Genomic DNA, 72,089 nt, shown 5'->3' with positions numbered 1-72,089 from the left:
GAGAAAAAAAAATTATATTGCATCCAAGGTATATTGCATTGAAGAAACAATGGAAGGAAAATAACGGAACGTAAGTTCCAGTTTTTTAAAAAAAAAACAATGGAATAAATTATATTCCATCCAAGGTATATAACAACGGAACGTAAGTTCCAGTTTAAAAAAAAACAATGGAATAAATTATGTTTTTAAAAAAATAATTATTATCAGAACTTTCATTTATAAAAGAAACCTTCAGATATGCATATTTAAAACACATGTATCTTAATTTATAATATAATAAAAGATAAAGGGTGAAAATGGAATTTAGTTAGACTAATAAGGGTAAAATTGGAATTAAAAGTGAGACGCTATAAGCTATAAGCTCAAACACTACTCGGAATAGCTTCTGAAAAATAGCTTATAAGCTCGTGAAATAAGCTATAAGCTCGTGGCAAAAGACCATTACCAAACAGAGCTTTTTTTGTCAAAACGAGCTTATAAGCTATGAGCTATAAGCTCATTTTTGGTGTTACCAAACAGTGCCTATGTGTTTATATATTAACAATTTACTATCAATTTAATCTCTACGTTTAACCACTTATTATCAATTTAGTCCCTAACACACTTCTATAAGGATAAATATGAATACAATTTAACAGAGTAACGGACATTGTTGAAATATTCATAATTCATGGACTTATTTAAAAGCGTCCTCCAAAGTTGAATTTGTAGTTTACACATATCTTGCTTGTGCTCTTGTGATAATCATATTATGTATCTTATGTGGCTTGCAACCCACATGAAGTTCCCTCCGCACATGCCCTTGTGTTTGGCTCAAACTTGTCAATTGTTTATTATAGAGGGCGATTGTGGCCTATGGGTGTCGGGGGAACAAACAATCCATTGTTTGCAATTTGTGTTTTCTTTAATCTTTTGTTACTAGTTGACGTTCTAAGAATTGATATTAATTTTAGATGATGAATAACTATGGTGCAAAATTCGAGGTGACAAGGTTCGATGGGACGAGTAATTTGTTATTATGGCAAAGGTGGGTTAAAGATATGTTGGCTCGACAAAGTTTATAAAAGGCACTACGTGATATGAAACTGATAGACATGGATGACAATTATTTGGTTGAGATGTAGGAGAAGGCTGCAAGATTGATACGTCTATGTGTTTCAGACGAGATGATGTATCATATCTTGGACTTAATGACTCCGAAGGAGGTTTGGGATAAATTAGAAAATCAGTATATTTCCAAGACGATTATGAACAAATTCTTGACGAAGTAGTGACTATATAGTCTGAGGATGCAGGAAGGATCAGATTTTCCGCTGATGAACAAACTCTTCATGAAGACCCGACTATACAATCTGAGGATGCAGGAAGGATCTGATTTGCAACAACATGTCAACGTCTTCGATAACATAATCACCAAACTGGTGAAGCTTGGGGTGAAGATCGATGACGAAGACAAGGGAATTATTTTGTTGTGTTCATTATCAGGTTCAAATGACTACTTGGTGACTACACTAGAAAGACAATATCAACCTCAATATTATTACATTTAGTGATACACTCTAATCATCTTAGAGCGAAGAAAAGTGCACTCATAAAGAAAAGTGAAGAGAAATTGGAGAATAAAGTGAAACCTAGTTATTATTCAACATATACGAATTGGTTTACCGTTACATCATATATAGACAATCTTAACTTTACAATTTGCATAATCATAAGAAATGGAAGTAAGGAAATTGTAAATTTAGAAAAGGAAATAAATTAAACCATAAAATTAAAAAAGAGAAATAATTGAATGTAATCAACAAAATCCTTCATCTAACGAGTTCATATCATTATAGCGTGTGATACTGTATTCAACAACAGCAAAAATGAGAAAAATAATACTATAGAAAACTAAGTAGTAGGGTCAAATGCCTCGTATCCAGATAGAGCAGATAATTTATTTTTTTAAAGAAAAGCCCACATAATTAATGATCAGTCATGCTTGTTTTCTGCCAATTATTTGATAAATTATCACGGAAACAAGATATACATTATCTGTTAAGTGGAAGGGGGAGAAAATACAGTGGTCAATTTGTCTACCAACAACATCATCCTTCCTCACATCACATCCCTATAATTAAGTGACAAAAATAGCTTCAACTCACAAACAATATTTCTCTTTCTCTTCATACATATCCATTACACATATTAATCAACAACAAAAAATATCCATTACACCTTTCAAATTTCATTAATCAATGTTACAAAAAATTCACGAGCATTCTTGATTTCATTTTATTTTTATAAAAAAAATAAAATCAAAATTGGAAAAACGCCATCCACAAGCCTAATATATTATATACTATTCTTATATAGAAGTACCTTCCAAAAATTATAATATTATATAGTAGATGCATAGTGAGAGTGCAGAGCAAAACTCTGCAAGTAGCACACTTACAAACAAAAATCATAAGTTGTGGCTGAAAGAGATCCAAGCTAGTTTCTTCTTCCAAACACTCCCTTGCCGCTTCCTAAAAAGGCAACATTACCATTTTCAAAGTCCATTAAGGAGAGCACTAGTTCCATCTCTTTCACAAGAAAACTAAACCTTAATTGGGTGCAAAAAATCAAAAACATTCCTACCCTAGCTACTAGCTAGCATGTAAGTACTCTTTTATTATATGGTTTATGATAATTTATAACTATAGTTTCTTTATATATATATATATATATATATATATATATATATATATATATATATATATATATATATATATAATTCATCACTTTATTATTAATGTATTATTATAGTTAGAATTATATTGTAAGGTTGTTGATCTATTATTTTTTGTGTTTATAGTGTGTGGAAATTAATCAAGAAACTAGCCAAATAGGATTATCATGCTAGCAGTAGCACCATTGAGTAGCATAAGAGATGAAAGCCAAACAGAAATGGAGGAGAATTTATCAATTGAGACATGTGACTTTGCTGATCTTTCTGAAGGGAACTTATTGGAAAGCATCAATTTCGAATTCGATGATGATTTCTTCGTATGCTTCAACGACGGAGATGTGTTACCGGATCTTGAGATGGACCCAGAAATGCTTGCTGAATTCTCCCTCAGCAGCAGTGAGGAATCGGATATAAATTCATTAGGCGCAAATAGCAAATCTTGTAATGATGGGAATATGGTTAGTATTGAGAGAAAATTACAAGATGAAGAGAAAGTAGTTTCTTCTTCAGATTCTGGTTCGAGTCGTGTGGAAGAGATAATTAGCAAAAGAGATGAATCCGTTGTGCCGAATCCATTGCCTAAGGAAGGTGAGAAAGGAAGAAAATCATCATCTCAATCAAAGAATAATCCTCATGGGAAGAGAAAAGTGAAGGTGAGTTGCTATATATATAATTGCTATTTAATTTGGTATATGTTTGTTAATTAGTTACAAACCCTTAATTTTTTTTTCTTTTCAAAAGACCCTTTGTTGATTGTTTATTATAAGAAATTGAACTTCTTAACCGGAGTTTACAACACTTACACAATCTGCGCAATAACCACTTGCGCTAGGTTTTTTCTCCTTCTTTGAGCACATGGCAATACCTTATGATTTAGGTAATATGAAGTTCATGTGAAGCTGAGATAACCTTGAATGATCTGTCGCTATCTTTATATTTAGGGTGCGTTTGTTTCAACTTTTAAAAAAATAGATTTTAGGTTAAAAGAATCTAGAGATTTTTTTTTAGAGATTTTTAAAAAAATCTAAAGCTATTTTCGTTTGCCTACTACCCATAAAAATCTATTTTAAAAAAAAAAAAGAGTATTAACATGTACATGTATTACCTTCTTGTTGTTGAAAAAAATAGATTTTGAGAAAAGCTAATCCTAATAGCTTTTCATTTTAGGATCAAAATAGATTTTTTTGATAAAATGATTTTTCTAAAAATCCTAAACAAACACTTAAAAATGAAAAAGGTGATTTTTTTAAGGGAAAAAATAGATTTTTTTGAAAAAAAAGCTTAAACAAACGGAGCCTTAGTCTTATCAAGTTTTTGAATGCAAAAGAACTCACGGGTATACTGTAAGCAAGAGAGAGATATATCTCATAACCTTGTTGGAATAACTATTTTTGGTAGTGTTTTTTTTTTGTAAATTAAGCTATTTTTAGAATAACTTCTTACAATTTTAGAGAGTTAATCACTCTCAACATATATTATACAATTTTGAAAATAGATTTTGTTGTAATTGCATGATGCAATAAATCTCAGCCAGTCGATCTAAATTAACGGACATATCGTCTAACTTTGAAATTGATTGGTTAATCTAGACACTCTGATCTAGAATCAATGATCGAGATCTAAGAATTATTTCTTAGGAGTTGTTTTTTTTTTCCTCTTGTGTGTTTGTTTGTTCCATGCATAATAGGTTAGAGTACCCCTTAGATTCACCATTCAAAAAATAGTGATCAAGATCTATTACTGCATGAACCACCAATAGTAGAAAATCCAAGTCCTAAAATTCAAAGGAATTTCTGAGAACATACTTAAAAATCCTATTACATATCTAACTAATTAATGTCCCAGCACAAAATATATTCACACAATTTGACACTTTATTATTAAATTTGCCGGATTTGTACTTTATAGTATGATATAAATAATGATGTGTTTATGTTTGTTGTTGGGTTGTGTAAATTAGGTGGATTGGACCCCAGAATTGCACAGAAGATTCGTACAAGCAGTAGAGCAGCTAGGTGTGGATAAGGCTGTACCTTCAAGAATTTTGGAAATTATGGGAATTGACTGCCTCACCCGCCATAACATCGCCAGCCACCTTCAAGTATATATTCATTTTCATCCTCTCTTTAATTTCAAACCTCAATATACTGAAAAAAAAGTGTTATTTTAAATCTATTTCTCTAGTAAATGATCGAGCTTGTTTTGATTTTCTTTTGATATTATTATACAAATTCACGTAAATTTAAGCATCTAATGGGAAAAAAATCTACGTAAATTAAATTGTTGGTTAGAGTTTAGATTTAAAACATAGATACATGAAAGAAAAATTTAAGTAAATTATAGTTGATTTATTTTAGCGAGGGAAGATTAAATTCTAAAATTAAATATTGAATTTTGAACGTATATATGCAGAAATATAGATCGCATAGGAAACATTTGTTAGCACGTGAAGCTGAAGCAGCAAGCTGGAGTCAAAGGAGGCAATTGTTTGGAACAAATAGAGGAGTTGGAGGAAAAAGAGATATTGTGAATCATTGGGTTGCACCAACCATGGGTTTCCCTCCCATGCCACCAGTACACCATTTTAGACCTTTACATGTATGGGGGCACCATCCCGTGGATCAGTCGTTTATGCATATGTGGCCTAAATATTCGCCTCACCAGCCACCGGTTAACTGGGCACCTGCGCGGCCGGCTCCACCTCCTAACGCTTCGTATTGGCATCAACGGGTAAGTAAATTAAGTTTCAAATGCATATCTCGAGTTGTTGAGCTGTAACGCCCAAAAGAGATCCAAAATTTTGATGATATATTGACAATTAACATTTTTATATATAAAAGGAGAAAGACTTATGTGGACCAGGACCATACAATTGGGTTTGGTCACACACATAGTTTTTTCTTTCTTTCTTTACTTTTTCCATTTTCTCTCTCTTCTCTCTCATTTCTTTGGTTGTGACCACACAATGGGGTTTGGTCCCTGGTCCACACAAGTATTTTCCATATAAAAGTCATTTTATTTGAGCTAGCAAACCCTAAGTTAATTGGATAGTAAACAAAAACTTGGTTTTTCTTTGGACTCGAGACATAAAATTAGTTAGGTCATACTTAATAACGGAGTCAAATTATAATCAATTAATTAAGCTTACTATATATAATGAGTCTGTACTCAAAATGTGGAACCACATTTAAATCTCTTCATTGTCAACAGCATAGAAGTTGTAGAGAGGATAAAAAGTTTAAGCTAGAAAAGATTATGTTACAAACTTGCAAGGACTCTCAAACATGATTAACATACTTTATATGCTTAGACTTAGCTTCACCAAAAGCTTGGATTCATATTCTCTCTCCTTTTGTATCACTAATGATCAAAATATAGCAGTTTAGGGTAAAAAGTTAAACAGTTATTTTGAGATTTTTTTTCTTTCTTGAGCTGTTATATTTCATCAGCAGAAAAAACAAGTTATCTTAATTACTTTTTTTGACAAAAAGTTATCTTAGTTAAAACAGCATAGAAAATGACCAATCTCCTAATTCCCTATTTCATTTTATTTGTCTAAATAGTTTCTTTCTTTTTTTGTGTAGGCTCCAAATGCACCAACTGCAGGAACACCATGCTTTCCACAGCCTCTGACAACAACGGTAACTATTCACGTTACTCTTTTGTATTTACTAGAATTGTCTTCTACTTCCAAATTTGGATTCTTATGTGAATTTACTTACAATACAAACAATGTCATTTTTATTACTCACAAAAGTCATGCATTATTTAACTTATTCATTTTTTTTTGTTACAATTATTTAACTTATTCATATTATTGAGGAAATTAATTCATAAATACTATAAAATGCAGAGATTTGGCTCTCCAACCGTTCCGGGCATTCCACCACCCCATGCCATGTACCAATTAGATCCCGGTGTTGTCGTCCCCGCCGGTCAACCATCTCCTCAGCCTCTCTTAGACTTCCATCCGGTAATTTTTCTTTTCTTTTATCTTGTAAATTTTTTAGAAAAACTATTCTTTATAATCTATGAAAAAACTATTAAATTTTATTTTTGGCTTCTTATAATTGCTTTGAAGGGAAAAAAAAACTAATTTTTTTAATGGAAAACACTATTTTCAAATAATGTTTTAGGATCAGAATGACAATTTTTTTATTATGGTTTAGTCTAATTATTTCTTCCATCCCGTCATTTTCTTGCTTGTCTCTCTCCATCCTCCTCTCTCTTTCTCCAAAACACACAGCATGAATTCACAACGCATTATTGTTCGTCCGTGTCTATAAATACAACCTTTTATTTTGTTGTTTTTCGTATCTTTCTTACCAGCAGTTTATTTCACGTTTTGATATTGTAACTTAGTCAAAAAAATTTAAGAGAATAATATTAAAATATTGCATGCTTGATGTGTACGTTATATTTTTGTTTTAACAGTCAAAGGAGAGCATCGACGCAGCTATTAGTGATGTATTATCAAAACCATATTTACCATTGCCTCTTGGCCTTAAAGCTCCAGCACTTGAAGGTGTAATGGGTGAATTACAGAAACAAGGAATTCCAAATATTCCACCCTCTTGTGCTTGAACAGGAGAGGATGTTTTTGGTTCATTGCACAAGGTCACGAAACCCTAATTCGACGAATTTTCATATTCTCACTTCTTTTTGTTTGTTTGAACAAAAAGATAGACAATAATATTGAAGAACTTTCTTTGTTCATATGCCATACTGTCTAGTAGACCAACATGAAAAGTTTAACTCGAGCTTCTGCTATATATTATTATTAACATAATGTGATATATGTGGGATTATAAGGCTGTGATTTTTGTATTGGCCGAGGAAGATGATATTAATGAGACAAATAATGTGAGGAATATCAGTAACGTACTTTTAGTGAAATGTTTTTAATTATTTCATTGATATCTTAGTAATTGATTTACATTTTATTTGTATTTTTTGTTTTATAATACTGTGTGTATACTTTAGAAATTCCTATTAAATTTTCTTCAAACCTAAAATTTTCTTGGAAGTATAATTTCCGAATCTATTGATTATTTCTGGAAATTAGTTTTTCAAATACATACAAATGTGTTCAAAAAAATATTTATAGACTTATTTCCCAATAATTTATACGTATATTTCTCCAAATCAATCGGCTTTCATCAAAAGTAGAGAAGTAGCTATTGGATGATGTTGTCATAAATGAAATCATTGATCCAACAAGTATGGGAGTGAGTGACTTATTTTGAAAGTTGACTTCAAAAAGTTTACGATTTTGGTTTTTAGATTATACGATGAAGATGTTAGGTTTTGACGGTAAGTATAGATCTTGGATTTGGGCATGCACATGTTTTCTCATATGGATATCCAGTTAGTATGTTGGTTAACGATAACTTTACAATGAAGGTAAATATTCAAAGAGGGCTCAAGTAAGGTGACCATCTCATCATGCTCTTTCATGGTTTTACTACTGATGGATGGTTGAGTAGCTTTATATAAGGCAAAGGTCGAGAACCTAAATAGTTTACATGGATTTTCGTTGGGTAACTCGAGCCTGATGATCGTCCATTTACAATATGGAGATGATAATATGCTTAATGGGAAGCAAAGTTTGGAGAATATGGGGTCTTTGATGAAAATTATCTAGTGTTTCGAGCTCACTTTAGGCCTAAGAGTTAATTTCTCCAAGAACAAGTTAACTGGGGCATGTACATGTTGGAAAAATAGGACATAGAATTATTATAAACTAATAAATCAAAAGAAATAATAGCACAAACAAATTAACTTATAATAAAATAAAGTACAGAATAGAGGAACTTATCAAATTTTGGCTGAGGCGTGCAAATGCACTGGGCTTAAGAGCATTTCGCCACCACAGGTCAATCACCTGATGCAGTTGGTCCCAAAGCTAGTGCTCTCCAGGATACAACAGCCACTTCTCACTAACACTGCATATGAACTAGCGAGGGCACATGAACAACTCTTGGATGCTTAAGGGAACTTAGTTTGTTACAAAAAAATGTTTATACTTATATAGTTTCTTTCAATTGTATATAAGATGATAAACTGCAACCCCCTTCCCCATAGTGTTCTGCTACCAATTTATATGCCTCTCCTTGATACATGTTCACGTTACAATTAATTAATATAAGCATAACCGTAAGACTATTATTTAGGATTGAAGAAGGAAACTGTAACGTGTACATTGACTAGGCTATAAATGTGTAGGTAGTCAGTTATATGACTTAGTCCAAAGGAAACTAATTATACTAATTAATAAAAATATTACTGAAAATAGTAATAATACTTTAAAATAAATAATTAAACAATAAAATTCCTACAATCCCCCACAATTATTTATTTTAAAGTTTTACGTGTTCCCAAGAGCGTGAAAAATCAATGCATAAGCACTAGTGTCTTTTGGACTATGAACTAGCACATAGAGCAAATGAAATTTGATCCACTAGAATGTCGGTGAGATTATAACCTCTATGAACCTCATTCCGTATGTGAATCAGTGACCTCATCACTCACATTGATCTCTCGTCCAAAGTTTGTTCAACGCGGTGTGGTGCATTTTGGCCTTGCACCTGTGCCTGGATTTCATGAGTGGCTCTAGAAAGTCTGCCCAAGCTTTCATAGAGGCGGCCCCACCTCCAACACTCATATAGGTAAATCTATCAAGTGTACACCACAGTCAAGCACACCACTCAAATGCATGAGCTATAGATTTATTAAGAGCATGAACTCAACCTACAACGCTGTAGTATACACTATCCTACACCATAGGGATGAACTTTAAAAAATAAAATGGATAGTGTCTCATCAAATTGACAAGCAACTTGTTCTTACCCATATGAACATAGCCTTGCGAATTTTCACAATCTATGTTGGGTTACCATCACTCTCAATTTTTGTATTGGACATAATCCATCCCCCTTCGATGTATAAATATTTTTCAATATACTGATGCATCACAAATTATACATTAACTAAGACGTCTCTCAGTTAGTATCTCATATATATTACCATATCATCATCTATGATATATTATCATAGGTTTGCTTAATTAGATTCTAAGCAACAACACCCCCACATAGGAGAAAATTAAATCTACATTTAGATTTATTATACAGGTCTACTAGGAAATGCTTCCAAGCGACAACACCACCACATTAGGTAAATATAAATCCTTGTGTGGATTTTATTCAAGTCTGCTTGAATTATTTTTCAAGTGACGAGTCCCCCACATGGGAGAAAATAAATCCACACATAGATAAATCAAACATCATTGTATTATTCTAATACAATGGATAATATGTAACATGTCACCAATATTTTAAGGTGTATCTCAATATATATCTCATGAGTTTATCAAGAGTTCTAGAGTATATTCAGGTCTACTTAAATTAATTTTAAGCGACAACATAACACCTCTATTGCACTCATCATTTCACTCATGCATATCATATATCTTCACAAGTTTCTCAATAATATAATTAAATAATATTTCACAATCAAATAAATTTCTCAAATATATATTCTCATGGATACACAAATCAACTTGGTTTCACAAAAACCAAGTTTATACTAAGAGTATATATTGTCATGCATATCGCAAATATTTATACTGAGAATTTTCAATTTTTAAAAGTTTCTTCATGAAATATGTGCTAATATTTTGGCACAAAAATAAATACTTCATAACAATATAAAAATTCTATACATATATAGCATGCATATCAAGTATGGGTTGATCACACATTTTCCAAACTCATTTCTTGATTAATGTCACAAAACCTTTCATGTTTATATAATATTCCACAAAGGATAGTAATCATCAAAGTAGAGTTAGAATAATTAAGCATGTATAATGAGAATGAAAAATTATACCAAACGAAAAGCTTAAAATTATTTCCAAATAATTGTTCATATTCAACAATAGGAATTTTTCCAAAACAATAATCCAATCTCAAAAGCATTAAAACATGGCATGCTTTGTAGTAGTTGTTAATCACAAAGTTGAAGATACTGACCAATAGTGAGCATGGACAAATCAAGTAATGTCACTAAATACAAAACAACTTCACATAAAACCCCCACATTTTGAGAATTGCACATCGATCAAAAGTAAATTCTCTTATTGAGAATAAATGACACACACATGTAAAAAGGAGATTTCACTTATTCAAGCATGTAAGAAATTCACCACCGGGTGCATAACCAAAATTTAATTTAAAGAGAAAAATAATTTCAAGCTTAATTATTCTCGTGGAAGTTTTGGCTAAAGAAATTGTCCATGCTCACCTCTTAAAACCATGAACAAGCAATTTCAATATGATATTCACATAATGAACAAAATAGGTTATATGCAAGTGTTATTCAAATAAATCTCAAGATCAGAAACTTGGACTAGTATCATCTAGATTAATTAACCATCCAATAAGTGCACATGTTTCAGTTTCATTGTATAAATTATAAAAGCTGAAAAAACAATCAAGTCTCGTATAAATTCAATTATTATCAAATAAAGCATATACCATATTCACAGGTAAACCTAGCACTAGAATTGCACCAAGAATACACGTAGCCAATAATTCTTATCAGCTTAAATTTGAACACAATATCATATAGATATACATCATTTATAGCTAGCACAAAGTAAATCATATTTAATAATGATAAATGAAGCAAAATAGATAGAACCTGAGAGAAATATATGGCTCAGAATTTATTCTCCATTTTCTGCAAAATCAAGTTCACCAAACTCTCGATCAATCATAAGAACTAGAGGAACAAAACCCTGCCACTTTCAGTACCTGCTTACTGATGCAATAGTTATAGACTCATGCATCATAGGTTAGAATTACGATAATCATAATAATCAAAAACATTGCAACATGCCGCAGTCAACAAATTCTCATTCACAACATTAAACAAATAGAAAAGGATTTGTGACAATTAGGATTTACAATAATAATTCTATGCCAACAAAAAATGCTCTTAAGATTGTTGGAAAAATAGGACATAGAATTATTATAAACTAATAAATCAAAAGAAATAATAGCACAAACAAATTAACTTATAATAAAATAAAGTACAGAATAGAGGAACTTATCAAATTTTGGCTGAGGCGTGCAAATGCACTGGGCTTAAGAGCATTTCGCCACCACAGGTCAATCACCTGATGCAGTTGGTCCCAAAGCTAGTGCTCTCCAGGATACAACAGCCACTTCTCACTAACACTGCATATGAACTAGCGAGGGCACATGAACAACTCTTGGATGCTTAAGGGAACTTAGTTTGTTACAAAAAAATGTTTATACTTATATAGTTTCTTTCAATTGTATATAAGATGATAAACTGCAACCCCCTTCCCCATAGTGTTCTGCTACCAATTTATATGCCTCTCCTTGATACATGTTCACGTTACAATTAATTAATATAAGCATAACCGTAAGACTATTATTTAGGATTGAAGAAGGAAACTGTAACGTGTACATTGACTAGGCTATAAATGTGTAGGTAGTCAGTTATATGACTTAGTCCAAAGGAAACTAATTATACTAATTAATAAAAATATTACTGAAAATAGTAATAATACTTTAAAATAAATAATTAAACAATAAAATTCCTACAGTACATTATTGGTGAATGAGAACTCTATGGAAGATATAAATATTCATAGAGGGCTCAAATAAAATGACTCTCTCGCCTCTTTTCTATTTTTACTAATGGTGGAAGGTTGAGTCGTTTGATAAGGAAGGTTGAGGCCCTAAATAAATTAAAGAGATTTTTGTTGGGTAACTCGAACATGATGATCGGATCGCCCATTTACAATATGCAAATGATATTATGCTTATTGAGATACCAAGTGTGGACAAATTAAGGTCTTTGATGACAATCCTCTAGCGTTTCAAGCCCACTTTCGACTTGAGAGTTAATTTCTCCGAGAATAGTTTAATTGGGGTAAATGTGGAGGACTAATTAATGTCAACGGTGGTTCATTTCTTAAACTGTAAGGTTAGGGTAGTGCACTTTGGTTATATGGGCATCTCTATTAGGGCAAACCTACACATGGCAAGTACTTGGGATCCTCATAATAAAACCCTCTACATGAGGTTTATGAGTCTTGGAGGAAGACGTATGTTAGCCATGGGGAAAAAGATTATTTTAAGGCAATTTCTACGGCACACTCAAAAAAATTAAGTGTACTGGTACATTCATATATTATTTTTTTTTTTGGTAGAAAAAGAGGGCTTACGCCCAAAAGCAAAAAAACACTAAAGAGTTACACGAATTTTCCTAGGCATGCAAGCCCCAGAAATGTCATCACAAATGAGACTTAAGATCCCACTAGGAGGAGTCTCCATAACATGAATGTTAAAAGAGTCCAAAGAGAAGCTAAAATTAGCCATCCAATCAGCACTTTTATTTCCCTCCCGCCAGGTATGATTGAAATGCACCTGCCAGTTCAACTTTAAAAGGTCTTGTATGCGGCGAATCAAGGTGGGTGGGTTCCCATTAATTGTAACTTTCCTTGTGATCATGTCAACCAAAGTTTTTGAGTCACTTTCCACTTGAAGATTGTGGAAACCTTGTCTCCAAGCAAGCTGCATTCCCAAGTACATTCCCCACATTTCAGCACAGAGAGCATCACAGGTTCCAATTTTTTGTGAATAGCCTTTAATCCATCTGCCATCTGAGCTTCGAAAGAGTCCACCACAACCAGCAAGACCTGACGAATATTTGTATGCTCCATCACAATTGAGTTTAACCCACCCCTCCTGAGGTCTTTTCCAACCAACGAAAATAGTGTCACATTGGCGAACATTAAGAGGATGTTGCGTGTATTTGTCTATATTTTCAACCATCTTGAGAATCATGTAAGTGTGGTCAGTTGGACGTTGAAAATCATCCTCAAAAATAGCTTTGTTCCTCCATATCCATATCTGCCAACAAGCCACCATAAAAATTGTGCTCCATTTTTTATGCTGAATACCATGCAATTGATGATTGATATTCTTGAAGATCCAGTCCCTGCAATCAAAAGAAGAAAAAAAATTAGATATTTGATTCGAAGGGACTAAGCTTATCCATATTTGGGTTGCTAATGGGCAATCCCTTAACACATGAATAGTGGTTTCAACATCTTTGTCACATCCAGAGCATATGGGAGAAGCTCCAACACCCCATTTACTCCTACGGTAATTAGTGAGCAACCGCTCATGAGCCGCCATCCACATAAAAGTTTGAATTCTATGTGGTCCTTTCCAACTCCACAAGGCCTTCCAATCTCCCTGAATGGGTTGAGCTCTAGAATTTTGAGAATCATAGGCACTTTGAATTGTGAAATCCCTAGTGTTGGTTCCTCCCCAACCAATATTGTCAAGTCCATCAGTGTCTTTAGGTGCAGGGATAGCAAGAACCTGTAAAGCAAAGGTAGACGGTAAGTTAGAATTAAGGAAATTAAAATCCCACTCTCCTGAGGGGGTTACCACGTCCCTCACATGGAGAGTTGTGTCAATAAAAGTTTGATTAGTGATGGACATAAGAGAAGTTCCACTAGGAGTCCATTTATCCATCCAAAAATTAATGTTGTTACCATCGCCCAGCTGCCACACAATATTTTGCTGAAATTGTTCCCAAATACCTGTTAAAGCTTTCCACAAAGGAGAATCATAAGATTTAGAATCTATGGCTACCCTAAGATCTTTATTCCTTCCATACTTACTATAGAGAACCTTACACCATAGGTCATCAGGCTTGGTGATTAGATTCCAAAGCATCTTCATAAGAAAAGCGTCATTCATATGATGAGGTCTCTTAATGCCTAGGCCACCCTCATTCTTAGGAAGACAACAAATGTCCCATCCCACAAGATGGGGTTTGCGAGATTGGTCAGTGTCTCCCCATAAAAAGCTCCTTTGAATTTTTTCCATCTCGTTACAAAGGATTTTAGGGAGCTTAGCATACTGCATATGATAATAAGTTATTTTTTTTTTAGATAAAAATATAGTTTCTATCGGTTACAATTATAATAATTATATTTTTTTCCCAAAAGTGTCGGCGAATCAAAATTCAACTTTTTTAAATTTTTAATACTAATAATAGTGAATATTGATTATTTTTTCGATAAAATGTTAAAAAATTAGTATGATTCTTATAAAAAATGAAATGATGTTTTTTCTTATGAAATAATATTTTCTAAAATATAAAAGTCGACAAATATCTCTTTATTAGATAAAAATGATCGGTAACTTATTGATTTATGAAATAGGTGTACCAGTACACCTTAATTTAAGGGTGTACCGTAGAAATTCCCTTATTTTAAACATAATATCATTGTATTTAAGCAAATGAACCATTACACTTGTTGATAATCGGGCGTGGGTTCGATCCTCTGGTACCCTTTTTTATATATTTGCATTAATTAATAATATTTTACTCAAAACAATGTTCCTATGGGAACTTGAACTTCCAAACCCCATGTTGTATTCAAGCAAATGAATCACTACACCTATTCATAATTTTGCTAATTTTTTGAAACTGTTTAATATATATTCTACAAATATTTGGCACCCCCACCAAAAAAACTCAAGATCCACCAAACGATGTAATTTTCTTCGACGTTTTGTGTTTTTAGCAAGTAGTGGAGTAGAGTATGCTCTCCTTTCGATAGTGACTTATGAGCAAGACCTACATATCATCGTGTACCTTTTATTGTATGCATGTTATTTCACCGACGTTGTTGTATCTTGCAAGTGGTACGTACATCCATAGGGTGTGTGGCTGCAGGTGGAGAGAGGGATCAGCGTAGATGAGGAAGAACCGAAGGCAAAGGAATGAAGGTGGCAGGGGACACAAAAATGTGAGGGTGTGGGAGGCTGAAAGAAATGGGGTGGGGAGTTCGATGGATCTGAAAAAATGAAGGTTGTATATAGCAATTGGCAACATGTAATGGAGCACAAACTTTGGTCGTATTACAATTAGTAAATGATTTTTTTTTTTTTTGTCAAAACAATTAGCAAATGGATAGTTGAACAATACATTTGGAAATGGGAAATTTTACCCAACGTCCCAACATTTATACATTGACCCCAACATTTGATGCATACATTTATACCTTGACCCCAACATTTGATGCAAAATGTCAAATTGACCCATTGTATAAAACAAAACTTCACTCTCTCTTTCGCTTGTTCACCCCACTTTTTATGGAAAAGGAAAAAAGGGTGAGTGCATCACTAGAACCCTTCTTTGCCGGAAAACGTTTAGATTTTATTTTTCTTTCACCGAGATCAACTCTTGAATCATTATTGTTACCAGAATCGTTGTGAATGTCACGTTTCCGGTAGTTGTATTTGCTCTCTGAATTATTAATTGATGTTTTATAGGTTTTGACATGGTTATTTTGTTTCCTAGGAATCGTTTTCCAGATTCGTATTCATGATTTCATGGAATCATTTGCCACTGCTCTATTAAATCCAAATTAAAGGCATGCAAAGCGTTTCTAGAAATCTTAATATTTGTTTGTTTCCGGGATCATGGACTGCTCTCTCACTCTTTTGTGATGACAATATTGGGATATAATATATAGTGCTGGTGTTAGTGCATCAAAGCATGTGAATACTTTCATCACACTTGGCTTGATGCTTTCTTAACCACGAAACCAACATTAATATTATATATTTTCGGAAAGGATTTGCATAGCTTTCTAGTATGTATTCCGGATAAACCAGGGACAGGTCCAGAAATTTTAATATGTGGGGGCATGATAACTTATTTATTATGAATATTTATACAAAAAGAGAAATGTTGTGAACACTCTCTCAAACATTCACTCTTTTATGAGTTTCACCACTTTATATGGAATCTATTTCCAAAGTGTGAACTCGTATGAATTTTATAAAAATAAAAAAAAAGCGATTTAGAGAGCGGTCATAGCGGTTCTCATACAAAAATCATATAAATGTTTAAGCGGTAAATTGATGATATCATTCTCATTAAAAAAAACAATGGAGATAACAAAAATTATAGCATTATATATCAAAACAAAAATTTAAGATAGTTTTTTTTTCCAACACTATCAAATAAATTACTACTATAGACGATCATTCAAAAATCTATCTCCATGTAAACTATGAGAAGTTGATACTTCAAAAAATTTATTGCAATGAAACTCCTTTTTACTTTTATTAATAAGTTCATGAGATAAAAAATATGAGTAAAAAGCTTGCACTTTTCTTTGTAATTTGGGTGTGGTAGTAGTATGTGAAGAAGTAGTTATTTATTTATTTTATTAGTTGAAACCTTATGGTTTCTCTTTTGAAGGATCTCTGTTTTAACAAAAAATAATGGCTTATCTTAAATGTTGAAAATGTCTTGGTTGCCGAAGCAAGGTCGAAGTAAGTTTTCACAAGTTGTGAGCTGTGTGGGGGCAATACAATATTTGAAGTAGGGGCAAAACATCAAAATATTCAATTATTGGTTAAAAAGTAATTAAGCTTGTGGGGTCAGCTGCCCCCAATTTACATGGGGTGGATCCGTGCCTGGGATAAACATGAATGTTTTGGAAAATTTTCAAAAATGTTTCTCGTGAAGGAAAAATGGGAGACTCAAGAATATGATGTGGGGGTGAACTAATACTGAACTGGGAAATATTGAAGGTGACGGTAGAAAATTAATGTGTAAAAGGTTAAATAACAAAAAGGGTAAAATTGGAATTTTTGAATATTTGTAAGGGTGAAAGCACATGTATCAGGGTATAAGGTAAAATTTCCTTGGAAATGAGCTACACAAAACATATATGAATATGAATATCATGCGGAGGCTACTTTCTCACCTCCAATACAAGTTAGATGTATACACTTTGGAAATTTTCCTAAACTTTTACAGTTTTGAATGTATTTGCCATATATACCTTTTCTTTTCTGAATAATCAGAACATGGAGAATATTTCAGAACATGGAAAAATGATTAAACTTTTATCGTTTTGAATGTGCAATGGTGGAGGAAAGCAGCGCGTCCCGTTTTTAAAAACTTAGTTTAGGGAAGGATTCAAACCTCTAAGTATTTAACTAAGTAATTGGGCTCAATTGGTTAATAAGCTCAACTAAAGATAAATTGAGTATGAGAACTTGAGTTTGATTTTAGATGGAACAATTTTTTTACCAAACTTGACTTATATTCCCGCCAAACTTCAGATTAACTTATCTCTTTCCCCGAGTATCTTCTACGCATAAAAAAATCTCTTTTGTTTTATATAAATCGAATATCTTCTACGCACAATTGCATAAACTAATATCAATTTTTTTATGTAATTATTGACCTCTTATTATTTGTAAAGGTAACCTATTGTCCAAACAATTGTAAATATAATGGGTACAAGGCATACGTTTATAAATTTGTAGGCCGAAGACAAAGTGTATAGTTCTTTAGGCCACTAACAATTGTTCACAAACATCTAAGAAAACATTATATAACAGGCAAAATCTTGTATTATGTTGAGAGTCAAGTTAATAATAATTAGGATCTTGTTAACGAGTGTTGCCGGACACTCTTTAAGCTATTTCTTAAAAAAGCTAAATGTTACAAATTTTAATGCATTGATTACACTGATTTTCATAAAAACTTAAAAGACGCTTAAAAGTGCTCCGAGGGCACTCGTTAACATTTCTTTTTTAATTTATATTAAAAAAATGCATTCTTTTCGAATTGGACACATCATTTTGTACTAAATTTAATTATTTTATATGTTTGAGTTAAATATGTTTTTGGTTTCTATAAATATGTCGACTTTACGTTTTAGTCCCTTTACAAAATTCCTTCAATTTTTAGTCCCCAAAAGTTTTCCATCTTCACTTTTGGTTCATCCTTTAAAGTAAACTCATATGTAGAATTCATATTTATGAATGAAATTTCGTAGAAAAATTTATAATATTATATGAATCTCTACAAAAAAAATAGAATTTTTTAACAAAATATGAATTAAATATGAATTTTTATATTTTTGGCAGTTAAAAATTTATATTTAATTTATGTTTTGTTAAAAAATTCTTATTTTTTTGAAGATGTTTTTACAATATTCTACAAATTTCTGCACAATTTCATTAAAAAAAATACAAAAAATTGACTTAAAAATAGAGATCATAAGCAATGATTGAAAATTTTATAGGGACTAAAATTAAAGTTAAAGGAAAATTTTAGAGGGATTAAAACGAAAAATTTGTATATTTATATGTACCAAAAACATATTTAATAGTTAAATGACTTCAATCAAAGTCAAAATGTGCACCTACTCACCTCAAAAGGTATGTTCTTTAGGTACTTCTAAATGTCTCCATTCTGCCTTTGTTTTTCAGCTGTTCTCCCGCTAATCATGCCACAGTATCCAAAGCGAAAAACTATTCCTTCAATATCACTCCAAAACAAATCAAATATCAAAATTCAAAAGTGCAAACGTGCTTTTAACTAATCATGCCGTTCATTAAGCTAACTTATTATTTTCCTTATAAAAACATAGACAGCATTTTCTGTATGCAACTTTAATTGTTAATCTAAAAGCTAAGAAGACAATGTCATTGATTATATTTTAAGCAAAATGTCTTAATCCCCCTCACAGCAATTAAATTCCTTTAAGCATTGGTGGTTACTTACAAGCCCACATTGGTTAGTGAGTGTAACTAATTTGGTTCAAATAGACCACTCAATAAATAATTAATCTCACTAGAAATGACCACACCTTTTTCTTTTGGTTCCTGAATTTTTAACCTTGTAGTGCATCGCATGAACATTTATCATCATCAAAATAAACATGTTTGTTGCACAATACACAAACTCTAATTCACACTTGAACAAAATAAGTGCTAGAGTGACCACATAAGGGACTCAGATTTTCTGTAATAAGTGAATTATGTATTTGATAAAATTATCTAACTTGGATCAGATTAAGGTTGGGTATTCTATTTAGTTTTAATAAAGTAATGAATACAAAATACAATATATTTTATGAGCAAATGTTAATAATTAGTTTGTTAGTGGGAGGGGAAATGTTAGTACTAGTAGCCGATATTGAATTCTGAACGTCTTGTCTTGTGTATAACTCCTTCTACATTTCAACCTAAACCACTGACTACTCTTTTCGAGTCATACATAATACAACATTTGAAAAGTGAACTGTTCAATTTTAATCTGACAGTTCAGAGATTGGCCATTGCATGATTGTGTAATTGTACAATCTGATCTGATAGTTCACACTCCCACTTACAATTGTCTTCCATCTTTCCCCTCCCTTTTTTCCCAACAAGCATCTACATTATAGTTACCTAACAAACTATGAAGACAAAGAATTATGGTAGGCCCTCCAAACAATTTTAAATGCAGATAACAAAAGAGTAGCAAGTTAAAAGAAAAAGCATAAACTGTCATTTTTTGACTAAGACTATGTTTGCCCCTACACTACCTATCTTTATGTCTCCCATGCTAACCTTCCTTCAAAACCTTGCACATGCATATCATGACCTTATAAGTCATTAATTTTCTTATACTATACCCCACATTCACTTACCCTTCCACAATCCTCGCATTATTTACTGGTCTTTTCATCTATAAAATGACCCTAACAATTTGATTCTCTCAACAGTCATAACTCATTGTCTGTTCTTTTCCATTTCACACACACTATGGCTTCTCTTGCAAACCAAGTCTCTTTCTTTTTCTTGTTGGTACTTTTCCTCTCACCCCAAATTCAAGCTAGACAAAACAAGTTCTTTAGCTTCTTTACTCATTTCAAAACCACCCACAATGTTGAAGACCCTCAATTACCTCAATCTCCAGCACCGGCACCAGCACCGGCACAAGAACCTGCATCAGCTCCGGCACAAGAACCTGCAGCTGCACCAGAGATTGAATCAACTAATATACCATCAGGACCAGCACCAGAACCTCAATTTTTAGTTGAAACCGGAAATGGTTACGGCCTCTATGGTGTAGATTCTAGCCAATATTCTCCAACAAAGGAAACTCCAAAAACCACATTAACAGATTTTGAAGATGAGCTTCTCAATGAAGACTTCAATGATAACAAGCTTCTCAATGAAGATTTCAATGATAATAAAAGCTACAAAAAAGGATATCCTCAAACAAACTTCCGCAACAACAATGAAGTGTACACAAAAAACTACAACAATGAAGAGAACAAGAACAATTACAACAGCTACAATGGAAAGGAGTTTTACAACAACAATAACAACAATTATGAGAGGAAAGGAAAAGGAATGAGTGACACAAGATTTCTGGAGAATGGAAAGTACTATTACAATGTAAATAGTGAAAATGAGAAGTATAACAACGTTAATGGATATGAATCAGGGAGAGGAAGCACTGAAAATGAAGGTAACTATGAAAAAAATCAGTATCAAAATGAGTTTGAGACTATGGAAGAGTATGAGAAGCAGCAAGAAGCACAAGGTTACACTTACACATACACACCATGAAGAGGGTTCTTTTTTTTATATATATAATATATTTGGTTAAACAATTAGAGTGAGAGACACACGTTGCACACATCGGAAAGAAAATACCAAGTAATGAGATAATTGTGATGCTTTATTTTTAAGTTGTATGCATCCATGATCTTGCACAGTTTCATGTTTTGCAGTGTGAAGTTCTATTTTCTTCCAAAACTATTTAACATTTTGTGTTATTAATGTAACAATCAGAAAGCACAAGCATTATTATTGTTAATTAGTATGTCATCAAATTTTTGTTTAGGATTTTTTTGTTCTTATCAATGGCTTAGAATTAAGTGGAATTTATCAAACAAAAGCATCAGGGTGTTAGAAGGGGTCTTTGCATCTCTCTATGTCCCCAAAATATTTATTTACTTTTTTCTGTCCATATTATTTAAATACAGAAAATTAAACTACCATTATAAACTGTCGGCAAAAATTATGCAAAATAAGTTATGTTTCTTCCTTTTTAGTTGGATTTTTACTTACAACTTGTTGATCATATGAAGAGTGTAAAGTACCCGGATTGGACCATCGCATTTGGGTATGTCCCCCGGAAATGGAAGTTTATCGGTCCATATACACTTGTACAGTCGTTAGCTCATAGTATATATCAATGAGACACGTCGCTTGACCACCATTGTAAATAAGACTTTTGATACAAGGAGCCGCTCACCTTTTATAAAACCAATATTGGGTCATGAAAGAAGTATAAACACCGGTGATCATAACATTATGTTAAGAGCAACCACGCAGATGACTTGAACACGACATATTCATATAAAACCTAAGATATTAGGTTGTCTCTTTTTTCATTTAACTTGTCTCATTTTGTGAGCGAGACAGAAAATTTAAATACCTTTAGAAAATTGTTGATGTAGGAAAACATGATTATGTTTCTGGTAATTCCGTAAAAAATGTGTTTCCTGTAATTATTAGCAACAAGAACAATCAAATCTTGAACGCTTGTAAGTTACATTTGCGCAAAAGGCATAGAACTACTTCACTCATTACTCGAACAATTTGATGCAACCAAGTCAAGGTGGTCCCAAGTGCAATATTTAACATAGCTTTGTGGAATTTTTTGGTCAAAAAAAAACATAGCTTTGTGGAATATACAAATGTTATTAAATTGAAGATGCAATCTTACTACACTCTTTTTAGAAAAAAATAAACAATTCAAACTAGCGTGAGATCATCATATGGTGGGAATTCCCCAACCATGATTTGAACCACCAGATTTAGCTAATCCTACCAATCTATGGCAAAATTAAGGCAAGATGTGATTTTTCACGTACCCCTTTACTTTTCATGTACCAAACTAGTAAACTACCCATTAACTCCATTTGTCAAAAAAAAAAAAAAAAACTCCATTGTTTCTTTCATTGAACATTCACCTTGCTTTTCTAGTGGGATGTTCATGAAATTTATAGATCTTGGAGCTGCTACGAAATTGCTTCATGAATTGAAATTATTCCCTGCTATATGTCATTCAATTTTGTCTGAAACCACCATTTTGTATGGTTAATTAAGGAAGTTTTTGGTGCTTTTATCTAAGTGCTTATTGTTGGAACCAAAATCAATCATCTTAATCATCATAAAAACTATTTGGGAGCAACTTTAGATGACTGAAACGATCAAGTCAATTTGTATTTTATTTAACTATTCATATATCGACGTTGATGTCCTATATTTTTCAAATTAACAGTGTCGATGTGTCAGTGTCATTTTAGAATCAGATGTTCCTGTCAGAGTTCTTGTTTTATAGCTTATAAGAGTGGTGTTGTAGAAATATCATAGTTGTGTATAGATTTTTTTATAAGAGAAGCTTATGTGATCCAACATAACATACTCGATAGCCACCCAATATCTCCATTACTTCTTTGCTAATAATCAAGTTTGCCATCGATGAGAACAATGCTCGTTTACATCCTAGTGGAGCGTTACATATAACATATAGTGTATAACATACTTATGAATAATATATAATAAAGCTAGGGGAAATGTCCCCAATGTGAATGTTAACATATAGATCCATCCTGTTTGGCGGTCCATTTTTCTCTATTTTAGTGGTGAAGGTAATGGTGGGGGATCCTTACCATTCTTGTTGAGTTAAAGTGTAATAAACTCGTTATAGTCCTTCAGCACATAGTGCGAACTTTGGGGTACTTAACCAATATCAGAACTGAATGATATGAAGGGTATTCATATGCACAAATAACCTTGTTTCTCCTACGGGCCTTTTGGGTGGGGTAGGGATGGAAGTATGCATAGAAACATAAATAGATAGATAGATTCAATAAAATTGCATTTTATGTAATTTTAACATTGTGAAGGCCAGCAAAGCTATATATCACGCACACACACTGCCAGATTAATCAAACGGGATCAATGGCACATCATTTACCTAATAAGCCGATGCCTTGTGCATAAAGATCCGGAAAGTTAACTAATTCTAATTATGAGAAAAAACAAGGCATAAGAAAACTATTGCTACAAGACACGACTTAGCACTGCCATATGCAGCAGATGTAGCCAAGAATATCATAAGGTTAAGCTAATAGTAATTTTTTTGCAATTTGCAATGATGTACAACAATTTGCCACTTATCATCATGCCAGAAGAAAAACTTTCGATGCATATCAGCTTGATTGAGTGTAACATTCTGGTTAACCCCGTCTTTTACGATCATCTTCCTCCTCATCATCAGAATCCCCACTCTCCCGAAACCGTGGATTTTTTTCCTGGCAACCAGATCAAATTAAGACAAATAATACTTGGATCAACAAGAAGGAAAAATGACATTTTTGTAACAAGAATATGGACTAATATTAGCAGTGATAGAAGTTTTAGGCAAGACGAATACAAATAGAAGCATAAGCTTTCGGTTAACGAAAAAAGTTCCACACCACATGCTATGTCACACTATTTGGTATGGCAACTGGAACTATATATAATTGAACAATTAGACAAAAGCATCATCAAGATTTGTAGAGCTTACCGGTCTAGATTCATGGTCAGAGTTCGAGTTCTTATGGTCAGAGTTCCTTCGAGATTCATGATCTGATGTTCTTTTTGAGGGCTCGTGTGTGTAGCGGTCATCGTCTCTGTATCTCTTCCTTTGGTAATCTATAATGCCAAAGAGACAAATTTAATTAAATCATTTGTAGTTTTGAAGGCAAATAATAACAGTAATCCAAAGTGCTTCTTAAAAAGTTGATGGACAAAAGAAATTGCTTTGAGATGAAACTACCTCCTCTACCATGCCTATAGGAACCACCGTGACCATGGCCACCACCATGTCTACCATCTGCAAGATTAAAATTGCTGAACCGTTAAATTTGCAGAGAATAGATGATAGAGAACTACCAGAAATTATAAAATGTAACAGGATGTTAGATAGTTGAAAAAGGCAAACAAAAAAAAAACAATGAGAGGCTGGTTGCGTGGTTCATAAGACCAACACATGTGGATACTTCAGCCTAGCATACAGTATGGAGATTATAATTAAGTCTTAGAGAATATTTAAGTGAATATTGATCAGAGAAATGGATAAGAAAATATTCAGAATATTATGAGAAGCACTAAAACTTGCTAAAATCATTACAATGTTTTTACTGCATAAAAGATGCTTAGATTCCACAGGTAAGACAATATATTGCTTCCTGTATAGAAACTATTATTTCAAGCTCCAACTTAGTCATCCACAATGACATTCATATTCAAATTATACTAAAACTTTAAAAACTGTATCTATCAGACCAACAATTGACTTTCTAACATAGAAACTGTCTTTGAATTTTAACCATTAGGAAAAGAAATTTAAACCCTAAACGCTAAGGCGATATTTGCTATTGAAGGCATCACTTTGCATTATTATTCATACTGCACAATAAATAGGATGCAGGAGAGGACAGGCTAACTGAAAGAGTGCACATCGTTGGAGGCTGCCTCATGTATTGCATATTTACACAGACAGTGTTATGCTCAACTAACAATGTAAACATAGGTATGGGCTAATGAAGCAATGAGAGTAGTCCATAATTTGATGCCCTTTCAAGTCAGTGTTGTTGCTTATCATTCAATAAAAATCAAGTAGGTAAATAAGCAGCCACATAATTTGTTATTAAAAACAAGTAAAATGTTGAGCCAGGGTTGCCACGAGTAGCTGAAGATCCATATAAAAATAAAAAACAGTAACTTACAAGAAGATGGAATAACTGGCGGAAAAGATCCCAGAGAACCAGTGCCGTAGTCTACAAGATGCCTTTGTACTTCTAACTCTTTCTGAACCAACTTTCCATATCCACCCCTACGTATGTAGAATTAAGGAAACAAAAAGAGACTAGTAGAAACACAGATACTAGTGCAAGCGAGTATTTCCTAAAGTAATTTGCAAGCGAGTATTTCCTAAAGTAATTTTGTTGTAAAATCATTATTCAATTTCAAATAGACCAAGTAAAATCATAGTGAATCTAATAAATTTATTTGTTTGAACATGTAGGGATGTCCTTGATCAAATGTAAAGTTCATTCTAAAATATCAAGAATCACAAATGAAGGCAATAACAGATAAATTTATGAAAAATAGTTAAAAGGATATCTGGATCATAATCAGTGCGATATTCATCACGCACCTGCAAACATTAACAGCATCGGTCAATAACAGCCAAGAACTAAAGCAACCTTAGAAAACAAAGCCATAAGAACTGGAAACACACATAATACAATACAAAATTGGGATATGACAGCTGCTAAATCTTAAAAACTATGGGATACTACACGGTTATCAGCTTATCATAGAATATATAAAATTCGTATATTGAAAAGAAAATGAAAAACCAACTCTTCAATCAAGACAATTGATATTTTAAAAATTAGGATGAGTCATTGTGATAAGAAGAAAATAACATTGTTTATGTAAAGCACAGAAATGTGACAGAACATTACGTCAGAATACAATGAGTTGAAATAGAATATATAACATTATGGTCATTTGATCCATGTAGCCAACCCTACTTAATGGGATAAGGTTTGGTTGTTGTTTGTTGTAACCACTGTGCTATTGTCTTTTCTAATGGTGTAAATGCTGAAAACAGAAATTTGTAAAATACAACCAAAAATAACCAAATTGTCTAGTGGTAAACTATAGACTTGACAACTAGTTTAAAATTATCACGATAAGTTGCAAGAAAGTTGTGAAGCATTATGTTATTCTCTTTTCTGATGGTGTAATGCTGAAAATAAAAAATTGTAAAATGCAACAAAAAATAATCAAATTGTCTAGGTAAACATGGACTTCGACTACTAATTTAAAATATACACACTTAGATGCACTAAAGTTGTTCACCTGGCCACCACTACGACCGCGACCCCATTGTCTTCCGTCCTGGAATCCCCAGTCAAAATCAACACGAATAGGGCGATCATCCAGTATAGTCCCACTTATATATTTGCAAGCATCCTCAGTATCTTCACGAGAGTAGTATCTAGTAACAATAACAATTAAATACATACCCAAAATCATCAATCAGTTCTAAGTTAAATACATACCCAAAATCATCAATCAGTACTAAGTGATTTTTTCAATAGCCAATAAATCACTCCAATTAACAATGCATTATCACCAACTACAATATTCAAATAGATACAATCTATAGTTCCTTCCTTCTCACATTTTTCTATAACTAAACACAATCACTCTATCCCTCTTCATTTCACTCACATTCTATGCAAGGTATGATACTATCATTTTTGTACAAATTAATGACTAAGGGTCTGTTTGGGTTTGTTTATTTGAGCTTTATCTACTAACATATTCACTTATGAAAATGTTTGGGAGAACTTATTAAACCAGCTTATGACATGTTCATAATCTGTATTCAACTTATTTCCAAAAGCTCTCCAGGATAATTTATAAAAGAAGCTTATAGCTTATACAAAAACACCCCGACTTATTTTAACTTTTTTATGGAAATAATAAGGCTCTGTTTGCTAATGCCAAATTTTGAGCTTACAGCTTATAAGCTCGTGTGATTAAAAAAGAACCATTTGCTAACATTTTTTCTCACGAGCTTATAGCTTAAAGCTTATCACCTATCCATAATAAGCGCTTATCCGCTATCAGCTATAAGACAGCTTATCAGCTAATTTATCCGCTATGAGCTCATCCCCCATAAGCTAATTTCTCAGGTATCTGCTATTTTTTCGCCAAACAGGGCCTAAGTGCTTATGCTATAAACTAGAAGTTAAGTTATTTATCCAAAAAGGGCCTAGGGTAATACCTAGAAATTAAAATAACTACGTTAATATAATTAGAATTTGTAAAGTTTGAACAGAAATTGTGACTTACAAAACAAAGCAAAAGCCACAAGGAGTTTTGGTGTTCTTATCCAAACCCATGATAATCTTCTTAATTTCACCAGCTCGTGAAAAAAGTTCATAAATTTGCTCTTCCGTAGTGTAAAAGGACATGTTCCCAACGTAAACAGTGGTTGAAGTTTTGAGCGCATGTTCAAATTCTTCTTGATTTCCGGGGAATCTTCTATCTCTATACGCCGAGATCTTCGCCGGATCCTAAAACATTCACAACGAAGAAAAAATTAAAATGAAAATCAAATAGTTGAATCAAATAGCGAAAACCTAATTGAGTTGAATAGTGTACCTTGAATAACAACGCCATTGTTACTATGCGAGAATGTTATGAGTGGAAATTCATGTAAACTGAAGATGAAATTGTTGCGATTAGGGCAGTGAAGTTCGAGAAGGTGAACTCTCACCTCACGTGGATTGTTTTGACCCGAAATGTAGGTCTGGTTTTACGAAGGAAGTTCTCTATTATACCCCTCTACTGTGCTTCCTACCCCCCACTAAATCATCCAAATATCTAAACTACCCTTTATCTTATTATTTTTTAAAAATATATACATAGTGTAGAGATTTTGAATTGATTGATTAAAAACAATTTAAAGACTGAACTGATAGTTTACAAAAAGTTTTTTTTATTTTAGAGTAGTGATATTTGTACATCTCTTTCTTACAACTCATGATAACTTTGTTTTTCTCTCATATGATTTTAATAGAGAGAGAAAAAGGAAGAGAGAGAATAAAAACATAATGTGAGTATGAGAGAGAAAGTTGTCAAAAAGGTGTTAGAAAATGGTTGTACAAATATCATTTCTCTTTTTTTTATATTTCTAAAGTTTAGAGTTTGAATAAAAAAAATTATAGTTTAAACATCAAACTGAAAATTTATTCCAAGAACAAATGATTTTTTTTTTTAAAAAGGAAAACACATCTCATAAAAATCAAGTTAAAAAATTGTGTTTATTTGAATTTTTATCATTTCCGAAAAAGTTCTAAATATTTTGTGGGGTGTGAATTTACAAAAAAGGTAAAATTTATATTTTATATGATTTGCAGGGGGTAAATGATTAATTGTATGGGTATATGTTATAATTTCCTTTCTGTTGTAGAGATAAAAGTTTGGGGCCTAAGCTTAACTATATTCGGCCCGTTTTTTTCACCTTCAAGGATATCAACTGAAGCAGGGTTTTACGTAGTTTGGTAGAATCAACGCGAACCCTAAAAACTTTCCCGATAACGAAAATGGCCTCCGTCGCCGGAACCGCCGCGAGATCGATTTTCCGATCATCCTCCGTCTCCCGCTCCGCGTTCCGTTTAGCTTCAGAAGCTAAATCAGCTCGCACTCCTTTCCGAATCGCCTCCAACAAACCTATATCCCAATCCGCATTCAGGTAATTCACCACTATTATTGCTCCTTTTGTAGCATTTTTACGAATCAATCGTTGATTTATACGTGCTTATAGTGCTGAATTTAGTGTTAATTCAATTGCAACGTGGTTAATTTAAGGAGCTGAAAATGAGTGATTTTGATATTATTTTTGTGTGGAATTGTTTGTGTGTGAAGGTGTCCTGTTGAATTGAGCTTCTGTATGGAATCTATGTTGCCGTTTCATTCGGCAACTGCTTCGGCGTTGATGACTTCGAAGTTAGTAGTTTCTCAACGCAGCTACGCTTGGCTTCCTGAAGGTATTGTCTGACTCTACCACTTTAATGCCTTTAATGCAATTATCATCGAGTAAACCGCTAAATTAGTCCATGACTTTGTAGGGAGCACTCAATTAGACCCCTGAGATTCTCCGGCTCTGTTAAACCGTCAAGTTGGTCCCTGGTTAGATTCATATATTTTCACAACGTACTATCAAGTTCCATATATTTTCACAACTTAATATCAATTTTGTCCCTGTATTTAACTACTTACTTTCAATTTGGTCCGTGTTGTCACAAGGACTAGTAATATGAGTAAAATTTGATAGAGTCATGGAGCTTTTTGAAATATTTACAATGTCAGAGACCTATTTGAGAGCGCCCTACAAAGTCAGGAACTAATTTTGTAGTTTACTCAATTATCATTTGATTTTTAACTGAAATTTTCAACTTTACTTTAGCATTTTAAAGGGTTTTGTTTTACTGGCATTATTTTCTGTGAAGGTTTTTGTCTGCTCATATATGTATAATTCAGTTTAGCACATGGTAAATTCTTAGGTACCTTGGAATTTGGTTGGGTACCGGTACGACATAGCCAAAATTTGTGAATTTATTTTAATATTTATTAATATAAAAATTTGACCAATGATTGGATAAAGGGTGCATGTCCAACCAAACTACATGGGTACCATTGTGTTCACCTTGGCATATTTAGTTTTTGTTGCGTATTAATGGGAAGTCAATATTACCATTGTTATTATATTTAATTTAGTATTTAATACCTTGGAAATGGCATGCGAAACATCTGCCTTTTCTTCATCCCTTGTTTGCTGGTTGGGACTTTGGAGTTTACTGAGAGTTGTTTGAAGAACAGAGAGGGTTTTCGGACGATATTTTACAGCTTATTAGGACTTAAAATTTGTAGTCCCACTCTATGGGTCACCCGTGATCATTTTTATTACCTGACGGATGGGTTTTACTTTTGAATTAGGTAGCTAAACATCTCTAGGATTCCTTGTGTTCTTTCTTCAATTTAATTTGTGGGTAAGTTGGTGTCTTTTTTGAATTCTCGGGTTAAACTTGATGGAGTCTTGCTATTGTTAATACGCAACATGTTCAAAATATATACATGAACTGGGCCGGCCTAAGGGCCAAGCAACCCAAGCAAGGGCTTTGGGCCTCAAAATTATGGGTGAAGAAAAAGGCCTCTAAAAAATCAATTTGGTTATAAATATATTATATGATAGATAAATTACATACATTTGCATAACGTAACTGGTTACTAAAAAGGCCTCAATTACTCTTGGTAATGAACATGGTAGACAAACTCGCGATCTGGACCGTAGAATCGTACGGTTCCACGATCTTGCCCCCCCTTTCCGTGCTGGTAAGTGGCCGGAATCGGAAATTGGTCGGAACGGCTTGGATCGCCGCGCAAAAACGTGGAAGCGGTGGTAACGTCGATCCAGACGAGGTAGGTTGAAAACCCAGAAAACCGGGTTCGCGGGTCGATCCGCGACCCGGTTGATGTTTTGTTTTCCAGAAATCCGGGTTTACTGGGTCGGGTTCGTGACCCGGTTCGACAAAAAACGCATTTTCCCAAACAGAAAGTCAAAAAATACGTTTTTCACCCTTCTTAATCTCTTAAACGGTTTCAAATCCTATCATTAAACCTATTGATTATTGAAGATCTTCCCAAAACAGCCGCTATCAATAATTAGGGAATTTTTCCAATAAACCCATAAATCATGGAACCTTACCAATGCAATTTCCATATTCATAGCACTCAACTCCCTCTCCTATGTTACTTATTTAATCATCTACGTATTACTTCTGCAACAACAATCCTTCATTCTTACTTTCATAAAAAAAAAAATCCTTCATTCTTAGCCACTCTATTTTATATTCAACCCTTTTCCCTTTGTTCTGTTCTACCATACAAAGTATCAATGGCATCAAATTCTGCTATTGGAAAGTGTTTTTTTTTCTTTTTCTATTAATGAATGAGTGTTATTTAGAGTTTTTTTCCTAATAAATTACGTTGCTTCATATGAATATGTATGAATTTATATGCAATATATATGAATTTCTAAATTTGGTAGGATCTTACGATCCGTGTTACGATCCCCCGATTCACGATCTCATTTGTCCTCCCCGATCTTACTTAGGATCTCGAGTTTGTCTACCTTGGTAATGAATTCAAATTTTGATCTCCACAAAATTGATTTTATATAAATATTCTGTTAGAAAAATATATTTTTAAAGGCCACATTAAAATTTTTGCTTTAGGCCTCTTAATCTCTAGGGCCGGCCCTGTACATGAAATATAATTATTCATATCTTTGGGGAAAAGGTGGTTCATATACCTGTATCGTTCTATAATTAATAATCTTGTAGCAAAGATTAATGGATTAAGTTATTCCCTGAGTCTTCTGCTTTCCCTGCTCTCAAGCAACTAAATCCTTTAGTGAAGCCATTCATGCTCCTTTTGTTTGTAGGCAAGGAGACTATTTGAAGATCAAGTAGCAAGGTTGGGATGACATGGACCTCTTATGATGTTGGACTTTAAACAAAAACAAAATCTGATTTAGAAAAAATGCGATAATATCTATCTCTAATTATTGTATACATTTAGAGCAAATTTATCTGCTCATGGATTAGTGAGAATATCATCAAGCTGGATTCTCAGTTTACTTTGTGTTTTAGAAAATAATTATTTCTCTGTTTTTATCAATGATATTGTTCAAAATTTTATGCATCTTGAGTACAACTGTCCAGACTTTGGATTTGACAGTAGGACTTTTGTCATACTAAAAGTCCTAATTTTATTTCTTATTCTTCTCTTTCTTTATCTTAATTCTAAAACCTATAATTTCAACAAATACCCGGCGTTCTAGTTAGAGTTTCTCTTGAATTCATTTTATTTCATGCGTCTGTTATTGGATTATTTGAAATATTATATGCATCTTTTTTGTGTGTGCGGAAATCCTGTCTTTAAATCCATAACGGATTCAGTCTGTAGGATAAATTGATAATAAAGGTACATACTGATCTCTTTTGTTTAATCAGATTGCAATGATGATGTGTGATAAATGTTCTGAAGATCGAAGCAATCTTTTATGTACTATCTACTTCATGAGAGTGTCTTGGCTGAGCCATTGGTGGGTTAAATTGAGTCCTAAAGGCTGAAAGAAACTTTTGAAAAGCTAGACCACTTGTAACTCTGTTGATTCTTTTCTAGATTCATAAAAGCCTACTTTCCACCATAATTTTAGAGTCTAAAGTCAATAAGCTGAAATTGTTTCGCAGAGTGTTGGATAAGTTGTCTTTTTTGTCCATGTTCTTTTGAAATTTCTTATTTAATCGGCGAGGGATGTTTAATGAATGCAAAGTTGGAATATTAAGCAAATTCTTGTGATAATTTTGATAAGTCCCTTTCATTTATGTCTTGTTCAAATTTACTCTTTATTATCAAATTCATGTGATAAAATTTCTGTATTTGGGCATGGTAGTTTTCCAATTTTCTCATTTGCCTTGTCTTTTTAACTTTCAGATTTTTAACTTTCAGAAGGAGAGGAGGGTTCATGATGTGATAACTACAGAATGCTATTCAGATTATGCTCTCAAAATTTACTTTGCGGCTATGAAAGTTGGATTGATAATGTAGTGCACTTAATAAAATACGACCTTTGAATAATTGGATATTTGCCCTGCCTCCCTTCTTTTTAAAGTTATTAAGGTTTTGTTTTTTCACTTAAAATTCCAAAAAGCTATCCACCTTTGTTTGATACTCGAGGTCGAGGTCTATTTTCAATCCGCCATCTTTATATTTTATAATTTATTGAAAATGCATCTCAATCTTTCTAACAAAATAAGTATTGAACTAGTTGAAGTTCCTCAAACAAATAATATAAAATGATTACAACAATTACTTCAATTAGTGTAAATATATTCGAGGGAATCGGCAACTAAGTCTCTCTAAATTTGCAATCACGGTTAAAGATATTTCGTGATTTTATTGAAAGAAAAAAAACACAATTTGTCTGTGAATGAGTTCTGCAGTCATCAACTAGTTTCATTTTCATCCATCCGTTTATTTCAAATGTTATGTTTGATGACACGTAGAGTTAAACGATAGTGTGGTAATCTAGTGTAGTGCAATATTTAGCATTCTCATCATCAAGAGTAGCGTCTAATAACTAATTCAATGATGGTTACAAATTCTTTGACCAAGTTGCCTATTTTCTCGAATCTATTATGCAAGTTGCCTATTTTCTCGAATCTATTATGGTTTCAATAATAACTACGACAAGGATCGAGTCAATTTAGTCTGGTTCTATCATGTTTTCAATTTTAAATTTAGTCTAACATCAATTAGGTAGAATGATAAGGATTACAAACCAAACTAACTTGGAGGAATGGATAAGCAAGGGTAAATATGAAAAGCCTTCAACCCATTGTTCACTGAAAGTAACTTGGAGGATTACAAACCAAACTAACTTGGAGGAATGGATAAGCAAGTTGAAGTTCAAATAGGAAGAAGAAAAAACAAAAAAAAGTGTTGATTCTCGCATGGTATGTTATACGAATGAACAGTGCACCGAGTGCCATATCGAAAAAGAAACATATTGTATTTTAACTCATCAACTTGATATTTGGACTTCCTTCAACAACAAAAAAAAACTTGATATTTGGACTCTTCAACAAAAGAAAAACTGTCATCTCTTCAACTAACTTACGTCAGTTTAAAATATCATCTTTGTTTGAGAGCAATTTCACTTTTAAAATGGTTATCTTAACAAGAGTTTATGGGATAAAACAATTTAAGTTAATTCAATGAACACGTTATTTGTATTTTTTTATAAAATTTCAATTTTATTATGAAATCAAAGTCGTAATTTTCAAATATGTACTGAAGCAAGATTTAAAAGCTTTTGAAAAGCAATTTTCATTCGCAACCGGTAGCCGAAACATAGCAGAAACATAATCATCAAAGTTTTATACACTGGGTCGAATTTAAAGGGCATACGCACAATTTCAGTTTTCCTCAGCGGAGCTTTTATGGAAGAGTAGGGAAGGTTCTACCTAGGTTTCTCGGCTTCCCAGTGTAGAATATATATAATTGGATATTAAAGGTGAACGATGCCTCTTAAAAGTTGGCATATGACCAGAAGTTTACACAAATTTTGATTGCAAAAATGTTGCTTATGCTGATAATAGGGATTTTTTCTGTTTATCGTATACATGATTGCAAGGAGGAGAGGGGTTATCAATGCGCCACCCAAACATGGGAGTATTCATTGTTGGCAGAAGATGCACCACCAACCCCAATTATGGATGTGTGATCATGAAAGGCGCCACCAACACCCAATTATGGATCGGTGATCATGAACGATGCGCCACCATGCAATCAGAGAAAGGTAATGTCATTAAGAAGTCGAATGCAATCAAAAATAGATGTATGCATTTTCTTTCGATAAAATTTTATGAATATAAACAATATTATGATTTTCATGCCCCTAATTTAAAATTATATATAAAAAATTAATATAAAGGTAATTAATTGGAGTCAAATCCAATTTTTAATATATATATATATATATATATATATATATATATTAAAGGCGGAAACCTTTTCTATTTGTGTTGTTATTATATTATTATCATATCTTCGTTTCTTTTATTGCGTTTACGCTTGTAAATTATGAATGATATTTTTTTATGAATTTTTAATTTTGATTAGAAGTATAAATATAAATTTTAATGACTTTTAAATTATAACAAACTCAACAAACATGATCGTTTTTATTCAATGACACCAACAATATTGCAAACAATAAAAAAATTCTTATCTATCTAATAACACCAACAATATAACATTCTTGTAAGAAAAACCAACAATATAACATTAGGGTTGTGTTAACCGGTGCCCCCGGGGCACTGGTTAAGGTATCTAAAAAAGGAAATATTAAATTGAAAAAGACACTTTTTTTGACAATTCAAGCATTGATTACACAATTTTCAATGTAAAATCTTCTACTTTTGTTTCCTTAACCAGTGCCCCGGGGGAACCGGTTAACATTTCCCATAACATTATTATAAGAATATTTGTTTATGGGTATAACATTATTACTATTTTTTTAAGTTGTTTATTATTATCAATAGTATATATATAAAGTAAGGTTTTTTATGCCACGTGTCACTTCCACATTCATTCTCAATATTTTTATTATTTTTTCTATTTTTAAAAACCAATATTTTATTTAACATAAATATCTCAACAAACTTTTGATCTTATGCACTCAGTATTTTTTAGCTCAACAAGCTACACATCAATCAATCAATCAATAGTATATATATAAAGTAAGGTTTTTTATGCCACGTGTCACTTCCACATTCATTCTCAATATTTTTATTATTTTTTCTATTTTTAAAAACCAATATTTTATTTAAATAAATATCTCAACAAACTTTTGATCTTATGCACTCAGTATTTTTTATCTCAACAAACTACACATCAATCAATCAATCAATAGTATATATATAAAGCAAGGTTTTTTATGCCACGTGTCATTTCCACATCCATTCTCAATATTTTTATTATTTTTTCTATTTTTAAAAACCAATATTTTATTTAACATAAATATCTCAACAAACTTTTGATCTTATGCACTCAGTATTTTTTATCTCAACAAACTACACATCAATCAATCAATCAATCAATCAATAATATATGTATAAAGTAAGGTTTTTTATGTCACGAGTCACTTCCACATTCATTCTCAATATTTTTATTATTTTTTCTATTTTTAAAAACCAATATTTTATTTAACATAAATATCTCAACAAACTTTTGATCTTATGCACTCATTATTTTTTATCTCAACAAACTACACATCAATCAATCAATCAATAGTATATATATAAAGTAAGGTTTTTTATGTCACGTGTCACTTCCACATCCATTCTCAATATTTTTATTATTTTTTCTATTTTTAAAATCCAATATTATATTTAACATAAATATCTCAACAAACTCTTGATCTTATGCACTCAGTATTTTTTATCTCAACAAACTACACATCAATCAATCAATCAATCAATAGTATATATATAAAGTAAGGTTTTTTATGCCACGTGTCACTTCCACATTCATTCTCAATATTTTTTATTATTTTTTCTATTTTTAAAAACCAATATTTTATTTAACATAAATATCTCAACAAACTCTTGATCTTATGCACTCAGTATTTTTTATCTCAACAAACTACACATCAATCAATCAATCAATCAATAGTATATATATAAAGTAAGGTTTTTTATGCCACGTGTCACTTCCACATTCATTCTCAATATTTTTTATTATTTTTTCTATTTTTAAAAACCAATATTTTATTTAACATAAATATCTCAACAAACTTTTGATCTTATGCACTCAGTATTTATTATCTCAACAAACTACACATCAATCAATCAATCAATAGTATATATATAAAGTAAGGTTTTTTATGCCACGTGTCACTTCCACATCCATTCCCAATATTTTTATTATTTTTTCTATTTTTAAAATCCAATATTATATTTAACATAAATATCTCAACAAACTCTTGATCTTATGCACTCAGTATTTTTTATCTCAACAAACTACACATCAATCAATCAATCAATCAATAGTATATATATAAAGTAAGGTTTTTTATGCCACGTGTCACTTCCACATTCATTCTCAATATTTTTTATTATTTTTTCTATTTTTAAAAACCAATATTTTATTTAACATAAATATCTCAACAAACTTTTGATCTTATGCACTCAGTATTTATTATCTCAACAAACTACACATCAATCAATCAATCAATAGTATATATATAAAGTAAGGTTTTTTATGCCACGTGTCACTTCCACATTCATTCTCAATATTTTTTATTATTTTTTCTATTTTTAAAAACCAATATTTTATTTAACATAAATATCTCAACAAACTTTTGATCTTATGCACTCAGTATTTATTATCTCAACAAACTACACATCAATCAATCAATCAATAGTATATATATAAAGTAAGGTTTTTTATGCCACGTGTCACTTCCACATCCATTCCCAATATTTTTATTATTTTTTCTATTTTTAAAATCCAATATTATATTTAACATAAATATCTCAACAAACTTTTGATCTTATGCACTCAGTATTTTTTATCTCAACAAACTACACATCAATCAATCAATCAATCAATAGTATATATATAAAGTAAGGTTTTTTATGCCACGTGTCACTTCCACATTCATTCTCAATATTTTTATTATTTTTTCTATTTTTAAAAACCAATATTTTATTTAACATAAATATCTCAACAAACTTTTGATCTTATGCACTCAGTATTTTTTAGCTCAACAAGCTACACATCAATCAATCAATCAACAGTATATATATAAAGTAAGGTTTTTTATGCCACGTGTCACTTCCACATTCATTCTCAATATTTTTATTATTTTTTCTATTTTTAAAAACCAATATTTTATTTAAATAAATATCTCAACAAACTTTTGATCTTATGCACTCAGTATTTTTTATCTCAACAAACTACACATCAATCAATCAATCAATAGTATATATATAAAGCAAGGTTTTTTATGCCACGTGTCATTTCCACATCCATTCTCAATATTTTTATTATTTTTTCTATTTTTAAAAACCAATATTTTATTTAACATAAATATCTCAACAAACTTTTGATCTTATGCACTCAGTATTTTTTATCTCAACAAACTACACATCAATCAATCAATCAATCAATAATATATGTATAAAGTAAGGTTTTTTATGTCACGAGTCACTTCCACATTCATTCTCAATATTTTTATTATTTTTTCTATTTTTAAAAACCAATATTTTATTTAACATAAATATCTCAACAAACTTTTGATCTTATGCACTCAGTATTTATTATCTCAACAAACTACACATCAATCAATCAATCAATAGTATATATATAAAGTAAGGTTTTTTATGCCACGTGTCACTTCCACATCCATTCCCAATATTTTTATTATTTTTTCTATTTTTAAAATCCAATATTATATTTAACATAAATATCTCAACAAATATCTCAATAAATATCCATTCCCAAACTATATCAGCACAAATTCTAAACATGTTTGTAACATGGATAGTCATTTTAGGTACAATATTAATCTTCCTAACTCTCATCCTTCTGTTTTTGGGTCATTGTTACCTGTTCTTAGTCAAAAATCGGGTTTTCAGGCTACTTGATCGGATTGCTCCGAAACTTCCCAAGAAAATCAGAAAAAATTCAAGGACCATGACTCCCATAGAAGGGACTTCTTACGGGACTCCGCCCCTCAAAATCCAAAATTCCATCGTTTAGACCCATTTTTCGTTTTTATTAATTTTTCATATTCTTAGAAAAATCTGAAAAAATTTGCATTAGTTTTATTTGATTTTTAGAATTTTTTGGTACTATTTTTATGATTTTATTTGACAGGTTTTTAGCATTTTTTACTTAGTTTTTTTGTTGTTTTTAAAAGCAAAACTCAAAACTGTTGAAATTTGAGAGAGTCAGATGGCTGATTATACATAAGAATTGTCCGGATTATAAAATCCGAAATAGTAAACATGAATCCGAATTTTAAAATCTGGAATGCGCAAGGGCATTTTTGGAAATTTTACAGAGCGCGGGATAAGGCAATAGGGTGGGAAAGTAATAGTCCATGTTTAAAGGGACCCAAAACTATTACCACTTGGACTAATTCATTATTGATTTTGCTACACTTTTTATTCTTGCATTGGACATTCATCTCATCATTTATATTTATTTTTAATTTTTTTTTGAAATATTTATATTTATTTTTATGATATTATTATAATTGTAAATTTAAATAAATTCAATCTAATATACTGATACGTGTATTCGTGCACACAAACTTATAAAACTTATTTAATACCTAACCCGGGCAACGCCGGGTCTCTAAACTAGTTAATATTATGTGTGTCTTTTTCGCTTTTATTAGCAACAAGAAACTTTAAAATTATTAAAAATAATTGAGTGAAGTGTAAAATTGAAAGTAAAAGTGTTAAGTCAAATCACAATTTTTTTTATATAAGGTTAAAATATAGTTTTTTCTTTCTAGCATAAGTATCTCAACAAATTGAAGGGTAAAAATGAAAGAAAAAATTCATCCCAGAAGATGTATTTCCTTTTTATATCACTAGCAAAAAGTCAGGCATTCACGTGTTCGTCTTTCCGTTCTTTGCATTGTAGATTAATATTATTACTAGCGTTCAGACGAGTACGTGTCAGTCTGACTGCTCTTTTAATTGTGTTAATGCGTATTAATTATGAGAAATAGTTTTTATGAAATTTTAATAGTGTTTTTTTAGGGATGAAAATTAATATTGATAAAAATTATTGGTATAGATATTTTACACTTTCATATTGTAACAAATATACTTATATTTTTCAATGACACCAATAATATAAGTCCTTCTTTTTTGAATGATACCAACAATATAACATTTTTATAGACAAATTTGTTTAAAGAAATGTATTATTAGAAGTGAAAAATTAAGTCCAAAACAATATATATATATATATATATATATATATATATATATATATTATAAATTATGCAACTTTATCGATTTTTTGAGCTTTTTGATTGTGAAAAAGCTTAAAAAGATCATATGAAGTCAGAGAATTATTACTATCACCAGTTTCGATATTAATTAAACATGAACATATAATATTTATAATATAGTAACAAGTAGCGAGTAGTAGCATGAATGAGAACTTCATCTCAAAAATATAAAACATGAATGAAAACTCATGAGCAATATATTTGTTCTTTTTTGAGAAACTATATATTTGTTCTTATATAGTTCAATATGAACAAACAAGCATGAATAAAAGTCATGAAAAAAGTAAAATACATAAACAAACTAATTAAAAATACATTCCAACATGGAAATTGAATGATTAAATGAAAATAGTTCAATATGAACAAACAAGCATGAATAAAAGTCATGAAAAAAGTAAAATACATAAACAAATTGTTCTTATATAGTTCAATATGAACAAACAAGCATGAATAAAAGTCATGAAAAAAGTAAAATACATAAACAAACTAATTTAAAATACATTCCAACATGGAAATTGAATGATTAAATGAAATAGTTGGAACAACTTATACGTCACGTAATTTTTGGGTATAAATACATTTTCAATGATCAAAAGGTATTAAAAAACAGACATGCATGTATGCGTTTTCTTTTAATAATTGCATGAACATAATCAAATCTTTAGTAAATTAGGAAAAGAAAGAAGATGAGAAATGAATTTGAACATGATAAAAATAAAGTGAGTTGTTGATAATTTTATGAGTTTGTTTGTGATTACTGGGTAACCATGCTACCAAAATATTAGGTTCATTAAAAAAAGGTCACATCAATTTAAAATATTTAGTAAACATGTACTCCCTCCATCACAAATTATAAGCAAAAAAAAAAAAATCACACTTATTAAGAAAACTAAAACATAAGAATTTGGAGTATAGTTTTTTGTGTTTTCTTTGAAAAAAGTTTTATAGGAAGATGTAAAAACAATTTTCATTGGTTATGGAAAAAAATGAAAGAGAGAGAAAATTGAATGTAATTTGCATTTAATTTTATGAGAATACACTAAAGTTTTTCTTGGAAAAAAGATTTTTTTTAAGGCTTAAATATGAAAATAATCCCTGCAAATATCTGACATTTTGGTTTTAGTTCCTGTAAAAATATTTTTTTGGTTTTAGTCCCTGCAAATATAAAAAAATTGGTTTTGGTCCTTGGTATTTTGTTTTAGTCCTTGTAAAATTGATTCATATTGAATTCGGTCCTCGTAATACGTAGAATATTTGATTTTAATCCCTCAAAATGAGGACTAAAATGAATATTATAGGGACCAATTTCAATATGAAATGATTTTACAAGGATTAAAACAAAATACCAAGGACCAAAACCAAATATTCTATATTTGCAGGGACTAAAACCAAAAAAATATTTTTATAGGGACTAAAACCAAAACGACAGATATTTGCAGGGACCATTTCCATATTTAGCCTTTTTTTAAAAACAAGATTAAATAGGATAAAAGTTTGTCTTTTTTGCTTATATTTTGGGACAAAGAAAATGAGTTTTTTTTGCTTATATTATAGAACGGATGGAGTATTTTATTAACTCAACATAACATCTACCCTTCCATTAGCTTATAACTTTTCCACTATAATCTTTAGGCACATATAGGTCATATAACTTATTATTCAACATCCACTCTTTCATATATTGTAGAACTTTGACTTATATTTGACATATTGACATCTTTCCCTTAAATGTGGGACTCTCTGCATTCGTAATTATGTGACATAGCTAAGTAAAGTCAAATGGAGGCACAACATGGTAAAAAAAGGTGGTTGGAGTTGTAGTTTAATGGAGGGAGGTTTTATGTTCCTTTATTCCACGAGAATAGAGAAAAGAAAATAGAAAGAAGAAAAAAAGATTAAAAATAAATTTGAGTTTAAGAGAAATGACACTAGTAAAAAAAAAAAAAGAAAAGAATTGTGTGTTCTTTCACGAGGTTATAAAGAATGGATTCAGGTGTTGGTAATTTTATGGATTTGTTGAAGGGGTTGGAGATTTTTTGAATAATTAATTTAAGAAAATATTAGACTCAATTAAAAAAAAACGCACAGCATTTGAAAATGTCTAATAGGCACATATTTTGTCAACTCAACATAACACATCAACATTTTTCTATGGTTAAATCTCACCAAAGACCAAAAGTGAAGGAATTCAAAATAATATAGATTGATTATGAAAGTGAACGACATCCAAAAACGTTTTTATATAAAAATTAAGCAAATGACATCCGAAAACTAACAAAACAATTCATGCTCGGAGTTCTTAGAACGTTTAAAATGGGTTGAATCATCACATTAGGCTAAGAGCAAGCAAACAAGTAATGTTGACACCGCATCTTCTTTCAAAATCATAGAGCATTAGGCATATTAGTCACTATTTTATTGACTAATATAAATTAGCCTATGAGAACATAATGCAAGCAACAATAACAAAATATAAAGCCCTCAAAAAAAAAAAATAACAAAATATAAATAAATATCTAAGTCCACGTTTGGTTACGCGTGAGAAATCAATTGATAGCTTCATTCTAAAACCACTTGTTACCAAATCAATTTTACTTAAAATCAAGTTGTCTAACAAGGCACCCAAGCACACACTTGGTGCGTTTGATTTCATGATGATGAAATATATAACAAATGATTTCACCTAATATCAACACTATTTTAGTGAAAATAAAATACACTTATAATTTATACTACTTTTAATGACACTTGCTTACATAGGAAAAACATATAAACAAAACACACGCTTTACTTTAAGCTTGATTAGAACCAAACAATTTTGAAAATCTTGTTTGTCGTTTGCAAGAACAGTAACACACTAACACATGCTACCTTCACAAGTGCATTATCAGAGAAAGCTTAGTGATTTTCATAAAGAGAACTGTATGCACTTTAATATGCGAAATATTTAACAATACTTAGGGTGTGTTTGTTTCAAGTTATATTTGTAGATTCCTGGGAATAAAATCATAAAAATGCATATGCCTATGTTTGTTACAAGTTTACTAAATTTTATTCCCAGGTATAAAATGTTCCTGGGAATAGAAAAGATTTCCCAAAGAAAATGATGGGAATAAATTTCCCATGGAGATGGGAATAAAATTATGTGCAATTACCTATTATATTCCCAATTTTTAAGGTTCCTTGGAATATTATAATGTTGACCAAACATCTTTTTTCTAAATACTTTGGAATAAAATTCCTATCTTTATATTCCAAGGAATGTATTCCTAGGAATAAATTTGGTACACTTGAAACAAACACGTTGCATCATAAGCACAAGCATTATCAACTTTCAAAAATGACCTGAAATGTAAATCTTAGCATTAACCAGAGCAATCTTAAGACTAAATAAGCAGACTGTACCATATAAGAACATGAACAGCAGTCAATTGTTCAATGGTCCAACTAAAAATTGGAACCCCACGAAATTCGGAAGATTCACTTCAGAAGCTAAAATCACTCTTCAACGACATCGGCTACTAAATTCATCATATTTATCTAGTGAAAGATTGTTATCCTCTCTAACTTCAAAACTTGCAGGTTCTGTGAGCTGTATACATCCCCGGCAATCAACTGCCAGCCTCATATGTCCCCAGAACAGGTTAATCTTTGCATTACGCAGAATTACAGTAGCACCAGGTTTCATGAGGTCCACTGCATAAAAGTAAATGAATGACGCACACCGATATCCTCTTCAAAAACAAGCAAGACACAAGAGCATTTAAACAAAGAACAAAATATGTGCTAAGGAATGGATTGGAAGATAAAATGTAACAGCCAGGGCAACTTACTATACACCAGCTTTTAAGTGGTGTGCAAATACACTCATAATTTTAATCGTCGTATAGAAATTACCTATACCATCCGATAAATTAAACCCATATGTTTAACTGCTGAATAGGAATTTATCAATGACATCTAACGAATATGGTTAACGCTATGGATGCATGGTTGCAACCCTGCAGCTGGGATATATATGGGCTGCAAAAATTATGATGTTTTTACAAAGACAAGCATCTATCCCATTACATAAAGCTTATCCAGGAAAGCTTCAGTTAGGACACTGAGTCCTAACATTGGCAGAAACCATAAGACAATATCACTCTTTAACCTAGTTCCTCACATCCTACTTGAATGCAGTAATAATAATGTCACAGTCCATAATATGCATAAAATTAGGTCCAGGGTTTAAATTCTGAGTGAGAGACACTCAAACCATATAAAATCAACGAGTTTTAAATCAAATTAAACTATTTCCTACATTTACACAATCAATGAAGGACAAAACGTAATCATGGAAGTAACACATGTTCTTTCACATGCCTTAAAAACACTTTCAAGTCTTAACTGCTTAGAAATGGAACTTAATACTAAATTAATTCTATCCCAAGTCAACAAATTACATATCCAATAGCACTTAAATTGAACATAAACACAATGCAACAGTTAAAGGCACATCACACACACAAAATCATACCCTGTTCGTTGCGAGCTGTGAAGATTATGGTTCCAGTTTCGTCTCCAACTAGGCATTCAGCGATGCGGGAGGGGCGAGCTGAAGCTATCAAAGACGGCCATTCATCGCGGCAGGGGGCAATCTTCACCGATGAACAGCAACCAACCTTCACCGTCAGAGTGTGTCCATCAGTTCCTGGTTTCAGATCTATCACTCGGCCTTCAGAAAATTCTCTCGCTTTTGATTTAAACTCCTTCATTTGGCCTTCAAATTCTTTAATTTGTCCTTTCAATTGCATCTCTTCGGATTTGAGCTCCTCCACCTGGCTTTCAAAATGCATCTTTTTACATTCCAGCTCCTCCACTTTACTTTCAAATTCTCTAGCTCTTGATTCATGCTCCTTCACCCGACCTTCATGTTGCTTCTCTTTCAACTCAAACATCTTCATCTGGCCTTCAAAACGTCTCTTTTTCACTACCAGTTTCTTCATTTTGCTTTCAAATTCCCTCTCTTTTAAAAAGAACTCCTTTGTTTGGCCTTTGAGTTGGTTATAATTTGACTCAAACAGTTTGACTTGGCTGTCAAAGTGCTTCTTCTTAGATTCTAGCTCCTTCACTTGACCTTCAAATTCTCGCTTCTTTGAGTCATGCTCCTTCATCCGGTCTTCATTTTGGTTCTCTTTCAACTCAAGTTCCTTCATTCGACTTTCGAAATGCTTCTGTTTCAATACCAGCTCCTTCATTTGGCTTTCGAATTCTCTCTCTATTGACTCAAACTCCTTCATTTTACTTACAAGTTGGTTATCTTTTGACTCCAACTCCTTAACTTGCCTTTCAAACAGCTTCTGTTTAGATTCCTGCTCCTTCACTTGACATTCAAATTCTCTCTCTTTTGATCTGTGCTCCTTCACCCGGCCTTCATATTGCATTTCTTTCGACTCAAGGTCCTTCATTCGGCTTTCAAAAAGCTTCTGTTTCGATACGAAATCATTCATTAGCTCCGTCACATGATCTTTAAATTCTCTCTTTTTCGATTCATGCTCCTCTACCCGGCCTTCATGTTGCTTCTCTTTCGACTCAAGTTCCTTCATTCGGCTTTCAAAATGCTTCTGTTTTAATACCAAATCAGTCACCAAATCTATCACTTGACCTTCAAATTCTCTATTTTTTGATTCATGCTCCTTCACCCGACCTTCATGCTGCTTCTCTTTTAACTCAAGGTCCTTCATTCCGCTCTCGAATTGCTTTTGTCTCAACACCAATTCATTCACCAGCTCCTTCACTTGGCTTTCCAAATGCTTTTGTTTAGAAATGTCATCCATGACTTGATAAAGCTCCATCTCTTTTTTCTCAAATTCCTGCCTGCACTCTCCAATCAAGTCCTCCATCAAACATAGCTCTACTTCCTTCGCTACAAAATCCTCGACAAACTCTTCAATCTTACCCTGCATTTTCTCGCAAACTTCATTAACTCTTCCAACACAATTACCTTTCTTGTGTCCATATTGACCACACCGAAAGCATATCCCGTCAAGTCCTTCATATTGGAGATTAACTCGATGCCCCCTAATCATAATATTCGACACCAAACATCCATCCAAATCTATCTCCACACATATTCTCGCGTATTTCCCACTTAGCCTATCATCAACCTTCAACATTACCCCCAAAGTTGATCCTATCCTTGAGAGAAAAGATGGGTTACAAAGTTCCATCGGTAGCTTGAGTATTCTAATCCAAACTACCGCAACCCTTTGTTTCGCAGTTAGCGAAAAAAGGGGTCGCCAACGTTGTAACAAGAGATAAGAATCACCCACCATCCAAGGACCGTCGTAGAGGGCATTATTGTAATCTTCTTCAGTTGCAAACTTCACAGAGAAGAACCCATTTTCCATATCTGTTATTGTAATGGTTCCACCATTTTTGCTCCAAGAATTGTGAAGTTTGTGTTGTAGTGTTTGAAAGGTGAGATTTCGTTCAGCAAGGATTTGAACAATGAGAGTGTGTTTCCATGGGTTTGACCAGTGAGACATTTCTTCATCAGTCAGTGGAATATCTGGCCCTGCAACGTCACATTCTTCCATCTCGCCGCCGTTGACACAACCCTCAGGTGGTGGTTTGCTGTAATTGTTTGCGCCGGTGCCGGCTCCGGCACGGTTGATTTGGTTTTCCGGCGTGACAAACCCTAACAGAGCTTTTAGGCCGTTAGTCATTTTGTTTTCTCAATCCCTTGAATTCAAATTTCGGGGATTATTATTGCATTTTTTTTTTTGGTACATATTATTGCATTTAATTCTCATGAGAAAAAATAAAATGCAACGGTAAGTATAAAATTAGTCATTTTTTATTTTACATTAAAATAAGTTTCATTCATTGAAAATTGAAATGTTAAAAAATATGATAATATTAGTCCCTTGTGAAGTTTAAGGCTGATGATACGAGTATCATCGCTAACCAAACATATTGAGAGTGTGTTTGTTTCAAATTTTTATTGTATATTCTTAGAAACAAAATGATAGAAATATGTATTTCAATGTATATTACAATTTTAATAAATGTTATTCCTTGGTCTTCAAAAAAAAAAAATGCTATTCTTTCGTATAAAATATTCTTGGTAAAGATTGTACCAAAAAAAAAAAATCTTGGTAGAGAAAATCATTCTCATAAAAAATGGTGGAAATAAAAGTTCACATGAAGATCAAAATAAATTCACGTGTAAGTGTAACTATACATTACCTTTCAATATTATAATGGTTTCTCATAATATATAAATTTCACTAAACATCTTTTTTTTTTTATAAATGCCTATAAATGAAACTCCCCTCTTAATATTCTTAAGAAAGTTATTATCGTAAATAAATTTAGTAAATTTGAAACAAACGAGTCATGAATGTTTCGTTCATTGATACGAAGAGGTTTACAATAAAACGATCATGAGTTGAGATACTTCTCATCCACAATTTGATATCGGTACTAGCGTCAACGATACATAATGAGTTTTCTCTCAAAGTTTAATCCAAACTCTGCTTTTTCCGAGAGACCAAAATTGGATTTCCCTCTTAACTTTTTAGGGTCAAATGCACTTACCACCCTGATCTCTGATCTATAAGTTTATTTGCACTTTCCACCTTAATTTAAAGAATTAAGCATTTTAACACCGAGATTTTTAAACACTTTATGCAATTTCCCCTCTTAATATAACTTTTGTTAGAGATAACCAAAAAACATGTTAACAAATTATTGAAATTAAGTGAACATACAAATTTATGGGAAATACTTCAGTGACTTAGAAATGGTGTCATTGGTGCCATAGCAGAGATCCTGGCCATTGATGTGTGTGGGTCCGCGTGGGGATGTGTGTGTGATGTGTGTGTGTGTGGTGGAGATGGAATTGGATGGTGCCATTGGTGCCATTAATGGCACCAAAGTGGAACCCCAAATTTATCCAATTATAAAATATTACACAATTTTATTTGTCATTATCAACATTTTCATTAGATTCGACTACTTTTCAACCTCAAATGGTTTTGAAACTGATTAAATGAAATGATACGTGATGTGTGAAAAAAAATATAAAAATGATGTGAGTCATGAAGACCATAATAAATTGATTCATTTGAAGTCTAAAAACACATCTCTGCAGTATGTGCAGGGTCAGTATAAAGCTAGAACTAGAAACAGTTGGACTGGAATTGGCTTTGATTCCAAGCATCAGATTACATGTAGTACAAAAAAAATGCATGAAATTGAAAATTTTACACTAAACTCTACAAACTTTAATGTTTAAAAAACATTGAAATATAAAACACTTCACTCTAAAACAACAGTTACCAAATCAATTTCATTTAAAAAGTCGTCCGACAAGAAATCCAAACACAAACCGTGTGCCTTTGACTTAATAATGGAATACATAACTCAACATTATTATAGCGAAAACACAAGTGATTTCTCTAACACAAATGTGTATGCCTTGGATACTCAATTGATTAGAATTAATGAAAGTAGAATTTATTTTACTTTTAAATCAAACCTGCTTACAAAGGAAAAACATCCGAACAAAACACACATTACTTCAAGCTCAATCAGAACCAAATCAACTTCGACAATAATTCTATTGAAACTTACACTTGGCTTATTTTATACGACGACTAAAAATGGTATCATTTAGGAAAACAGTAGTTGCTACCTTCAAAAACGCATGGAAAGCCTAGTGATTTGCTCAAAGAGAACCAACTGTACACGCAATAAATTGGAAAATATTTAACAATATTTACGGTTGCATCTAAGCACAAGCATTATCGATTTTCAAAAATGATCTGATATTTAAATTTTATCATTTACCACAGCAATCTGAAGACTAAATAAGCAAGACTGTACCATATATGAACCTGCACAGCAGTCAATTGTTCAATGGTCAAACTAAAAATGGAACCCCTCCAAATTCAAAAGATTCGCTTCAGAAGCTAAAATTACTCTTCAACGACATTGACCAATTCATATTCAACTAATGAGAGATTGTTATCTTCCCTGACTTCAAAATTTGCAGGTTCTGTGACCTCTATACGCCCCCACCTATCAACTGCCAACCTCATAGATCCCTTGAACATGTCAATCTTAGCATTACGCAGAATTAAAGTTGCACCAGGGTTCATGAGGTCCACTGCATAAAAGTAAATGAATTTAATCATCGTTATAAAACAACTGAGCCAAACTGATATCATCTTCCAAAACAAGCAAGAAACAAAAGCATTTAGACAAAGCACAAAAGGATGTGCCAAGGAATAGAACGACGGATATGATATAACAGCCAGTGCAACTTACTCTACAATAGCTTCAGAGTGGTGTGCGAATACACTTTCAATCGAAACAGCCATATAGGAATTCACTGATACCATCCAATAAATCCAACCCAAAGTTTGAAAAGGCAAAATATACACGCGGTGTGCAAAGAATAGAGCAAAAGATTATAATATTAATAAAAACATAACACATGAGAATGGACAAAATCAGATAATGCCAAACAAAAACACATCACGAGATTGACAGGTACCACCGCAACAGGACAGAAAAAAACGGAAAATTCACCCGCTGCCCCTGATTTATGCAACATCACTACTCATTTGACACCAAAATATAGCCACACCACCCATTCTTTTGCAATAGCAACCCCACACTGATTCCTATAAATCACAGTAACATCACATGCAAGGAACTCAAAGGCAAGCTTATTTGTCTACACATTTTGTTCCTCCTCTAATCATAACCAAGCACATCATGCACAAACCAGACAACAAAGATCATCCATAACCTTTCACCACTTCTTTTTACACTTTCCCCACATGTCAAACAAATACTGTAACACAATAGGTTTAACTGTTCAACAGGAACTTATCCATACCATCCAATGAATTTGGGCAACACTATGGATGAATCATTACAACACTCTAGCTCGGATGCATATGGGCTTCAAAAGTTATGATGTATCTACAAAGACAGACAGTCATCCCATTACATAAAAAGCTTATTCGGGAAAGCGTCAGTTAGGACACTAGTCCCAACATTGGCAGAAACCATAAAACAATAGAATTAAACTCACTCGTGGTCCTAACTTCGCACAAGTTGCGATTTTGCCCCCTATTAAAAAAAAAAAACCACATTCCAGCCCTCTAAGTTTCCCCCCTTTCGCAACTTTGAATTTTGATCATTCAAAATCGACCATTCAAGACAGTAGAAGATCAAGAAACCAGTCCTAAGCCATATTCTTTTCCCTATAAATCTGAAACTTGCTCAACAAAACACCCCAGTTGTTTTTACTGTTTTGAATTGTTGATTTTGAATGATCAAAATTGAAAGTTGCAAAAGGGGGGAAACTTAGGGGGGCTGGAATGTGGTTTTTTATTTAAAAGGGGGCCAAAAGTGTGTTTAAGCCGAACCAATATCACTTTAACCCAATTCCCCACATCTTGTAAAAAGACTCGAATGCATTAATATGGCCCTGTATGGATAAACAACTTATTTTACAGCTTATAGCATAAGTCGTTTTCTATAAGCTGAAAACAGCTTGTAAACATGTCATAGACTGTTCTCTTAAGTTCTCCCAAATAGTCTCACAATTACTTATGTCAGTAGATAAGCTCACATAAACCAACCCAAACAAACCCTCCAACTGTTTTCGTATAATCAATAAGCTTTTTTCATAACCTATCATGATGAACTTATTACAAAAAGCTGAAAACTGCTTATGAACATGCCATAAGCAATTTTCACAGGTTCTTCCAAACAATCTCACAATGCCACAATAAAAAATACGCATAAAACCATATAAAATCAACGATTTTTAAATCAAAATACTCTTTTCCCCACACTAACACAATCAATGAGCAACAAAACGTAATCACAGAAGCAAAAGATAGATTTTTTTCACATGCCTTAAGAGTTAAGAACTCTTTCAGGTCCAAAATGCTTAGAAATGGAACACAAACACAAAAAATCGTACCTTGTTCATTGCGAGCAGTGAAGATTATGCTAGCAGTTTCATCACCAATGAGACATTCAGCAATGCGGGAAGGACGAGAAGCAATCACCGCCGATCGACCACCGCGGTTAGGAACCGTCTTCACCGGCGAAGAGTTAACAACCTTCACTGTCAGAGTGTGTCCATTGGTTCCAGGTTTCAGCTGATAGACCTTCACGAACACTGGTTTTCGCTTTGCAGTTTGTGTCGCCATAGATTCAAAGCTTCGTGTTTGAGAGAATCGATCAATTGAAAATTGAACAAGGAATCAATGTTAGAGAATACCCTAACCTCGTTTCTCTCTGGTTTTGATTTTGGATTTGAGGTTTTGTAAATATTGGGCTTATTATTTTCTGTTGGATGAGCCCATACTTCGAAATTGCTCTATCAGCCCCTCTGTTTGCTGACACAAATCTATCGGAAGACACGTTTTGATCGCGTAAAGAGGTGAGAATTCACACTTGAGAGAATGAGCGATAAATTTTAAGTGTGAGTGGTTAAGTCTCACATTCTTTATAAAGGGTACAGTATTGGACATGATTAATGACTCATATACTCAATGTCTTAGATTTTAGATGGAGATGAGATGTCTCCATCTCTTGTGATCTTAGAGAATTGGGTCATTGTTAATAATTTGAAATACATAGATTTATGTAAAATAAGTGGTTAATAACTTAAAATTTTAATGTTAATGAGATAGTTTATAGAGTTGATTTATTTTGAACGGATGCTCTAAGGTTGTGTTTGATCTACTAAACAATAAGTATTTGATAGAACAATATAAAACAGAACAATACATGACAAACTTGTATAATATTGAATAATTTTTGGTGTTCTACGATTTTGTATGGACAAAAGTCTATTTTGATATTTAGACAACTTAAACGTGAGACAAAACATTGTGTTTTGGTTTAGTGAGAGACACAGATTTCAGATTTTATCTTGTCCATTACCTACAGTTTACCGGTCCTTAAGACAGTTTTACAAATAAAACATTATACAATTGAAATTGTCATGTCTTTCATTCTTAACACATAAAACGCACACTAATGGGTTAATAACTTGTCCTAAATCTATTTTTTCCAAAATAAAGTCAATTTTATTTTATTATATTTAGGAAATAAAAACAACTTAATAATCTTAAGAAAAGAAAAAGAAACGTGTGCCAAACACTCATCATGTTATACTATTATGGGTAATTTCCATATGGTGGTGGCCAAGAAAAACACCTTGAATTTTTTTGACTCTCCTGTTCTTTCAGACAACCAAGAATCTCCTTCAACGTAATCCATAATAGGTTGTTTTCTTTACACATTTACACTGTGTTTAATTTGTATAATTGCTAAAATTTCACGAATGCCTAATTATAGAGTGAAAAAAAATACTATTTTAACACATGCATCCTCCTAAAGAAAATTAAGTTGTGATCGAGAAATTAAATCATCACCAACTTCATATTTATTTACGATTATGGCAATGACAAAGACAACATTGGTTGTGTTCCTTAGTGCTCTTTTGATTTGCACACTTTTTACTCAAGACGTTGAGGCTATCAGATTTATCGGTAATCCTGCGATGCAAAGAGACACTATCCTATGCAGCAGAAGAAATCCTGCCATCTGCAACAAAATTCCGGCAAACACATATCGGAGAGGTTGTGAGGTAGAAGAAAGGTGTCGTGGAGGGGCGAAGTAGAAGACGACGGGATTTATTGTTGTTACAGAAAAACTATATGTACTTTGTCATGCCTAACTAAGATTAGGCTCCGCTATAATGTAAACATTCATCTATATAACCATTCTTTTATTATATTTTGAGAGAAATGTTAAGAATGTTCACCGGTTAACATGACTTTTTCAACTCTATTTTTTCGAATGCCTTATAACATATGTCATATCTTGTTGGAAATGAAGCATTCATAAGCACTCTACATATATGACACCAATCCAAATTCTTACTCAACTATTCATGATCTACTCTAGAACAACATACATACATACATATGTAAAACTTTGGGACAAGTTCACATAAAAAAATAAGGACATGTGTCACATGTGTGTCTGGGGTTAAAGATGTGTGTATTCGATATCTAAAACTTTGGTTCCTTACTCACTTAATGTTTCATCTCTCTTCTCCGTTTAGGGATGAAAATTAGACTCACACCCATTGAATATCTTCAAAAAAGTATCCACACAACAAGTAGGATGAAAATAAGCATTATAATTACAACGCGTACATCAAACTGAGGAAATTAATGGAAGAGAAACTATCTTAGTTTTGAAATGTGTGGTTACTTAGGTTACTTTCAGAGACATAGTTACACGAAGGACTATTGAAAACCATGGTCCTTTTTCATATTATTCATGTACTACAATATATTATGCTCTAACGAAGGGTGACATTTAGGATGCAAAGTGTAAAACTTGCGTTGGAGGGTGTTTTTAATGTGTTTTTCCACAATTGAGATTATATAATCCAAAATGTTGTAGGACACGCGATAAATTAATAGTATAAGATAATAAACTCTCTTATTATTATTCTTTTAAAAATCCATGAATACTAAAGTAATTCTCAACATACATATAATGTATAACATATCTTCTGTATTAGTACTTCACATCATTATTTTTTATTTTTTTTAAACTGCAAATATTATTAGGCTAGGCTAGCACAAGATGCATTATACCTGCCAAGGAGGAAAAAGAGTTTACAAGAGGGCCAATATAGAACGCACCTCAACACCAATTGCACTCGCTAAAAAACCTCCAAAATCCTATTATACACAACAGAATAACAGGAAAAAGAAACAAAAGCCCTGGTGCCAAAACAGAAACAACAGAGCAAAAGCCACAACTCCCCCAACACGGACTGCCTGCTAAAGACAGAACCCAAAAACCCCTGCTGCCAAAACTATACCAGCACAAATAGCCGCAACCAGCACAGTCATAGCCACCCGCAAAACAGCAACAGCAGCAGCACACAGACCTGCTACACCAGCTAACCCACCTGAAAGCAAAACAGCACGCACACGGCCACAACTAGGGGTGGAAATGGCCTAGGCCTAAGCCTAGCCTACTTCAAAAATTATAGGCCTGAACCTGGCCTATTACCCGTCATAGGCTCATTTTCAAGGCCTGGCCTTTTTAAAGGTCTAATGAAGCCTAAAAGCCTATTTAAAAGCCTATTTTATGCTAAGGTCTGACAACACATGTAAGCCTACTCCTAAATAGGCCAAAACTTATTAAGCCCTAAAGCACACAAATATGTTTGCTACTAAATAATGAATTCTTACGAAGGTCTAACACACCAATATATCAGCTACTAAATAACCTATTATATGAAGGCTTGTGTTTATGGAAGAAAAAAAAAACCTTCAAAAATATCAATAATGGAAGATATATTATATATGAAAAGCTTAATAGGCCGACTTGATGGGCTTAATAAGCTTTTTTGCAAGCCTTAGCGTGGCCTGTTTAATTAAATAGGCCTTATAAAAAGCTTGAGCCTGACCTTGTTAATAAACGAGCTGGGCCGAGCTAGGCTTTAAATAGGCTAGGCCGTAGGCCACTGTCGGACGGCCTGGTCTGTTCCCACCCCTAGCCACAACGACCACACACACACAGCCAACCAAAACAAAAAGACAACACCCAGAAAACACCACCAACCGTAGCTATCTTGCAAGGCACGCAAAATGATCCCAACACCATTCATAAAACAAAAACGTCGGGCTATTCAAACAAGATAGACACCACCACCAAGACAAAACCTTAACATCCTCCACTAACTCCAAGACCTCCGACTCCTTAGCATTAAAAATTCTATCATTCCTAGCTCGCCAAATCACCCAAATAGTAGCAATCCAAATGAGCCTTAGACCACGAATGATTTTCTTGTTTGACAATCCCGCATTCCAACAATCCCAATGAATGAACAAATCTGGTGGACTAATAAACATATTTCCACCCCAATGAAGAAGCTCTAACCAAACTCCTCTAGTAACACCACAATGCAAGAAGAGATGATTCGTCCTCTCTTCCTCCGAATCACACAAAACACACGTCAAATTAACATCCGGAGGAAGGGCATTCCTTCTACTAAGATTAACACAGGTTGGTATACGGTTTAACATCATTTTCCACGAAAGCGCCACAACCTTTGGCGGAGCCGGACTCTTCCACAATTGATGCAAAACTCTATTCTCCTCCACTCCCCAATTATCTTCCAAGATGAACAAGGCTTCTAGTTTCTTATACATAGACTTCACTGTAAACACACCATCCTCATCCCTCTTCCATCTCCAACCGTCTTGGCCTTGGTTCCACACATGCCCCTCCAAATCGTCCAACAAATTAGCTAGAAGTTGCTCCTCCCACACAAAAAACCGGCGACGCCAAGAAAACCTCCACTCCCTCCCAACACCATTCCACCTCCAAATATCTGCCACCGTAGCATCTTTTTGATTGGACATCATAAAGAGCCTCGAATATTTATCTCGCAAAGCCATATCCCCCTCCACCTACCATACCAAAACTTATTGTTTTCACCATTACACACTCTTCTCTCCACCTCCTCATTAAACCAACTTAAACCACCCCCACCACTTTCGAGATTTATTATATCCTTCCACCACCTAGATTAAACAGCAGCCCTAACCTCACCACCTCCATCGGCCAAATCCCCAATATTATTACCATATTTCTCCATGAGAACCTCCTTCCAAAGCATATTCTCTCCCACCAAAAGCTTCCACCTCCACTTAGCAAGCAAACTAACATTGACAACCCTAATATCCCTCACTCCAAGACCACCCTTTTCCTTTGGTTGACATACCGACCTTCACATCATTATTATATGATGATGAATTCTTTTCACCCATTATATCGATTTGTAAAGTACATTTGTTTAAACGAGTCTACCTTGAGAGAGTTTGAGGCATACCTGTTTAAGACACCAAAATTATTTTGACATTGAGGTAAATTAATTGTACCAAAATCTCTAACATTTCTACTTGTTTTCGAAAACTTGAAAAATATGATAGTAAATTTCATGTAATTTTTTTTATAGAGAATTTCATGTAATATTTTTAATGCCTCTAGTTGCATTCAATTTCTATTTCTTCATTTGATTAGAAATAGAATGACGCTTACGGAAAATATTAAATTAATAAATATTGTTAGCCATTTGGGGTTGATCTAGTGTATGACTTGGGATCTTGGAGTTTGCTCATCTCAAGGTCTCAGATTCGATTCTTTCTGGTGCTAATTTCGGTGGACAAGTCCATACAAAACTTTGCTTTGACTTTTAATAGGACCCCCACAAATGGAGGTGGAATTGGTCCCTAAGATTAGTTGGTTCTTCATATACAGAGTTTTAAAAAAAAAAAAAAAATTAAATGAAATTTTTTTCCGAAAGAAGGATAACTATAATAAAAACTACCCTCCATTTTTTTTAAAGCTAGCTTAACCAATAAGTAACTAAGAAAAGGGCAGCTTGGTGCACCATTTTAATTCTCCTTAAAAGTAATTAATATGTTAAAGAAGGAAACAAACAAATTTCCGCTTCAAAAGTTCACTTCTCTTGTAACCATTTGTTCACTTTCCTTTACTAACATTGTTTAGCCGCGACTAAACAAAGTCGTGAAGTATGTGCTCCATGCGAGATGAATTCTCACATACCAACAATATTTTCTCCGTACACAAGAGGAATTTGATGGGAATATAAAAGGCATGTTATTTTGGTTGAACCGCCTATGATCGAACTACCAACCACATTAATTCTCCTTATCTATATATACTAGTGAAAAGGTACTCACGTGTCCGTCTTTCTCCTCTTTTTATTGCGCTAACGTTTGAATATTATAATCGGCGTTTTTTTATGAAATTTTAATTTTGATTAAAAGTAAAAATCTAAATGTTTTTTTCTTTCAAATTATAACAAATGAAACTAACCATGATTATCTATTTCAACGAAATCAACGATATAACAAAAAAATATAATATAAATTCATATTTTTTTAATGACATAAACAACAATTCTTATTATAGAAAAAAATTGTTGTTTAAGGTATAATTGAGATAATGAAAAAGTAAGTATATACACACTCACTAGTTTGTTACACTTTGAAATTGGGGATTGAACCAGGTACCTCATGCTTCCAATTCACAAATCTTATCACCAAAGCACCGATGATTTTGATGACATGTGACTGCTTAAATGATATTTATTCAACAAATCTTGGGTCCTATTTCTTTCAATCTCACAATCCCTAAATCAATTCTCATCATCATGTAATTGAACCTAATAACCATAACCCTGCCCTTTTTGGCGGACCTAATTAATTTTTATGAAAAATAAGGTCTGCAAGGAATTGAATCAGGTAGCACATGAAAAGTTCATTTTTCTTAAAAGTCACTAACGTCATTGCAATATTATTATTTTTGTATAGCAGTTCATTTTCATTATTATTTTTTTTCTTTTAATTACCACATAACGATTCCTTATTATTATTATTATTATTATTATTATTATTATTATTATTATTATTATTATTATTATTATTATTATTATTATTATTATTATTATTATTATTTCTTTCGGTTACCACATAAGAGTTCCTTTTCATTATTATTTTTTTTTCTGTCGATTACCACATGGCCGTTTCTTTTCCTTTTCATTTTTATAGATTTAATAACCTTTGTGGTTAGGACCAATTTTTTGTTGTAGACTTTTGTATATATATATTTTCTTTTGAATTGTCTTTTTTATTGCAGTCCATCTTTTGTTTTTGTTGCTTTTTGAGGTATTTTGATAACATAATACTGAATATAACTTTAAAAGCAATAATATAGTCAATTTCATAGTTATATATGAAGCTCTACAAAACCTGTGAAGGCATAGGTTAATTTTTTTCAATATCTATTCAACTTACAATCAATTCATTTAGTCTTCTAATTTCAATCGACAAGAATTTTAGTAGATATTATTTTATTTTTTTACAAAAAATGACTTAATTTTATCAAGGGCATATGATATTAACACACAGTGAGATCAATTATCCGATTCATGCATATATACAATTATCCCACTAACAAAATATTTTATAGATCATAATGTGCCTCTAATTTGAAGAGAAGATGGATGAGAAACAAACCAATGAAATAAAAAAAAAATTATCCTCAAATCCTAACTCCCTAAGAACAAATATTTGAAGATGTGTAGAAATGGAAAATAATGTATGAAGAGTGGGAGAAAAATAAATGATCAAGAAATGGAATGGAGAAAGAAAGATGAGAAGAAAGAGGGAAAACAAATGGAAGAAAAATAAATCAGAGAGAAACTAAATCATGATAAAGTGATATATGGAAGAGAGGGAGACGAAACTGAGATGTCAAGAAAGAGTTTTCAATGGGAATCAAGGTTGCAATTGACCACTAATAAAAGTCAAGGACAATCACTTAAACATGTCGGAGTATATCTTCCAACACCAATATTCTCATATGGTCAATTATAGATTGCAATTTCAAGTGTGACCTCAAGAAAAGGTTTAAAGATATTGATAACCAATGAAGATGGTGAAGATGATATTGTTACATCAAATGTGGTTTATAAAGATGTAATCTGTAATAATTTGTATCTACTTTTAGATTTTAAATGTTTTTTCTAGTTTATGTTTCTCACCGACTATAAGTTCAATATAAACAACAACATTAATATTTTCATGAATAGTGAACCACGACATAGTATTATGTATTACATCAAACCCAACCCGTGCGTCGCACATGTATAAGTCTAGTATTTTTAATCCGAGTTAAGTACCACTAATGCCAGTTGAGTTTCCCGTTCTTCGGTTTTTAACAACCACTGGTTCTTTTTTTTGTTGTTCCTTCTCACCTACTTGTGCTTCTCCATCTTGTAATTGCTGCACCACATGCTGCTTTAAGTATCTGAATAGTACCAACAACATAAAAGTTGCTAGCAAAAATGATATCATAATAATCAACTGTGACAAAGGTTTTAAAATCCATATATGCAATTATATCTGTCCATAAATAAATAACTCCTTGGATTTTAAGATTCATAGAAGCAGTAACTCATGTGTTGCAACATGAGTCTAAAAAGAACCAGTGTAGAATTGTAAGGAAACACATTGCTGAATAAATTCCAACAAATTGCAGTTGAAGGCCATGTTTTTAGGCTAAAATATGCTTTTAGTCCCTGCAAATATAGCGAGTTTGGGTTTTGGTCCCCTGTAAAAAAAATTGTTTTTCATCCTTGCAAAATTTTTTGTTTTTTAAAAAAGTCCCTAGGCCCATTGAAGCAGCCATCTGTCACTCTGTCACTCTGATGCCGACGTGGCGCATGATGACTGTGCATAAGTAGCCACGTGGCATCTGATGCGGCTTTTATCAATTAAAAAACAAATTTTTAAATTTCAAAAATCATTTTCAGTATTTAAAAATAAAAAAACTTTATTTTAATTGAATTAAAAAAAGACATAAAAGAGAAAGGGGGAAAATTGAAACTATGTTTCAGATTTTCCCCCAAATTGCGTCCTCTCTTCTCATCTCTCCTAAATGGGTTTGTTTTTCCTTCGAGTGTAATGCTTCGAGTGTAATCAGGACAAGTTTTTTGTAGAGGATATTGTTGAATTTGGTTGGCAGTTTAGGTTGGGGTTGGAAGCTGGATCGAAGCCTGAATTGCTTTTGGCTATGAGCTGTTTGTGTAAAGGTAACAGAGAAGCTTTTCTGGTTTGTAATGGATTCAAAGACAATGAATATATTTCATTGGCTTTGGTTGCGAGAAAGCTTGCTTTAAACAATGTTATTGCTCTTGAGCAAGAGGAAGAGCTTGATATGGTGGTTGAGATTAGCAACAAGCTTTGTATTCGTCCTGAATTTATAACGTCAGATGCCATATGGCCTCTTATGCACAGTCAGTGTGCGCCACGTCGGCATCAGTGTGACAGATGGCTGCTTCAATGGGTCCAGGGACTTTTTTAAAAAACAAAAAATTTTGCGAGGATGAAAAACAATTTTTTCTTTTACCCGGGACCAAAACCCAAACTCGCTAAATTTGCAGGGACCAAAAGCATATTTTAGCCTTTTTTTTATGGACTAGATAGAATAAGGTACCTAAAACACATAGAAAAATTGAACATAAATTTGTGCAAGAGTGATTTGTTAAGGTGACAGAACAAACAACAGTTATCTTTCCACTTAATCAAAAATTACTAAGACATTTTACAGAAGGCTGTGAATTAGTATAAGTGATCTGAACTTATTATGCTATAATAATTACTTATGCAAGTATTACCTATAAAGATTCGAGTTTTGATTGAAGATAGATTCCAGAATGTCAAACGTACCAACACAATTAATTTCTTCTTGTGAGTGCAAGCACACCATGTATCCAATACCAATAGTTTCAAACCCTCAGCTGCATATAACACAAGTTTTCAACTCTTAAGCACAAAAAAGTGTATATATAGATACCTATGAAAGCTTCAACAAGTTAGTGTGAATATGAGTGAAAGTAAAAATATAATATGACTATGATAGAGAAAGTTGCCACAAAAATTATCGAAAATAGTTGTTCAAATATTATTTCTCTATGAATAATTTTCAATTGGTGGCCAAGAAAAACACATTGAATTTCTTTGACTCTCCTATTCTTTCGGACAACCAAGAATTTCCTTCAACGTAACCAAGTATAGGTTGTTTTCTTTACACATTTAGACTCTATGTTTAATTTGTATAGTTGCTAAAATTTCACAAATGCCTAATCATAGAGTGAAAAGAGTATTATTTAAACGCATGCATCCTCCTAAAGAAAATTAAGTTGTGATCGATAAATTAAATCATCACCAACTTCATATTTATTTACGATTATGGCAATGACAAAGACAACATTTGTTGTGTTCCTTAGTGCTCTTTTGATTTGCACACTTGTAACTAAAGACGTTGAGGCTGTCAATGTTATCGGTAATCCTGCAATGCAAAGAGACACTATCCTATGCAGCAGAAAAAATCCAGGTAGCTGCAGCCCAAAACCGGTAAACACATATCAGAGAGGCTGTGAGACAGAAGAAAGGTGTCGTGGAGGGCCACAGGCGAATTAGACGACGACGGAATTTATTGTTGTTACAGAAAAACTATATGTACTTTGTTATGCCTAACTAAGATTAGGCTCCGCTATAATGTAAACATTCATTTATATAACAATTCTTTTATTATATTTTGAGAGAAATGTTAAAAAATGCGCACCGGTTAACATGACTTTTTCAATTGTATTTTTTCGAATGTCATATAACATATGTTACATCTTGTTGGAAATGAAGCCTTCAAAAGCACTCTACATATAACACCGATTCAAATTCTTACTCAACAATACTATTTTTTATCTACTCTAGAACAACATACATACATACATAAAACTTTGGGATGAGTTTACACAAAAAATGAGGACATGTGTCACATGTGTGTGTGTGGTCAAAGAGGTGTGTATCCGATATTTAAAACTTTGGTTCCTCACTCGTTTTATGTTTCATCCCTCGTCTCCATTTAGAGATGAAAATTAGACTCACACCCATTGAATATCTGCAAAAAAGTATCCACGCAACATGTAGGCTAAAAGTATGCATTATAATTACAACGTACATCAAACTAAGGAAATTAATGGAAGAGAAACTATCTTAGTTTTGAAAATATGCATTATAATTATCTGCTATTGCTATTTTCTTTTGAAATGTCTTTTTTTTTTTTGTTGCTGGAATAGATCATCTACCATCTCATCCAAATGCTGGAATAGATCATCTACCATCTCATCCAAATGCTCTTACGTGACAAGTCTGATTTTCTTATTATTATTAAAATTGATTATATTAGCAATTTTTGTTCTTTTTAAATATAATCCTACATTTTAATTCTAATTTTTCATATGTTTTTCAATTTTATCCTTCATTAAACTTCAGTTTAAATTATATTAAACTCAACATAACTTTTGTCAATATATAATTGCCAATAAACGTTGATTTAGTTGGTAATGAGTTGACTTACGCGCAACGTTGTGCATATCTTTAGTGGGTGATCTGTAAGCACACAAAAATGAATGCCTCCATTGTGGATGTTCTTAGTACTCTTTTAGTTTGCTCACTTTTTTCCCAAGATGTTGAAGCCATTAAATTTCTTGGTTATGGGGCAATGTTACGTGACAATAATCATGGATGCAGCAAATTACATCCTAATACTGCCAAGAGCAAGAAGCTAACAAATCGGAAATGTTCTTTACAGCAAAATCATTCTTCACGAAACCTTCGTGACATGTGTAAAAGCTAATTCCTTAATGTTTTTTGTAATTGCAACATGTATGGTGGGCCAGGCTTTTTCTTTGTTACCCTTGCAAGTTGCTTTCGCGATGCATTCTTGATAAAAAAATTTTCGTGATGTATAGCATCACTCCAAACAAATATACGAGAGGATGCGAGAAAACATTACGTTGTCGCGGCCATTGATATAGGAAGAGGAGGAAGCTAATTAATCAATACATATGCATTAAAGTTTTTTTTGAATTATTATCAAAGTGTTTCTTTCCCGTCATCCACATCTTTTGGAGGGTGTTTTTAATATGTTTTTATTATATAATCAGAAATGTTTTAGAACACGCAAGAAATTAACAATATAAGATAAGATAACAAACTCTCTTATTAATATTCTTTTATGAAGTTGCGAATACTCAAGTAATTCTCAACATACATATTATGTATAACATATCTTACTAGTGTGTATACCCGTGCAGTGCACGAAAAAATTTCTTTAAATTAAATTAAATATATATATATATTTTATATTGTTTTAAACTTAACATAAGATTTTGAAAATTAAAAGTGTAAGGAATAGTCTCTAAATTTGATTCACTTCACATAATTTGTATAACTCATAGCTTTCAACTACCACACTTAACTCACTAAATTACAGACCAAAAAAATTATTTACAGGTCAACTCATTCTTCTAGCTTGTTAAATTGCATTCTCTATTCCAAGGCCTTCACTTGATCATAATTTCACAATCTTCTTTTCTTATAAGACATTAAACTACCATCTTGCTTCAATCTATCGAACATTACCTGAAGAAATTCAATACTAAAACAAAGAGAAAAAAAATCTCAAAAGAGGATTGTGGAAAGTGCAAATAAACAAAATTAACATAAACAAACACAAAAAAAAACTAAAAAAAAAGGAACAAAGCACAAACTCCATAAGCAAACACGCAAAGAAAAAGAAAATGAAAGCCCAAACCATTTGTCATATATATGAGGATGTTGTGTACTTGCTTCAATTTGTAATATTTTCCATTATAAAAAGCTACTAATTAAAAACACATATAATATACGTATGTTATTAGGAGTAACAAAAGACAGCAGTTTAAAAGTGAAAATATTAATGTAGCAGGAGCCAAGTTTCTTGTCCGTATCCTTGAGATCTTCTTTCATATCCAAAAAATCTTCAACCATAATATCTTCAAACCAAAGAATTTTCAAACCTGCCACACAAAAAAACAAACATAAAAAATCATAATAACAATATAATTTAACATATGGTAATTAGGGAATTAAGTTACATAAGAGATATACTTGTGAAATTGCTTATTTTTAAAACACTTTTTTTGAACTCGACGTTGGAAACACTTGGTAACTAAAGAAATAAATATTTTTGACTATGTTGTAAAATGAAAGTTTAAACTCTGCCATGCTTGATAAATTGTTAGGTATCTCTTAGAAACAAACATGAAGCATAAATCTAAACTTTTTTTATGCATGTTTGACATGACCTAATAAGATAAACAGATCAACGCTAACCACAAATGAAACTAAAAGTAGGCTTAAATACATCTTATATCACTATCATATATATGATTGAATTGACGCAAGTTCATGAATAAAACCTGTATTAAACCAATGAAGCTGAATAAAAAAGCATAACATTAAATCAATAAAAATATGTATTACAAAAAAAAGAGAACTAAGAACATATGAAATATTCTTTCAAAAAAAAAAACTTATGAAACATAGACATGGATGTTTTATCTTGGTTTTCGGGTGTCAAACATTGATTACGTTTGAACCTTTTTAAACCGGTGATATCTTATTTTTTCTGGGGAAGGGAAAAAGTAAGCAAAACCCTTGAGAATCGAGGTCCGGGAGTTGTTTTCGCTACGGGAAGGTGTTAGGCACCCATAACGACTATAGTATCCTATAGGAACCGTCTTTAATTTCTACGCGCGCGCTTTATTTTTAAATGCTATTTTGAAAGATGATATTAAGCCTAAGAATTTTCTAAGTGAAGAATTGGAGGGAGAAGAATGTTTTTGGATTTTTATTTTATTTGAATTGAAGGAATTTTTGTTCCTTGCCTACGTACCCGTTTAAGGGATCAAATCCACCGTAGTTCTCTTCCAAAAATGTTTTTGTTTTTGTTGGTTGATTTTAAGTTTGAAAATTGGAATTTTGGAGAATGGAGATTGAGAGGCCTCAAGGGCATGAGATTGGAAAAATGTGGGGTTTGATTAGTTATTTGCAAAGTATGGTCTAAGTATGGTTACTTTTCATTGAAATTTGATTAAGAAAAAGAAAAGGAAAATACAATGGGATTTTGATCCCAAGGTTTATTATGAAAAAAGGTTTGAGTGATAGTTTGTTCACATTTTTTTGGAAAGTTGATTTTCTCTAAGTATAAAGCCTAAACATTCATCTAAACATACAATCCTAAACATACATCTAAACATGCATATTCTAGCTATATACCTAAAGTGAAGTGTGTGCATGTGTCGGTGCTTGTGTCGGTGTACATTTATTAGAGTCCATTGTCCTTATTACATCACACCCTAGATACATTCTATGGCCTCTTTGCCAAGAAATTTAAATTGCATGAAAGTAAAATATTACAAGAACTCCTAAATCTTTACATTCTAATTTTTGCATGAAATTGAAACTTAAAGTGCAAGAAATAAGGTGGAGAGGAAGATGAAGTGTGAATGCTTATGATGAATATGAGACATGAAATGAAATGGTTAGTAACACATGGCAATATCAAAAGAAATAAAGCAAGAAAGACACTATAACATAAAGGATGGAAAGCAAACCAAAATAAAGGCAAAATGAGTGCAAATATGACTAAAATTTGTTCATAAAGTGCAAGACTCATGTGACCTATAATTCTCACATTCCAATACACTTTTAAAGGTTTAGAATCTGATTTTGGAATGGGAATTAAGATAACATGGTTAACTTGACACTTTAGAAGCAAACTTAGACATATTTGCATTATTTATTTACACAAGTAACTTGTGAGCTAAGTAACTAATCAAGATTCACACTCATGCATTAATATCAAACACAAACAGTGGCTAAAACTCTATGAAAGCAAGTGGTATAGGTCGCAAATATTCATCAAGCAATTGGGATTAAAATCAAGCAAATTTTCATTCATTTTTAGCACAAAATATCACAAAAATAGTAAGAAAATTAGCCACATTATTTTTTACCAATTTTTATTATGTAAAATTAACACTAAAAGGTCACAAAATTATCAAGAAACACTCATGAATTTCTTTGGAATTTTTAAAGAATTTTTGATCACAAGAACATGTAAAATTTTCACAAGATTTAACACATGTAATAAACAATTGAAAAAATGCTACTTATTTTTTATCCAAATTCAACACATAACAGCATCACAAGAAAGTCAAGAAACTAGTCAAAAACACATGAAAAATTAATTGGAATTTTTAACAAAGTTTTTGAGCATGAAGGTGTGCAAATAGCAAGGAGTAGCGCGTAGAATAGCAAAAAAAATGGAAAATCACAGAATCTGCAAGGAAAGGCCCAAGCAGATAAGCAGATCAGGTCATGTGTGTACACGTGGCACATCAACGTATCCAACGGCCACAACATGAGGGAACACAGTATGAAACAAAGGCACGCGCGCGTGGGATCCAGGTATGGTATATAAGCAAAAAATGAAGAAAAAATCATAAGACATCAAAATGACTCTCTCTCTAAGATGTTTTAGAGAGAGAGAGTCTGCAACTAGGTCTTCTTCTCCGATTCTGCTCTTCTTCTCCGGCGCGGCAGCCGGTCACCTTCCGGTGCCGTCGCCGGAAAACCAAACTAACTCGGATCTCAAAATTTTTTACAGTTTCGAAATCGTTTTTCACTTCTAAAACCAAATCCAGGCTTCGTTTTTGAAGGTAAGAATCGGAGAGGCGTGGATCTAACTTTTAAGCTTCGTAAATTTCTAAAAAGGTGTATAGAAAGGGTGAATCGATATACCTTGAGCTGGATTCGGAGAAAGAGGAAAGATCACGAAAAAAAGCTTCGCGTTTCCTTCAAATCCAAAAATAAATTGGATTCTTCCTCTTCTTCTTTGTTACTGGTGCGATTTAGCTTCGGTAGCAGTTGTTGTTATCGCTTGCAGTTACGATTCACGACCTTGAAAATTGCTGTGATTTTTTGGAAACGTGACAGATTTTGCGGTTGTTGATGAACCGGTGATGCTGTGATACGTTGAGTTCTTGGTGTGATCGATGATGATTGTGATTTCTGGACTTTTTTGTGTATAATTGCGGTGGTTTTGAGCTGTTACAGTGGCGGTGAGGGTTTATGTGTGTGACGGTTATGGAGGATCTGGAAGGATCTTGTTGAAGTTCTTGATGAACTTCAAGCAAGTTCTTCAGATTTTCTGACTTTTGATCTGTTTTTGTGGAGAGAGAATGAGAAAAGGTGTTTGTGATGATGTGGAAAGAAATGAATGGTGACCCTGACCTTTGACCATTGAGTCAGCTTTTATAGCTGATGTGTAACTGCCTGGACCTGTTAGATGATGACATGTGGCATAACAAACTTCCTATGGACAAATAAAAAGCTGACACGTGGCATTGGACTATGACTTGGACAAAAATGGACTAAAAATGCAAATTTTAGAAATTTAGGACTTAAAAATAAAATAAAATGAATTAAAATTGGTAACCGGCAAATAACGTAAAGTGAAACGATTAAAATTGACAAAACGGACTAAAACGAACCAATGGCCTAAATGAGGTACTTTAAAGTAACCTCTCTCTGCCGAAATTTCGTGTGAAATGACCAAAATGCCCCTAGGGCTAAAACGACTAAAAATGACTCGGATGCAAATTTTAAAATGGATTTTTAACAGGAAATTAAAGCAAGAACTTATACAAGCAAATTAATAGACTCAGAGACAATTTTTGGGATTTGAACAGAGTTTTAACACATGAAAATACTAAAATGCCCCTAGGGGCACAACTGACTCAAGGTTACTTCAAACGCAATTTTTGAACTAGATTTTGACATAGAATGAAATAAGGACTTATTCAAACTACTTGAAAGGACTCAAACAAATTTTAAAAGACTGAAAGGAATTTTGACATAGGAAATGACTAAAATACCCTTACATGTGAATTTTTTAAATAACATTGAAATAAAATGCAGGGAAAGATGCAATTGATCAGAGACAGTTCAAATGGCTTGTAATGCAAGAAAAGAAGAATTGAGTTAGTATTTTTAGGTCCAAAATTAGGGTATAACAGCTGCCCCTATTTAAGTTTCTTTGTCCGGAGAGTCAAGAGACGAAGTCTTAGAGTTGACGGGACGAAGATACTTAAATATTAGCATTTGCACTGCTTTTGGACATAAAAATACGCTTTCAGATTTTCAAAAATGTGAATGCCATGCAATACTTTGATTATGAATGCAAGACAAACAACTGGAGTCCATAGAACATGTCATGTCACCGGGGATTCAGGTGGACATTGACAGGGTGGACAGACCAGGGAGTAGAAAACAAGGTACAAGTTGTTCTTTGGGTCGAACTAGCCACTTGACCAAGGAATACAAAACAAGAGATAGGCACAAGCTGTTCTTGGGATTGAACTTGGCACTTGACCGGAAACATAGACATATAGGCAGATACAAGCTGTTCTTTGGATCGAACTTGACACTTGATTGAAGATACAAACAGATAGGCAGACACAAACTGTTCTTTGGATTGAACTGGCCGTTTGGCTGGAGACATAGACAAGAGGGTAGATACAAACTATTCTTTGGATCGAACTTGTTTGTTGGATTATCACCACGTCATGTGGGAAGGTGCAAACTGTTCTTTTAGATCGAACTTGCCGTTTGACCGATATCAAAGCATGAGCTGGGTACAAACTGTTCTTCAGATCGAACTTGTCGTTTGCCCGGAAGCATAGGTATATGAGCAGGTACAAGTGGTTCTTTTTGGATCGAACCTGGCACTTGACCAGTAACAAGATACAATTTGAAAGTCTGGTTTAACAAGATACCAATTGAGGGTAAATTGTCATTGACTTGATTTGACGATAGACATGACCATTTTTGTTGGCCCAAAAGCAAATTGAGAGTGAATTGACATTGATTTGAATTGAATTGAAAGTTGGCATTGAAAGAGAGATTGGAAGTTGAGATTGAGCAGAGACATAGACATTGATTTGAAATTGAAAGAGACATTGGAAATTGGAATTGAATTGAGACATAGACATTGACATTGGATTGGAGAGTTGCATTTGACATTGAGATTGGATTGGAATTGGAAATTGACATTGACATTGACATTGACATTGAGATTGGATTGAAATTGGAAATTGACATTGACATTGACATTGACATTGAGATTGGATTGAAATTGAAATTGAGATTGCTTCGAATTTGAATTGGAAACTGCTTCGAATTTGAATTGAATTGAAATTGCTTCGAATTAGGATTGGATTGAATTGACATTGGAATTTGAGATTTGAGATTGCATCGAATTTGACATTTGAAATTGATTTGCATTTGACATTGGAGATTGCATCGAATTTGACAGTTGAAATTGAATTGAATTTGACATTGGAGATTGCATCGAATTTGACAGTTGAAATTGAATTTGACAGTTGAAATTGAAATTGAAATTGAAATTGAGTTTGACAGTTGAAATTTGGATTGGAATTGATTTGAAATTAGAATTGGAAGTGGAAACTGATTTAGATTGAAAATTGAAAGTGGAAATGCAACATGTATGTATGGTATAACAAGATTGAATGTATGAGCACATAAAATGCATGATTATGCATGTATGAATGCTTGAAATGCATGATTGGCTTGTAGCTTGACAAAGGAGTTTCAAAGAGGCAGATGAGACATTGGAAGATTGGGCACGTAGTGGCTCGTGCTGCAACATATTCACAGGGGAGAACCTCTTTGGAGAGACCGTCGTTGAGAGACGTATCGAAACCATGGCTGAGGGCAGTATAAACTTGTAGAGGAGGGGAACCTTGGAAGATTCTTGGATACAGGTCGCCGCTGCTAGGCGTGTTAGTGCTGGGTAAACATTGGATGTTCGCATCTGTGGTCAATGCTTTTCAATATTTCATCCTTTCATTTTTCAATTTCAAACCCCATTTTTGCCTGAACCGCCCTTTCGGGTTTTCGATTCACCGGGGAATAGATTCTTTTCATTGCCCCATTTTTGCCTGAATTGCCTTCATAGGTTGTCAATCAGCGGGGTGCTCATTTTTGCCTAAGCCGCCCTTTCGGGTTTTCAACTTAGCGAGTTTTTCATTTTCATTTTTCCATTTTCATTCTATTTTTCATTCTTGCCATTGACCACAGATCATCCTGGGGAGTAACCTGCTTGTAACATGTATTGAAATAGACATTGACATTCATTTATTCATGCATGTTTCATTGAAATGTACCTTATTGCTCAGGTTTGCTTTCAAAATAGACAGGAAAAGATTTTCAATTTTCAAAAATGTTTGTTTCAGATATTGACATTATCAAAATGGAAAGAGAATATTTTGTATATAGTATTGAAAGTAGAAAGAAAAATAGAGTTTCAAACAATGGCACAGGCTCAAATTGATGTAGAAGAGTGAGAATCAGCCAAAGGCATGACTTCACGGATTTACAAAGCTTGGAAAATGGTAATTTTATTGGTTGGTGATACATTGAACACGATGACCGCTACATTTCATAGAAATTTTGAATTCACAAGTACAGAAGCTTCTGATGAAGACGATCATTGACAGTTGCAGATGCCCCAAGGGGTGATGGTGATTTGCCAGATATAGTTACTTGTCTTTTATTGTCAACCTCATTTTTGCATGAACCGCCCTTTCGGGTTTTCGGCTCATCGAGGCGCTCATTCTTGCCTGAGTTGCGTACAATCTCAGCGAGCTCTTTCATATTCATTTTTTTGTCCCTATCTTTTGCCTGGATCGCCCTTTCGGGTTTTCGATCCACCGGGAAGCGCATTTTTGCCTAGGCCGCCCTTTCGGGTTTTCGACCTACCACGCTGTTCTTTTCTTTTTAGACAAAGTATTTCTTGACTATATCGGCATTAACAGGATTTGGGAGTTCAACACCATCCATGTGTGTAAGAATCAAAGCACCACCAGAGAAAGCCTTCTTGACAACATAAGGACCTTCATAGTTAGGTGTCCACTTGCCCCTTGGGTCGGGTTGCTGACTTATCCTTCTTTTCAATACAAGTTCGCCTTCCTTGAATTCTCGGGGTCGGACTTTCTTGTCAAAAGCATTCTTCATTCGCACTTGATACAACCGTCCATGAGCCATAGCATCCATACGTTTCTCTTCAATCAGATTCAATTGATCGTACCGACTTTGACACCATTCAGCCTCAGTTAATTTTGCTTCCATGATCACTCGAAGAGATGGAATCTCCACTTCTAGAGGGAGAACTGCTTCCATACCATATACCAGAGAGAAAGGGGTTGCCCCGGTTGAACTGCGTACCGTAGTACGGTAACCATGCAAGGCAAATGGTAGCATCTCATGCCAATCTTTGTAAGTAGTGACCATCTTCTGAACAATCTTCTTGATGTTCTTGTTAGCGGCCTCAATTGCACCATTCATCTGAGGTCTATAAGGAGAAGAGTTGTGATGTTCAATTTTGAATTCTTCACATAAAGCTTGCATCATACTATTGTTCAGATTGGAACCATTGTCAGTGATGATTTTGTTGGGAACACCATATCGACAGATGATGTTATTCTTGATAAACTTGACAACCACTTGCTTGGTCACATTGGCATAGGAGGCAGCTTCAACCCACTTGGTGAAATAGTCAATTGCCACTAGAATGAAACGATGTCCATTGGAAGCTTTTGGTTCAATTCTTCCGATCATGTCAATGCCCTACATAGAGAAAGGCCATGGGGAAGAGATAACATTGAGAGCGTGTGGAGGCACATGAATCTTGTCAGCATAGATTTGACATTTGTGGCATCTTTTAGCATGTTTGTGGCAGTCACGTTCCATAGTTATCCAGTAATAGCCGGCTCTTAACAGTTTCCTTGTCATAGTGTGGCCCAAGCATGGGTCCCGAAAGTGCCATCATGTACCTCATGCATCAATTTCTCGGCTTCTTGTTTGTCAACACATCTCAACAAGACCATGTCATAGTTCCTCTTGTATAGGATTTCTCCGTCCAGAAGGAATCTGCTGGCCCATCGTCTCAAGGTCTTTTTATCCCTGTTGGAAGCGCCAGGTGGATATTCATGATTCTGCAAGAATTGTTTGATGTTGTAATACCAAGGCTTTTTATCATTCACATCTCTATCAGCTTAATCTGGCATGTTTTCAATAGTACACACATGAGCGGGTCTATCAAGACGCTGCACTTTGATTACAGGCACATCATTCCAGTGATTGACACGAAACATAGAAGACAAAGTAGCAAGAGCATCAGCCATCTGATTTTCATCCCGAGGGATATGGTGCAGCTCAACCTTGGTAAAGTATGTCAACAGACGTCTTGCATAGTCACGGTATGGGATCAGCTTCTCATGATGAGTCTCCCATTCACCTTTTATCTGATTAATAACAAGTGCAGAATCTCCATAGATGTCAAGGTGTTTGATTCTCAGGTCAAGAGCTTCTTCAATACCCAAGATGCATGCTTCATATTCAGCTATGTTGTTTGTGCATTCAAAAGTTATTCGAGCGGTGAAAGGAATGTGGTGCCCCTGTGGAGTTACAATGATGGCCCCAATTCCTTTACCATAAGCATTAACAGCACCATCAAACATCAATCCCCATTTGCTATTGGGATCCGACCCTTCATTGATCAGTGGCTCTTCATAGTCTTT

At 33.0% G+C, this 72,089-nt stretch overlaps 6 protein-coding genes across 31 annotated transcripts; 3 read left to right on the top strand and 3 right to left on the bottom strand.

Annotated features, from left to right (window-relative positions):
- The first annotated feature begins 2,415 nt into the window (after positions 1–2,415).
- GLK2 (GOLDEN2-like 2) lies at positions 2,416–7,633 on the top strand. The gene is made up of 7 exons (XM_085746558.1): positions 2,416–2,644; positions 2,843–3,369; positions 4,677–4,817; positions 5,129–5,446; positions 6,301–6,357; positions 6,570–6,689; positions 7,151–7,633. Exons 2-7 carry the CDS (start codon positions 2,884–2,886, stop codon positions 7,298–7,300), a joined length of 1,272 nt encoding a protein of 423 aa, XP_085602684.1. The 5' UTR covers positions 2,416–2,644; positions 2,843–2,883; the 3' UTR covers positions 7,301–7,633.
- Positions 7,634–20,334: 12,701 nt separating this feature from the next.
- Positions 20,335–21,486, top strand: LOC146950606 (E6-like protein). The gene has a single exon (XM_085746553.1). It carries the CDS (start codon positions 20,398–20,400, stop codon positions 21,208–21,210), a length of 813 nt encoding a protein of 270 aa, XP_085602679.1. The 5' UTR covers positions 20,335–20,397; the 3' UTR covers positions 21,211–21,486.
- A 2,012-nt stretch (positions 21,487–23,498) lies between these two features.
- Positions 23,499–28,032, bottom strand: CBP20 (CAP-binding protein 20). The gene is made up of 8 exons (XM_085746540.1): positions 27,889–28,032; positions 27,577–27,800; positions 26,575–26,713; positions 25,828–25,861; positions 25,431–25,541; positions 24,479–24,535; positions 24,227–24,354; positions 23,499–23,969 (listed from the first exon to the last, which is right to left on the bottom strand). Exons 1-8 carry the CDS (start codon positions 27,904–27,906, stop codon positions 23,895–23,897), a joined length of 786 nt encoding a protein of 261 aa, XP_085602666.1. The 5' UTR covers positions 27,907–28,032; the 3' UTR covers positions 23,499–23,894.
- Positions 28,033–28,782: 750 nt separating this feature from the next.
- LOC146950604 (protein NUCLEAR FUSION DEFECTIVE 6, mitochondrial-like) lies at positions 28,783–33,021 on the top strand. Of its 26 annotated transcripts, none has more exons than XR_015027612.1 (6): positions 28,783–28,981; positions 29,155–29,276; positions 29,358–29,418; positions 30,226–30,278; positions 31,733–31,764; positions 32,788–33,021. XR_015027612.1 is itself a non-coding variant. In XM_085746550.1 (4 exons), the coding sequence occupies exons 1-3, from the start codon at positions 28,833–28,835 to the stop codon at positions 31,747–31,749; spliced, it is 288 nt and encodes a 95-aa protein (XP_085602676.1). In that variant the 5' UTR covers positions 28,783–28,832; the 3' UTR covers positions 31,750–31,764; positions 32,803–33,021. The 26 variants fall into 26 exon arrangements, 12 of the variants coding, with proteins under 12 accessions (XP_085602676.1, XP_085602674.1, XP_085602670.1 ...); XR_015027618.1 differs by lacking the exon at positions 32,788–33,021 and adding an exon at positions 32,304–32,678; XR_015027619.1 differs by lacking the exon at positions 29,358–29,418.
- Positions 33,022–43,196: 10,175 nt separating this feature from the next.
- LOC146950603 (uncharacterized) lies at positions 43,197–46,624 on the bottom strand. The gene is made up of 2 exons (XM_085746521.1): positions 44,412–46,624; positions 43,197–43,588 (listed from the first exon to the last, which is right to left on the bottom strand). Exons 1-2 carry the CDS (start codon positions 46,600–46,602, stop codon positions 43,398–43,400), a joined length of 2,382 nt encoding a protein of 793 aa, XP_085602647.1. The 5' UTR covers positions 46,603–46,624; the 3' UTR covers positions 43,197–43,397.
- A 2,041-nt stretch (positions 46,625–48,665) lies between these two features.
- On the bottom strand, positions 48,666–51,202 carry LOC146950602 (uncharacterized protein At4g28440-like). The gene is made up of 2 exons (XM_085746522.1): positions 50,886–51,202; positions 48,666–49,049 (listed from the first exon to the last, which is right to left on the bottom strand). The coding sequence occupies exons 1-2, from the start codon at positions 51,115–51,117 to the stop codon at positions 48,859–48,861; spliced, it is 423 nt and encodes a 140-aa protein (XP_085602648.1). The 5' UTR covers positions 51,118–51,202; the 3' UTR covers positions 48,666–48,858.
- Positions 51,203–72,089: the final 20,887 nt, after the last annotated feature.

Source organism: Medicago sativa, chromosome 2 (genome assembly GCF_051527215.1).
Source record: "Medicago sativa cultivar Bolivia chromosome 2, Bolivia_mono, whole genome shotgun sequence".
NCBI classification, from domain to species: domain Eukaryota; kingdom Viridiplantae; phylum Streptophyta; class Magnoliopsida; order Fabales; family Fabaceae; genus Medicago; species Medicago sativa.
This window is presented reverse-complemented; position numbering and strand designations above follow the sequence as displayed.

Excerpts from the sequence above, each read along its gene's own strand:
- GLK2 (XM_085746558.1), top strand. The coding sequence starts at position 2,884 with ATGCTAGCAGTAGCACCATTGAGTAGCATAAGAGATGAAAGCCAAACA. Across the intron at positions 5,447-6,300 it reads CTTCGTATTGGCATCAACGG|GCTCCAAATGCACCAACTGC; the intron begins GTAAGTAAATTA and ends TTTTTTGTGTAG. Across the intron at positions 6,358-6,569 it reads CACAGCCTCTGACAACAACG|AGATTTGGCTCTCCAACCGT; the intron begins GTAACTATTCAC and ends TATAAAATGCAG.
- LOC146950606 (XM_085746553.1), top strand. The coding sequence starts at position 20,398 with ATGGCTTCTCTTGCAAACCAAGTCTCTTTCTTTTTCTTGTTGGTACTT.
- CBP20 (XM_085746540.1), bottom strand. Across the intron at positions 25,542-25,827 it reads TCGCACTGATTATGATCCAG|GTAGGGGTGGATATGGAAAG; the intron begins ATATCCTTTTAA and ends AATTCTACATAC. Across the intron at positions 23,970-24,226 it reads CTGACCATGAATCTAGACCG|GAAAAAAATCCACGGTTTCG; the intron begins GTAAGCTCTACA and ends TCTGGTTGCCAG.
- LOC146950604 (XM_085746544.1), top strand. The coding sequence starts at position 28,833 with ATGGCCTCCGTCGCCGGAACCGCCGCGAGATCGATTTTCCGATCATCC. Across the intron at positions 28,982-29,154 it reads ATATCCCAATCCGCATTCAG|GTGTCCTGTTGAATTGAGCT; the intron begins GTAATTCACCAC and ends TTGTGTGTGAAG. Across the intron at positions 29,277-29,357 it reads CTACGCTTGGCTTCCTGAAG|GGAGCACTCAATTAGACCCC; the intron begins GTATTGTCTGAC and ends ATGACTTTGTAG.
- LOC146950603 (XM_085746521.1), bottom strand. The coding sequence starts at position 46,602 with ATGACTAACGGCCTAAAAGCTCTGTTAGGGTTTGTCACGCCGGAAAAC. Across the intron at positions 43,589-44,411 it reads CACAGCTCGCAACGAACAGG|TGGACCTCATGAAACCTGGT; the intron begins GTATGATTTTGT and ends ACTTTTATGCAG.
- LOC146950602 (XM_085746522.1), bottom strand. The coding sequence starts at position 51,117 with ATGGCGACACAAACTGCAAAGCGAAAACCAGTGTTCGTGAAGGTCTAT. Across the intron at positions 49,050-50,885 it reads CACTGCTCGCAATGAACAAG|TGGACCTCATGAACCCTGGT; the intron begins GTACGATTTTTT and ends ACTTTTATGCAG.